Source organism: Rhipicephalus sanguineus, chromosome 8 (assembly GCF_013339695.2).
Source record: "Rhipicephalus sanguineus isolate Rsan-2018 chromosome 8, BIME_Rsan_1.4, whole genome shotgun sequence".
NCBI lineage: Eukaryota > Metazoa > Arthropoda > Arachnida > Ixodida > Ixodidae > Rhipicephalus > Rhipicephalus sanguineus.
Window position 1 is genome coordinate 4,370,868 of NC_051183.1, and position 72,089 is coordinate 4,442,956.

General features: G+C 45.7%; 2 protein-coding genes across 2 annotated transcripts in view; both read left to right on the top strand.

Annotated features, from left to right (window-relative positions):
• The first annotated feature begins 2,916 nt into the window (after positions 1-2,916).
• On the top strand, positions 2,917-35,561 carry LOC119401241 (A disintegrin and metalloproteinase with thrombospondin motifs 12). Its single transcript, XM_037667926.2, has 13 exons — positions 2,917-3,103; positions 9,885-10,057; positions 10,588-10,680; positions 10,766-10,904; positions 17,177-17,331; positions 17,983-18,054; positions 18,141-18,271; positions 18,370-18,419; positions 21,480-21,588; positions 29,055-29,222; positions 31,032-31,173; positions 32,036-32,173; positions 35,269-35,561. The coding sequence occupies exons 1-13, from the start codon at positions 3,058-3,060 to the stop codon at positions 35,545-35,547; spliced, it is 1,695 nt and encodes a 564-aa protein (XP_037523854.1). The 5' UTR covers positions 2,917-3,057; the 3' UTR covers positions 35,548-35,561.
• A 6,365-nt stretch (positions 35,562-41,926) lies between these two features.
• The window catches only part of LOC119401242 (venom metalloproteinase antarease-like TtrivMP_A), a 30,182-nt gene continuing 19 nt past the window's right edge, over positions 41,927-72,089 (top strand). Inside the window, exons 1-13 of the mRNA XM_037667927.1 lie at positions 41,927-42,048; positions 48,464-48,636; positions 48,824-48,916; positions 49,619-49,757; positions 51,742-51,899; positions 53,305-53,376; positions 53,464-53,600; positions 53,691-53,740; positions 55,151-55,259; positions 59,373-59,540; positions 61,686-61,827; positions 61,930-62,070; positions 71,884-72,089. The exon at positions 71,884-72,089 is cut by the window's right edge and continues 19 nt beyond it. Coding sequence (XP_037523855.1) covers positions 41,955-42,048; positions 48,464-48,636; positions 48,824-48,916; positions 49,619-49,757; positions 51,742-51,899; positions 53,305-53,376; positions 53,464-53,600; positions 53,691-53,740; positions 55,151-55,259; positions 59,373-59,540; positions 61,686-61,827; positions 61,930-62,070; positions 71,884-72,051 — 1,644 coding nt within the window. The 5' untranslated portion in view covers positions 41,927-41,954 and the 3' untranslated portion in view covers positions 72,052-72,089. The remainder of the gene's footprint in view (positions 42,049-48,463; positions 48,637-48,823; positions 48,917-49,618; positions 49,758-51,741; positions 51,900-53,304; positions 53,377-53,463; positions 53,601-53,690; positions 53,741-55,150; positions 55,260-59,372; positions 59,541-61,685; positions 61,828-61,929; positions 62,071-71,883) is intronic.

Below are 72,089 nucleotides of genomic sequence, written 5' to 3' on the forward strand. Positions count from 1 at the left end.
CACACACACACACACACACACACACACACACACACACACACACACACACACACACACACACACACACACACACACACACACACACACACACACACACACACACACACACACACACACACACACACACACACACACACCAAACAACACCATCATAACACAAAAGAAAATGTCCAAAGCGCAATTAATCATGTGTCTGATAATGCCTATGGCCATGATTGAGACGAATACACTCTATGGCAATGGGCAACATAACAGTCAAGACGTCATAGGTTTCAGGACATACATGTAATCAGTACCATATCATAATACATATAATAAGTAGGACATACATATGATAAGTGACTTAATGTAATATGAAGTTCTTCCTGCGAAGAGTCCATGGCCGCTTCGATATTTCCGGAAAGCGGCTGCTGGTAATTTTTGCAGACTGATGAAGTCTGACTAATTACATCGGCGAAACCAAAAGGCCGAAGAGCGAAATCGCCACTCCCTTTGGAGACGTCCAGAATGAGCGAGTGTCTTCATATCAAGTGCCCTGTTCGACAAATCGCACCCACCGAGGCGTCCAGGCGCTATGATGACTGGACGAAAGATGCCAAAAAATCTGTCTACTTCTCTTCAAGGGTGTGCAGGCTGCGCTTGCCATAATAGCTGTCATCATGCGCGTAGTTTGACGAATACAGAAGAACTGACGCCACTGCAATCGTTGACGCAAACAGTGTCGCATTTCTAGACGTCTGCTAGCGTACGGCAGCTGCAGTTTTCGACACTTCGGTTTCGATTTCGCCGGCGTAGTTGCTCGAATGTCATCATTTCGCAAAAATTACCAGCCGCCGCTTTTGTAGCGTTAGCTACACTGGCCTAGCCGAGCCCGTTTCGTATGGCTCCTCAAGAGCCGTGCTGCGCATGCGCGAGGATCAGTGATGTCACACAGCTGGCGCATCGGAGCCGGCACCTCCCGCGCACTTGCTGCTGCCGCGCGCTACTCGCTGCCGCTGGTCTGCGCTTTCCAGAGGAGTGACGTCGTAGCCGAGGTAGACGTACTGGCGCCGGCGCGCGCGCAGCTATTCGCCTTCGCTGTGCAGTCGCCGTCTGACACTGCGCTGGAGCCGCTTGATAGCGCCTCTGACTGGCGTTTGCCAGTATGGTTTATCCATGGACAAGGAGAGCGCAAATGCTGCTCAACGACGCAGAAGAGCGGAGAAGCTTAACTCATCGGATCCCGAAGTAGTTGCCTGGCAAAATAAATAAACATGTGCCACATAATATGTATACCATGTGTGTGTCATTGGAGCAGCAGTAAGCACGATAATCAAGCTAATCCTACACAATCAGGAAAGCTAAGAACAATCAGCTGAACCTTTGCTAACGCTACGTTATCCAGGCATAGCCGAGCTAAGCCACTGCAACATTTTTTGCAGGTATTAAAGCGGCAACGACCTCTTTACAGGAGAGACTTCAGTTCTCCCAAGTTCACCCTACTGCCTGTTTTTTATTAAGGAGTTATTAATTTTAATTGATCTAATTAGTGTTGTAGTTAATGTGAAACAAACTTGAAGTGTCTTCCACCAGGAAAAAAAGTTATGGATGTAGTGAGCAATCACCGCATTTTTGTTAACTTTGAGAATTTTCGCAAGCATTTCTTGAAACACCCGAATAGCGGAGCTCACAGCACTTTAAACCGCTTTCCTCTTCTCGTAAATACATTTCTTATGTAACCACACAATACTATTCTAGTGGGCACCTGGCCACTGCAATATCCCTGGCAATGTTGCGGCGGATGAAGCAGCGGGACGAGCACAAAGCAAAAAATAATACATTGGGAATGCCCATGACAAAAGGTGAATTAAAACGAACTGCGACAGATGTCAGCTCGTGTTTGCAGAGCGACATGGTTTGATGGAAATACTAGATATTCAGACCTATTTTGCATTGACCCTACTCTTCAATTCCGGATCCCCTTAACGTTAAACACCAGCAGGGCCTTTTAAACACTGATGCCCCACCTCCGGCCGGCTATCGCGTACACAAAACACTTTATACATAAAATTTTACGAGCAGAGAGTCCAGAAAGCGCATGCGGACACGTGGATGAAGATATACAGCATATTTTATTAGAACGGCTACGATATCGGGGCGAAAGACAGCAACTAGTGCGAGATTTAATGGCACTGGCTCATAGGCCCTTCAGCCTACGAAAATTCCTAGGTTCAAGGCCAACACACCTTGCAAAAACGTGCACTATTAGCAGTCAAGAAGGTCCTAGAAGAGATTGGCTTGCTTGGAAATTATTGAGAAAGTCTTTCTAAAGCTGATTTTATGCATACATTTTGACCTAACTCTGTCGCATGTGTCGCTTCATGTGCGAACTCATTTTGTATTCATATGACTGGAATTTATGAATTTAAGTAGTGTTATGTGACTGGACGTTTCGTGTTATTTACAGTGTATGCAGTGTTCGTGGGATTACATTTTATGTGAACTATAGTGTTATGTGACGAGACTCTATCTGGTGTGAGTGTTTTTTCCCTTTTTTATGTGAATGGAAAATATATGAACTGTGCCTAGCCAATATTTTACGTATTTTTTCTTTTCGTTTCTGTGACTTTCACGTATACTGTCATCTATGAAAAGAAGTAGCCGGCGCTAGAAAAAAGTGCCAAAATCACCTGAACACTATATAACAATAAATAATAATCTCATTTTCTACTCTAGAACTACAAGTGTTTATGACATTTGATGACAAAGTTGTATGATGACATTTAGTGCCCATTTGTCACGAAAGCAAACTGTTTGCACTTCATACAGTAGAAATGTTGAAGTAAACTAAGCAACTGTTCATATTCTGTACCTTACATTCAGCGAAAATACAGTGGGGGAAACTTTTCATCGAATGTCACAGTCTTGACTGCTCTTCACACAATACCCTACCCTCGTTCCCTCATCGATGGCGGCATAATTTGTTCATGATCTTCTCGGACTGCAGCTCCTATTAACCTACGTGAGCGGCAAAGGACGACATTGAGTTTTTCCCATTGACTCCTGAATTTAGGCACAATGCGCCTTGTAGGCTTGGTTATACTCGTGATACTTCCTTCAGAAGGTAAGCTTCTGATTTATTTCTCACTATTCAACAAGGTTAAAGTCATCTAAGGTCTTACTATAGAGCAGTACTACAGAACAGCAAGAAAACTTGGAGGACGTTCGCGCTTCGCCTTCAAGAGTAGAACGCGATAGCGTAACCGGGTCCCGTTCGCATCGCCTCGCTAGGCTGGATTCGCTGCTCGGCGGACGCTGTGTCACCAGGAAATGAACGTTAGGGCCGTAACATTGGCCATTTAAAAGTATCCTAGAATTCCCACATCAAGTATACAATTGAGAGGTGCCCCCCTAGCTACGCCATAACTCTTCATTTTGCAAATTGGCGAAGTAACCACTACGCGTCGTAGTGGGCGTCGTAGTTAGTACCCACACCCGCACCTGCCCAGCTGCCCAGGTTGTTGGTGCTGTTGCTCATAACGATAAGTAATTATGCATGTGGGCTTTGTAATTGTTGGGCCTTTAATCCAAACACTCTTTTTGCGCAATTCACGTGTTTTGACGCCTGGTGCTTTTCTACGCTTCTGCCACGCAATATTACATGTGCTAATGACAGACCTCGCACTGTATGAGATTCATATAGGGCTTTTCTTGCGAGGTTTTTCCGTGCACGGGTGTGGCGCTGTGGCAGAGCACCTGCTTGCATGCTACGCGGCAGTCCTGGGTTCGATTCCCACTCCGAAACGAAGATCTTCATTTTCTTTGTTTGCATCTATCTCGAATTTCGCAATTAGATGATTTCTTTACTTGCATATATTTCGCTCACAACCAACGACGCCTGCTACGAAACGAGCTTTAATAATATGCTGTAGTTAGCACAGGGCAACAACGTGTTTGGAGTGCAATCCTCACTCATCTTCCGCTCTATAGCAAGCTAGAAGTTTTCGTCAAGACAGTGACTGGTACGTGTGTTGCGCCAGTAGTGGATATCAGCTTGAAGTGGGGAATTAATTTTGTCCCTTCATTATGCTTCTGGTTTTTATCTTTGCGCCACGTCTTTCAAGCGGCAACTAGCTTCCTTAGCAGCGTGTTTACGTGCGCGTTGCGTACGTGGACACGCTGCTAAACGCATAATAAACGCACTGCGAAGCATGCATAACTGCCATTTGTGCATGCTGGTATAAGTTCGTAATTACGGAAGCGCAGCTCCAACGGAGTCTAAGAAAAGAATACAGGGCGAGCACCTTTCCGCTGCCAAATGAGAAACGGCTGGTGCCGACAAGTTCACGATCTAGAAAGCATCAATTATCGAAAAACGGCGCATGCAAATACGCATGTAATCGGCGCGCCTTCGAGGGCCGCATATCTGTTCGTTCTTACCGGCGCAGGGTTCCTCGTGTACGACGGCGCCACTGAAATCTGCGAGTTACAAAAAGCTTCGCCTAAAAAAATCGGGCGTTCACGTAACCCGGCCTAATGACGGCTATAGAGTAACGCCTGAACATGAATGCAGCCTTTGTCGTCATGCGTCAATGTGTGGCCTCTGCCTAGCATTGTCCTTGAAGTCAACTTGGCAGAGGCCAAAGTGATTTTTCTTTCGGAGACGTCGATTAGCGGAACATATGAAATTGAATAATGAAATGTCACAAGTACTTTCTGTGCCCGTCTTTAATAATACTTTCGATCTTTAAAAGGCCATACAGCTTTCACATTCAAGTCGTCTTTAAGTGCATAAGGGACCCCTGTAATATGTTTTCTCTCATATTTTCGCTGCGTCCAGAAGTCGCACTCATACGTCACTGAGAGAAAAAAAGAAAAACAAAACTGAGCGTTAAGCTAAGTTTGAAGTGCTATCATGTCAGTCTTTCATAATCATTGAAATTTCTTTCATTGCTGTCTTTTTTATTACTATTTTCCGTTGAATTTCATGCATAGAACTGCCGTTTTTGTCTGTTCTAGATCCTAGCAAAAACGTAATTTTTTAATAAAACTCATTACTTAGTTGCTTAACTGAATCGCGTTCTTTATCTGTTGTCATGACTCTAGTATTATTTGTAAACAAAAAAGCGAGGCAGTAGCTTGCGCTAGTGACGCAATGCTAAAGACACAGCGGAGCTAATCGGCACCGAGCTGGTCTTGGTGTTTGAGGTTATGCCAAAATTCTGAATCGTCGATCTCCATGCGGCTGTTCTACGTCTCGGTAAAGCATATCAACGTAGCCCTCCGCAACAGTTCGTCGTCGTTAACATCCGCGGCGTGGTTTTGCAGCGACCTCACGTTGAGCAAGGCCAACGTAAACTCATCTTTCCCGACCCCATCAAAGGCGGCCCGGCAAGCTCCGCTAATCATCTCGTCACGACTGGTGGAGCAGAGCGGTTGCACGCAGTTCCGAGCCGGGTGGGCGAAGCCAAGCGTAGTTAAGAATTCTGCTTGCTTGAGCTCGGTCGTTGCAGCCACCTACTGGCGTTGGTTACAGCCACGCTTGGTTCCATCCAACTACTTGGACAAGGACAGAAAGACATATACGACACACCGCTGGACTAGCAGATGAACGTTTACTGAAAGTTTTCTTTCAAATTTATGGCAGTTGTTAGCGAATGCATTGCTCACTGATTACCAGATTGTTTATTTCTGCGCATGAATCTTTTTTTTCTTTTTCTGTTAGTAGTATGGATGGTGTCCTGATGCATGATTGTCAAACTGCACGGCGTAAAGATTTTAGCCAGAAGTAAAGACAAGCTGACGCGGGAAATGTAGGAGCCATAGCCATCTACTGAAGTGGACAATCATGCATCAGTACGCCATCCATACTACTAAGAAAAAAATTTTAGAAAATTCATGCGCAGAAATAAACAATCTTATAATCAGTGAACAATGCGTCCGCTAACAACTGCTATACATATGAAATAAAACTTTCAATAAACTTTCATTTGCCAATCCCGTGGTATGTCGTATGTCTCTCTGTCCTCGTTTAAGTAGTTGGCTGGAACCCCCCTCGCCTTATAAAGTTAATATACTGATCTAGAGGAAAAGCTGAGCCTTGAGACCGCTAACCACAAGAACGCTGACATCTTGGAACGTTGTCATTGTTGCCATCACATTATTTTAAAGATGCGCCAAAATTAGCGTTATGCAACGCTCACAATACTCGCCATATCAATGCTAAAGAAGCATTTGCACAGTTAAAAACGTGCGGATATTGTTCTGTGTTTATTTTGAACATTTTTACGAAAGAATACAATGGCTATTCATGCAAATTACTGTGCGCGGAAAGGAGCGTTTGCAGGCTAGTTTACTAGACGGCACCGCCATATCAACATCAATACTCATCGATTTTCTCACGGAACATCAAATAAACATTTTATTCTCTCTCGAGAGAGTACGCGAGTGTGTGCTCGGGGCCAATTGCGCCGGTTTGCGCGTCGTGTTAAAGCCTATGAAACTTCGTTTAAGTCGTTTTGTCTGTCGCCACGTGCCAACAACTCGACTTCATGTGACAGCCTTTTTCTTTCAAGCTGAAAACTTCAGTGCGAAGTAGGTCGGACGGCAAAGAAGACATGAGGCAAGCACTGGAAGTTAGGTACCAACTAGGCGCAACCGAACTATTTTATAGTCTTTTTAATGGCGATAAAACTTCGTGTGCCGTGTAACTTTAGTTTTGATTGAAGCTTTTGGGTGACGTCTCACTCACATTCTCGGCTGAATGCTGCAATCGACATTTTTCTGCTTTATGACCTTCTGCGCTGAAGTACAGCAGCAATGAGCTGAAAAAGAATGTGGATACAGGCGTCTCGTCATTGCAAGTCGAAGCACCGCGCGACCACGGCCTAGGTTCTTTGCTTCGAGCTTGGGACCCGTCGAGTGACCCTTGCGCCAGCGAACGGAGAAACTCTATTCGTTGTGCATTATTGGTAGGGCGTGCCTACTAAAAACCATGCACGAACAGGTGCCAAACTTAACAGTTATCAATCGGGCCAGCTGCACAGACAACGCTACACCAACACATGGCTTCACGCATCAAAACACAGCAGATGTTCCCTGAACAGCGCGTAGCTGGCTTAGGTTGGTAGATTAAAACTGATTACTACCTTCAAATATAGCGAGCGTCACAGGATCTTGAAACGTTCGTTTTGTTCCATCATGGCGGAACACTATGCGGTTATGGGTTTTAATGTATTCGCCCTATGGGGAGCTTTTCCTCTAGGAGTCAGTATATTAGCTCTATGTAGTTGCGCCGCGGTGAGGTCACGGCGTATGCAGCAGGTCGTGCCCAGCTGGCAGGAGCTCGGCGGAGCCGTGTCTGGGCTTGCGAAGCAGGCGCGAAGCTATGCCACGGGTTGCTGGGCAACGCGCAGTGGCGTCATCGCTGTGCGGAGTTTTCTGTTCGCGACGGACGGACCAAAGCTCGGCGAAAGCAGCTCCGCTGTTCAAGAACAGCCTTCTCGCATTTTAGATGCGAAGTATCTTATGGCGGAGTTCAATCCGGTGGTGGTGGTGTGCGGCGTGACCACCGTTACTGCGCATGCGCATACCCTCTCCACTCCCTCTGTCCCCTCCCCCTCTCCACTTCCCCTCTCCCCTCCACCTTTCATCCCTTCCTCTGAAACGCGGGCTAGACATGCCGAAATTCTCTCCTGCGCAACGCCGCGATGAGCACCAGCGCATGCGCGCCTCCTCCCCCTCTCTCTCCTCTCATACGCTGCCCCCCTCTCGCACGCCTGCCGACTGCGTTCCCCGCTCGCCCTGTGAGAATTAACGGCCAGGCTAGATGGCACACAAGATGCGCGTTCCTCTTCGCGTTCCACGGCGCGAGGTCGGTAGCATGCCCAAAGAACGCCAACGGAACGCGATCGTGCAAGAGCTCCGGCTTCGCATCGCCTCATGGTACCCTTTAGCGGGAAATGGTGTAATTTTTAGTGTGCATTAAAGGGCCCCTCACCAGGTCTGAACATTTTGAGCTGACGAGCCCAATGCATACAACGGGCGTTTACGATTACGCCTCCCAAAATTTGCAGCGCTACGCGCCTGTGAAATAGGTCAAATTTCAAGCTGAACACCGCTTGCCCTTCGTCTCGCGGGCGCACGCCAAGAGAATGAGGGGATGACGTACACGATGGAATGGCCCTACGCAGACGGTAGTGCTGTGACGTCGGTCCTCTACGTAGACGACTGTGCTTTGACGTAGCCAACAGTAGCACGTGACACTGCGATAATTAATTTATGCGACATGAGTAGCTTGTGTAATTCGTTGCTTGAATAGATTAATGAAATTTGAGAGAAATAATAAGACACACAAACAGAATGTGTGCGTGTTTTTCTTTTTTTTTAAATGGCGAATTGCAGCGAGATGCGGGGCTAACCTGCCTCCGTTTCGCATGCGTTCGTGTTCTCGCGGTTTGCGCGTCCAGCAGACGCCAGCCCTGGCAACGATACTGTGTCATTTTCTACCTCGTTCCAGCTCTCATTAGGCTCATTCATCCTCCTGCGCCTACCTAAATTTTCATGCGGCACTGGCTCTTGATACCGCTAATCTCGTGCGGGTACAAATGTCGCAGCTGTCGTGCCTGTCCCGCAGAAACAGGCAGTACACCACAGTGAACGCCGACACAACGCCGCTCACGTGCTCGGGTTGTCTCGGGCACGTCATGCACACGTGACCTTGCATGCGCATGACGTGTTAATGCGTATGCGTCATGTGATCCTCCGGCTCCGATGTCGAAGAGGGCAGGGAAGGGATTTGGCTTGTGAAGGCTACACGGGGCGAGTGGCAAGGGTGTCAAGCTCGCCTCCTTGCATCATGGTTTCGCGCCGCTACAAGTTATTGTTTTTCTCAGCTCGTAATGAACCAATTGTAAAAATTCTTGCGGCATAATGCTCTTCATTCGGCACACAGCAACTTCCAGCGTCTAACTAAAATTTGCCATGTGGCCTGGTGAGGGGCCCTTTAAAACTGGGATTTCTTAAAGTTCTTTATGCGTGACGAGTCTATTTTAACTCCTATATCGCTGTCACGCTGTCATCCAAATAGCAGTTTCCAGGCGCATACTGTGTAACATGAAGAACATACATAGGAAGTATGTAACCTTCTTTGACATCTTTAGAACCTTGAACAATATGTGTTACAACATTTGTCTTGACAAGCGCTGCTTGCCCCCTGTAAACTTTTAGTGCGTAAGCATTCTATCGGTCTCTCCATCTCTCTGTCTGTGTGCGCGTGCGTGCGTGTGTGTGTGTGCGTCTGCGCGTGCGTGTGTGTAGCAGCATGAAAGCGTAAAATAAGACAGTCATCGCTGAAATGTAGATCGATGCAGTTGCAGCAACGAGTAACCATATCATACAGCAGGCGCAAATAAAGCTGGACTGCACAGGTGCCGCTTCACGACACAGGACTAGTTTTGGGTAATGTTGACGGATGGATAATGATGATGGATAACGTTGACTGGTGCTGTGATATGCCCATTAAATACGAAATACCAAGCAATTCTAATAGAACTCGTTGTTGGGCTAGTTGGTGCATTGCATCAAGGAATTATACCAGCCGAAAACAGACGAACACAGGAAACGGTGAAGGAGACAGGAAAGCGGCTAGACTAGCAACTCTTGAGTTGGTGATGATGATCTATGATGAATTCTTACGAATTAGCTGAGATTTCTGTCGTTCTAAGCTCCAGTGTAGTACATTTTTGACTGACTGACTGACTGACTGACTGACTGACTGACTGACTGACTGACTGACTGACTGACTGACTGACTGATTGATTGATTGATTGATTGATTGATTGATTGATTGATTGATTGATTGATTGATTGATTGATTGAAACGATCGTAACACGTTCTTGCGTAGGTTCGGAGATGCCGAGACGTGTTTACCCGAGGCTCCTTGAAGAGCGGTCGTCGGATGGACGTATCGCGATGCGCGTTCACGAAGGCCTCACGCTAAACTTGAGACGGGTGACGGTGGCCGCACCAAAGGTTCACGTATTGTCGGAGGAAAACGGCAAGGCTGTAACGCAATTCGTGAGTGATGCACTTTGCTTATGAAGTCACGAATTCAGGCTCTTATATTATGTGAACACAATCTCGTAATCTTCATTATCATGGACATTATTGTTATGGACATACCGACATAATTATTTCGGCTGCTTTATAAACTTAAATGCCACATTTATGCATGTCAGCGTTCTCGCATAGCCTAACCTTTGGCTGTTTTAGTACCGTTTCTGTTTTCACTTGTGGATTGTACAGCAAACTAATTTATTGATATTTATTTCCTCTCTACATATAATATTTCTATGTACGCGCCTTCACACCGCTGGAAAGGGCGGAAAATTTTCATACTGCGTGAGGAATGGTCATGTTATCAAGTCGAGAATTGGAGACAAGTTACTGTTTATGTTTACTTCAGGTGCTTATTTCATTTTTAGAAGGAACATAGTAATGTAACAGTAGAATACAGTGTCGATAAAAATACATGTATCTAACAAACGTTATTTTTATGTCGCATTGCATTTGTTGCGAGCAATCTTGTGACAGTGCTTATCTCGCAGTATGACGGCGAAGGCATCAATAAGAATCTTTACGAAGATGAGGAGCAACTCGCCACCGTAGAAGTAATCAGAGGGGACAAGGGAGTGAGCATGGTACGTACAAGTTAACGCTATGATATGCAAAATTCTTTTCCCGAATTTCGCGCTGTCTGAAGGCATTCTTGTTGTTTTACCGTAGAGAGGGCTCATAGGCCCTCATCATAGGATTCAACCGATGCCTGTCTCACAAAGATCAGAAGATGGCTCTGTTCCCCACATGATCTACAGGATTGACGCAGATGATATGCTGGATAAGACCCTAAAGACAAGGGAAAGAAGTGAGTTGCTTTAAGAAAACGCACTGTCAGGTCTCCACAAAGCAACTGTGAATTTTTTTTTTTCGCATCTTCACGCGTCACAAGGTTTGCTCGAACGTCATGAATGCTTTCGTTTAATTTCTTTGCACACGTGGAGCAAATCAATTCGTACGCTGCCGACTCCTATATATAGTTCGTTCTTCAAAGCTGATATTCTAACTTGCGGTTGAGCTTACAAAACTGCACCGACAACTGGAAACAATGCACCAATAACAACAGCTCACCGAACTTTACCTTGGTAACAAAACACGCCATATAGTTCACTGATATTTCGTTAAAGCCCGAGCAAACTAGTCGCAGATTAATATCGCAATTCTTTACAACCACGGGGCTCTTGCAATTACTGCGAAAGCCAAGGAAAAAAAAGAGCATTTCGAAAGATGTACTATTGGCGTGAAATAAAACGCGAACAGCGGCAAGCAAGCATTATCAATGGTATCAAAGCAACGTCGAGCGGCGCCACTGCTCTTATCGAAACTGCGAATGTCCACGGCCGCAACACTGCCGCCCCCGCTTCCGCGCGCATCGCTCTCTAATTGCACCTGTGGTGCGTCACAATGTAACTATTGCTGACTAGCAGTGCTCGGGCTGAATGAGGAGCGCATGCGCGCACGTGTCCTTGCCGCCGCCGCTGCCAAATCCGGCGGCAAACCGCCTTCGCAGGCAGCGTCTGCCCCCAGTGACGCATAGCTCAGCCGCGCGAGCGTCGCGCCCAAACTTGAGCTTGGGTTCCCCATAGTGCGTGCCGTTTGGTTAGCACTACCGATCGGCGCGCACATGAGGATTGGCATCGCTGCGTGATATCCCCCTATAGTGCGATATTTTTGCTTCTATTCTAGTTTTGATATGGTGATAATGGTGCCGGCGTGGGCGTGCAGAGCGCTTTTGGTCGTTTCAATTTTATTTTTTATTTTTACTTTTTCCTTTGAAGATATAAAAACTACAACAGAAGCGAACATATCCCAGACGTCATATTTTTAGCGCAAACAGGAAGAAAAAGAACGAACTAGCTGAGAAGAGGAGAGGCAGTGAAGAAGACAGTGCACAGGGCAAGCGCTAAACATCAACTGGCTTTATTTAGGAAAGAAAACCACGGAAAAGACAGATCACCTAAAGCGCATGCCCGCAGCCGTGGCATAGCTAATCAATCATCGACCTGAATAGTCTGAACTCGTTGCCGTACAAATGTATAGACGTGTCACTAATACACTCTGTGCCCTTGCTCTTAATATGGAAAGCTTCCAGCAACTCCCTTCCCAAGGTATCACCACCCCTACCCAGAATCTTGATCTCGCTTAGCCGCGGTGCACACGTGCAGGCTGCGCAATGAGCCGGTAAATGCGCATTACTACCATTTTTCAACGACAAGTCATGTTCCCGCGCACGATCGTTGATGCACCTCCCGGTCTGACCTATGTAGGTCTTCCCACATGATAGTGGTATGGCATACACCACGCCCATTGCGCACCTCACGTACGGCCTGGCACGGTTCTTTTTGCATCCATGCTTCTCTTTTTCATCGCATACGCGTGCGCACAGGCCGCCCAGTTTCCGAGGGGCGCAGCACACGACAGAAACGTCGTGCTTGCTGACGACCTTCTTAAGGTTGTGGGACATCCTGTGAATATACGGTACCACTTCAGGTCCCCGCCTCTCTCGTGCTTCACTGGCAATTTGCGGTTTCATGCCTCATCTTCTTCAAGATGTTTTGGGAAACTGCACCAACGACCGCGCACGGATAACCAGCCGCCCGTAGCCTCGCCAATTGAACCTGAAAGCTGTCCTGCATTGTGTGCGTACACGACTTCACCAGAGCAGACTCGAGGCAAAGCTTCGCAATACCCCTTTTCACTAACTTGGAGTGCGCCGAATCATAAGGCAACAGATCTTTTTTCGCACGTGGGTTGTATTGCCAACAAACATGGTCTTCTCTAAGATGTAATTTCAAATCTAAAAACTGCATTGAACCATCTGATGGCAGTTCATGAGTGAAGTTCAAGCCATGCCCATGTTGGTGAAAAACTGTTAAAATGTGGTCAACGCAGTGATCCAGGGAAAAATCCGTGTTAGTCTTTCAAATGATCACAAAATCATCAACGTATCTAAAACCCTTCAGGAATACCTTGTCGTCAAGTACACTAAGAACATTATTATCAAAAGCCGCCAAAAAATGTTGCAGAGCACCGGTGCCACACAAGAACCGATGCAAGCACCGTGGCATTTTACAGCCTCCAGCATTTTTAATAATATCGCGCGAGCATCGATGGATGGATGGATGCTATGAGCGTCCCCTTTATAACGGGGCGGTGACATGTCTGCCACCATGCTCGAAGAAAAAAGAAAGAAACTTCCTTGTTTCATGCTGGCCTAATACCTTATCTACATTGATTAAATCTATCTTATTATACCAAAAAAATTATAAATTCACGGTCTATCTCTCTGCCTCTTAAGGCAGAATGACCTTATTTTTTTTCCGCATTATTTATTTTTGTACTTTATCTCTACTCTTCTGCCACCAATACTCTAACAGTCTCTTACTTATTTCTATCGCGGACGTGTTCAGCTTTCCATTGTTGTCCCTAAAACCCAAGGCTTCCTGTAGACTCGTGCCCACAAGTATACCTGGGTGAATATCGCCACATTCAATCAGTACATGTTCCATCGTTTCCTTAGTTCCCCCGAAGCATGTACATTGTTCGTCTTCGTTGCTGAATCTCGCTTTATAACTTCGCGTTCTAGGGCAGCCCGATCTTGCTTCAAACAGTAAAGCGCTTCCCCTTGAATTATCATAAAACCTTTCCCTCCTTATTTCGTTTTTTCCCTTTCGGTAGTTACTCAGAGCCGGCTTCTTTTCCATCGCTGCCATCCAATAAGTCCTCTCCGCCTCTCTGACCTTCCGCTTAATGCTCCTTGTTGCCATATCGCCCGCACTGCTAGCCGTATATTTACTGGTGAGCCTCCTAGTTCTTTTTCTCCACTGCGTGTCAACGCTTTTTCTATACAAATACCTGAAAACCTTCTCTGCCCATCTACTCTTCTTCATTTTCCTCAGCCTCTCTTCGAATCTCATTTTGCTCTGAGCTTCCCTCACTTCAAAGCCTGTCCATCCCATATCACCCTTTACAGCCTCATTTGTCGTCTTCCCGTGAGCGCCCAACGCGAGGCGGCCCACCGTCCTTTGATTTACATCCATTCCTGATTGTACCTCTGACTTCATGCAAACCACTGAGTTCCCAAATGTAAGCCCCGGGACCATCACACCCTTCCACAGCCCTCGAAGCACCTCGTACCTATTGTATCCCCATAAAGCTCTGTGCTTCATAACTGCTGCATTCCTCTTTCCCTTTGCTACCGATGCTTTCTCTTGTACCTAAGCAACGGAGAAAGGGAGCCGACGACCCGTCTAACGAGCGCGGAGGCACCCGAGTACCTGTCGCCTAGTTGAAGCACAACATCCTCGAGGTCTAGGCTCTGAGATTATCGGACTCTAATAGCCGTAGTCTTAAGATAGGGAACATCCGCGCCCTGCGAGGCCGGGGACTTCCCACACGCCGGATGTGTAAACAAATGTTATTTCCTCCTCCTCCATATATCTATCCCCCTCATTTACCCATACTCCGAGGTACTTGTACTCGCTTACCCTCGGTATTTTTTGGCCCTGTATGAAGACCGCATGGTCTTCGTGATCATTGAATACCATCAATCCACATTTTGTTGCACTAAATCCTAGTCCTAGAGCCTCACATTCCCTTCCGCATATATCTGCCAGTCGCTGTATACCATCTTGACTGTCCGCAAATAAGACAATATCATCAGCATAAAATAGACCTAAAAGCTTCTGCTCAACCATCGTGCCGACCTGTTTGTGTGACAAATTAAATCCAATGTTGCTACCTTCTAGCGCTTTTTCCATCCTCACCATGTACAGCATGAATAACAGCGGGGACAAAGGACACCGCACGCAGTATCAGCACCTTACAACGGCGATAATCTGCGAGACTGGCAGCAGTACGCGCAGGCGCACGAAGCAGCGCTAGCGCAAGCGTCGTCTGCCAGGCTGTTCCTTTCAGGATGAAACACTCCCTTTCTTTGTTAAAGGCTCCCGGAGTGCGCACAATCGCAGATAGAAACGTCACGAACGTTTTGCTTTTTTTTTTATTTCCACGTTTGCGTTCAACCGCTCTTGTTTTCCTTTTTTTTATCTAAGGAGACTAATACAGTCCTTGTGGTAGGGCGTGCATCATCCTGAAAGGAACAGCGTGGCAGACGACGCTTGCGCTAGCGCAGCTTTGTGCGCCTCCGCGTACTGTTGCCGGTCTAGCAGATTATCGCCGTTGTAAGGCGCTGATGCTGCGTGCGGTCGATGCTCGCGCGATATTATTAAAAATGCTGGAGGCTGTATAAAGTTTCCCTTTAAAAGATACAAACGTTGATTTCAGGTAAAACTCTAATAAATTCATAAAATTGACCACAGACATCCCTGCAGAATTCTGAAATTGGACCACACCGTAATTATCAATACAACCTTGAACAGCAGCTAGCACTTCTCTTTGGGGCACAGAGTAAAACAAATCTTCTACATCTACTGAAAAACACTGACCTATTGCCTCCCCACTCTGTATGAAGGCAATGACGTCTTGAGAACTTTTTGTTAAAAAAGGGTCGTCGATAGCTAGGGAACTTAACTGCATCGGCACAAACCGGCTGACGAGCTGTTGCCACGAGCCACGTTCGCTTACAATCGTACGGAATGGTATTGCCGGTTTGTGCGATTTCGCGGTGAAAAACACAGATAACACACCACACTTCCAGTCCTTTACACCTTTTGCTAACTTGGTCAACGCAAGGTCTTCACACAACCCAGCCGCCGTCAATTGGCGAGGCTACGGGCGGCTGGTTATCCGTGCGCGGTCGTTCGTGCAGTTTCCCAAAACATCTTGAAGAAGATGAGGCGTGAAACCGCAAATTGCCAGTGAAGCACGAGAGAGGCGGGGACCTGAAGTGGTACCGTATATCCACAGGATGTCCCACAACCTTAAGAAGGTCGCCAGCAAGCACGGCGTTTCTGTCGTGTGCTGCGCCCCTCGGAAACTGGGTGGCCTGTGCGCACGCGTATGCGATGAAAAAGAGAAGCATGGATGCAAAAAGAACCGTGCCAGGCCGTACGTGAGGTGCGCAATGGGCGTGGTGTATGCCATACCACTATCATGTGGGAAGACCTACATAGGTCAGACCGGGACGTGCATCAACGATCGTGCGCGGGAACATGACTTGTCATTGAAAAATGGTAGTAATGCGCATTTACCGGCTCATTGCGCAGCCTGCACGTGTGCACCGCGGCTAAGCGAGATCAAGAGTCTGGGTAGGCTTGGTGATACCTTGGGAAGGGAGTTGCTGGAAGCTTTCCATATTAAGAGCAAGGGCACAGAGTGTATTAGTGACACGTCTATACATTTGTACGGCAACGAGTTCAGACTATTCAGGTCGATGATTGATTAGCTATGCCACGGCTGCGCGCATGCGCTTTAGGTGATCTGTCTTTTTCGTGGTTTTCTTTCCTAAATAAAGCCAGTTGACGTTTAGCGCTTGCCCTGTGCACTGTCTTCTTCTCTGCCTCTCCTCTTCTCAGCTAGTTCGTTCTTTTTCTTCCTGTTTGCGCTAAAAATATGACGTCTGGGATACAGCACCAACTAGCCCGAGAAGAAGTTTTATTGAAGCGAACATATCGCACAATAGTGAAATGGCGCAGTGCTGCCAAATATGATGCGCGCGCCTATCCATGGCGATGGCTGGAAGGGGCACTGTACCATTGCTAATGCTTGCCGCTGTTCGCGTTTCATTTGACGCCGATAGTAATTTTATACCGCACGTTAAAGAACCCCAAGTGGTCGAAATTTCCGGAGCCCTCCACTACGGCGTCTCTCATAATCATATCGTGGTTTTGGGACGTTAAACCCCAGATATTATTATTAGTACTTTTATGCCCTTCAGCTAAGTAGCGCGTGGCGTTAGCTGTGCGCTTTTTCAAGTTTTTCCTTTTTGCACAACATCGCGAAAGAAGATCTAGTTAGAAATCTCATTGACTTATATAGTACATATTAAACAGCGCTTAGGCACACGCTCGAGACTCATTATCAATGGTCGTTTAGTTTTGTGACGCTAGCAATGACATCTGTTGGCTTATGGTGCGTTTTAACGTTGGGCCTCCAGAGCATAAACGTATCGCATTTCAGGTGGAGCAAATATAAGCGAAAGAACATACGGACGGCAGGCGCAGGTTCCTGATATGATCTATGTCGAAACATTTGTAGTTACAGGAAAGCGTCATTACGCTTATTATCGGCAAACTTCACATCTGATATGGTACGCGTGTATCCTGGTTAATTATGTAAGTATTTACTTCCTTATCTCATTTCTTTGCTGAAGAAAAAGAACGCACGAATGAAATGACGCACGACTTCTCATTACTCTTTTTTCCACAACGCGGGTTATAACAAGTGGTCATTTACCCGGGAATTGACACTGCGAAGTATGAGTTGCGGTGTTTGATTTAAAGCAATCATGGAAGTACGAAAGATATCCGCTGGTGAGATGGCAGCAGTTCAATGTTTTGACTCCCCGAATAAAAAATCAGCCATAGAGTTATCCCCGCATGGAAGTTCAAGAAACTGCTAGCACTGCAAATGCCACCTCAAATGGTCACTTCGATAATGTAAATATTGTGTATGCTGCTTTCGGCATGCACCTGTAACGACTGCAGCTACGGGTATATTTGCAGATGTAATTCTTTAAGTCCATCTACACACCATATAATAAAAAAAGTCCAGGTGCTCCCCTTAAGGTCACTCAACTTTCATCTGAAAATCATACTTGAATAGTATCCACATCTGCATTTAATTCTCCGAAATATAAGACTGCTACAGCTCTCTTGGTTTTCCAGCAACCATATTCCGGTTGACACGATAAGTAGATGAAGCGCCATGTAACATAGCCGTGTCTACCTCTTGATGATGCTACTGCTGATGATGTTTTCACTTAGGCAAACCTTAGACTTGCGGCGGTGACCAATCCTAGGGTCAAACTAGTACTCGTTGGCCTGGAAAAAGATGAGGTAAGTGTGCTGCTTAAGTATGTACTTGTACCGGTGACGGTGTTACATTTGACAATCTTTACGACATGTTCCTTTACGTTTACCAGAAAGAGCCATACGCTGTGGTAACTCAAGATGGTTATCTGTTTGATGAATTAACAATCAAAGAGTTTCGAAGCTACGCCGTGAAACGCAGGGATGATTTTGGAAGACCGGACGTCGTATTTCTGCTATCGGGGTACTGTATGTTTGCACTAAATATTTTATTCTTGCGCCATCGTAAACTTTCTTTGGCTTTGATAAAGAAATCATTCGTTTTTCTTTAAAAAAATGCAGATACGACGTAATCACCATACATAACGGTGAACTTACTGAGGCTGGCTTAGGTAAGTATTCCCTTTTACAGCGAAAGATATTAGCAGATCACAACGGCAGTGGGGTAGTTGTCCGCCGTCGCCGCCGGTGTCCGTAACCCCTATCGCGCGAAATAAGAAACAATGAAATAAATAAAAATATCCAGCGTCAAATGGGATTTGAACCCGGGCCCTCTGTGTGGCAATCGAGTATTCTACCATAGAGCCAGCCAAGGTGGTACTTTAAACACCTTTGCAAAAAGACCCTATACTGGTGTCATGTCGGTCAAAGAATCGCCTTAAGATGTGTAATATAGCGTGGCGAAGAGTAAATAACAACCAGGCGTCACACAATGCTCACTGCGCAACGAGTGTGTGGTCTAAAGCTTCCCACTCACTACAAAGTGCTCAACCATGATTCTTCATCGTCATCAGCCACATGCAGCATCAACAAAGTGCACATAATGCCTTACAGATGTGTAGCGGCTACCTCGCTTATACGCAGAAAGACGAATAATTGTATAGTGGGTGCGTCACTAAATCACAAAAGTAATCATTTGTGGCGTATAAGGGATACTCTGCACATGTACTTGTATTACATAGTTTTTCAAACAGCGCAGATATGCGATTTCCTGGCGAAGTAACTGGATGGACGGTGAACTAACGCATGGAGGGACCCGCTTGATAATGGTGAAGGCCTCAATGATCTCGCGCGGGCGCTGGTCCGCATGCTTTCTGATGACGGTGGCTTGATTAAAATTCGGTATGCGCGAGATCATTGAGGCCTTCATCATTATCAAGCGAGTCCCTTCATGCGCTAGTTCACCGTTCATCTAGTTACTCGACAAGGGAATCGCATATCTGCAAGATTAACACCTTTAAAAACCTGCAACCACTAGTCATTATTTTTATCATGTTTGTCACGTGTCTTCCCTTGTCCCTTTCTCTGACTATATATTTCGCGCTCGTGCAATAAAACCCTTGCTGGAAGCCGGCGTCTGTGTTGTGTGGTCTGTGCTTGGTGTCTCGTTTCTGCGCTGCTTGAAAAACTATGTACGTACCAAGAAGCCCACTTAACCACATATATTGAAGTACTTGTATGTGTTCCCCAAGAGAGTTTAGAACGGGCTCTAGAAGGGCCGCTCTTCCAGCTTTCGCAGTGACTGTGCTCCACGCTCCGCGCAGGCATGGCATTTTTTTTATTGATTTGTTCATTATTATATCTCGCGAGTTTAGGAATGGCCATTGGATAGGGACACTAAGACAATGAAAACGCTGTTTTCGCTATAGAAGGAACAAATTATGCTAGAGTAGACAACATGAGTAAAGAATTTATTAGACAATTTATAACGGTGAAAAACAATATCAAAGTGAGCTGGATTTCAAAGGTGAGAATGAACACGCATATAAAACCGAGCAGTGGACTATAAAGTAAAAAATGTCGCATTGTTCTTTATGCATTAGCCTGTTAGCCTAAGACGCCTCGAAAGCGAATGCCGTGCTCTTATTTTTCTTCTCAGTCGATTGTACTGATCCAACTCCCTCCCTCCACCCCCCTCGCCCCAAAAGCTTCCTGCACCTAACGTAGTGGTTTTACACTGCCTCCGGGATCAGCCAACCTTTGACTAAGTGAGGATGTCCTGTTATGGCGTCATCATGTGACGCCATGTTATGTGACGTCACATTGACATTATAATGACGTCACAAACATTGACGACCTGTGACGTCATCATGACGTCTCAGATTGTGATCCTATTCGGTTAGTCTGAGTGAAAATATGCTGGCCATGTAACAATTCTATACGACAGACCATGAAAATTCTTGTTTCGTGGTTGCATGCCTTGTAATTTCTTACCGCGATCAATGAATGGTCAGCTATACTTCATTACAGAGATTACAGTGAAACCTCGGTGATACGAATCTCACGGGACCACCAAAAATATTCGTGTCATCCGAAATTCGTATCAACAGAAAGCATGGAAAATTAGCATGCCACAAAAGAAATCTGGCGTACATTTTCATTTATTGTTTTTCAGGGCCGCAGCAACGTCAGGAAGAACCCTGAATGATTGTCACTTCAGTTTCTAGTTCTCGGCAATCATACCAGCACTGGTAAATATACGGCCCGTACGCGCGCATTCAATTAATGAAACAGGTGCGTTGTAACCCGCGACAGTGGTAGCCCCTTCTAAATTTTAGTATGTTTTTTTGGATGACATGACACCGGAGTACTGCAGAGAAAGTAACAAAAGAAGTGCTTTGACGCTATGGATCAATGCCACAAAATTACAAAACCACGGTCCTGTGTTATGATTTTATGGTCGCGGAGGTGCTGGGGATGTTTTTTGGGATATTTACGGTCGTGCCCGCACAAGTGCGACCTCAACGGTAGCGCATGAACGTTGTGAGGCCTGACTCCTTCGCCAAACCGTCCTCGCCTTCTTTCGGTCCCCATCCACCTCTCATAGGATGTCCGATGCACGAGGCAGGCACGTGTAAACAGAGTACAACGACAGCAGCCCGCGTCGACGCGTTAGAAAAAAAAAAGCATGGAGCTAATGTCCTATGCAATCTAAACGCGAAGGCACACGGAGGTACATATGAGCCTCAAAGATTCGCGCAGACAATCTCGGAGGCCATGACGCGTCTCTGAAGGTTTATTCTGACCGTAAGAAAGGTGTTTTTCTTACACCGTGATTCTGATGATTTGGCGGTGCGGTGCGCATGCCCACGCTTGCGTTCCCGCGCTCGCACGTGCTTGGCGCGTCTTCCGCGACAGCACCTCTTCGTACCTGGGGCGGTAGCGTACGTTCGTATCAAGCGTCGCTGGATGAAAATCGGTTCGCAACAACCATACTCCATTACATTGCAGGCCAATGGGCCTTGGCCGGGACCAACGAAAAATTCGTATCACCCCGAAATTCGTATGAGCTGTGATCGTATCACCGAGGTTTCACTGTATTTACTTCCGTAGCACCTCGTTCTCCTCCCTCAATGTGGCTGTCACTCACTTCTCAAGCTTCTGCATCTTTTGAAAGCTCCATCTTCAGTAACAGCGATAAGTTTTGTAACTGCTGGTATAATTTGTTTCAGGAATCGGCTTCCTATCGGGTATCTGTACTAATCACTACGTGGCACTTGGAGAAGATAAGCCGGGACTGTTTACTGGGGCGCACACATTCAGCCACGAACTTGCTCACCTGTAAGTTCCTGTTAAAGTGATATCGACGCGACAACATAGAACCACTTGTACTTGGGTTTGTTGTGCTGGCCAGTCCTTTCTGTTATGTCATATTTTTTCATCATTGCGGCATATTAAGCAAAGACAAAGCTGCGCTGTCAAGCGCTTAGCACACTCATACGGTTGTCTGCAGTGGAAAACAGAACGTGAACATATATATATATATATATATATATATATATATATATATATATATATATATATATATATATATATATATATATATATATATATATATATATATATATATATATATATATATATATATATATATATATAAGCTTTTCCAATGGGTCAAACGTACTGCAAACAGGTCTGCAAGGTCTGCCAGGTCTGCAAACATATGACCACAACCTGTGTTGCCAAGGCTTCGTCCTCTGACTTCACATTCAAAATTAAGGGACCTCTAAATTGTGACAGTCAGAATGTTGTATATATGCTACATTGCGATGTCTGTGGCCAGCAGTATATAGGCAAGACTGGTACGGCGTTTAGACTACGTCTGAATAACCACAGAGCTCACGCGCGTACTCTGCCAGATCTCCCTTTCTCTAAACATCTGAGTTTGCCAGAACACTGATTCGACAAAATACGTGTCACCCTCCTGCAGTCAGGAGGGTGACAAGAAAAGGCGCGGGATCGGGGCTTGCTCTGCCACGGATGCACCCGTCGCAGCAAGTAATTGCTGCCACTCAAGCAAAGCAACAATGCCCCCCCGCGACCTTCAAAGGCGCGCCGCGGAAGCCGCGCTCTGCGTTTTGTTGCCCTTCTGTCATTTCTATTTTTATTTATTTATTTATTTAGTTATTTACTTACTTATTTCTTTATTTATTTTTTTTCGCCCGCATCTATGGCACCTGCTCTACTCTGCCGAAACGGCGCTTATTTCCCCATTCTCTTCTTTGCTTGCTCTAGCGAATGAGCCGAGAGGAACTGTTTGACACACTATACGTCACCGCTGTCAACTTGACTGATTTATTATTTCCTCCCTTTCCTTCCTTCAACTAAGAGTGACCACGACGATTTTGGATGTTCGCATAGCGCTGTATTTGCTCATAAGCCCTGACGAAGACCGGTTCTCTTCCATGTATATATATATATATATATATATATATTATATATATAAGTATCAGAGGTGGCACTTCAAGAAAACTTCATTTATTACGTCGACGTTTCGGTCAGAGCCTGACCTTTCTCAAGACTCTGACCGGCTCTGACCGAAACGTCGACGTAATAAATGAAGTTTTCTTGAAGTGCCACCTCTGGGGGGATACTTATACGGCAACCAAAGGCAACCACTCCTTCAACTAATATATATATATATATATATATATATATATATATATATATATATATATATATATATATATATATATATTGTAATGACAAAAAGCAGGAACAGAGCTTGGGCCCTCGCGCTCGGGCAGCGCGAAGAGGAAGGAAGACAAAGTACGGTAAAAAGTTGGGCGAGTTGGTATTTCTTCATGATGACTGAGGGGCGCGAGAAAACGGCACACAACGAAAAGAAGTACACGGGACGACGCGCTACTAGCAACGGAAATATTTTTATTCAGGAAAGACATATTTATAGCGCAGTGAAATAAAATCTAATCAGTTGCTAGTAGCGCGTCGTCCCGTGCACTTCTTTTCGTTGTGTGCCGTTTTCTCGCGCCCCTCAGTCATCATGAAGGAAGACGAAGCAGATAATAGAACAGCCAGCCCAGCGAACGGGTGTTGTGTCTATTTGTCTCTTCCTTGACAATGGAGCAGTCTACGACCATCGAACCGTAAGCGCGAACTTCGTTCATGGCGCCCGCCAGCGTGCAGCAGCAGTAAGCGCAACTTGAGGACGGCGTCCAGGCCTCCTCGGCACCTGCTCACCTGCCGCCGCTGCAGCCACCGTTCGGGGACGGCGTCTAGGCCTCCTCGGCGGCTCCACACCAATTCACCGACGCCGTGACACCAGTTCACGACAAGGGACGCCGTCCACGCGTCCTAAGCCATCGATCCTACCACCATGATCACCGGGACCGCTGCATACTCCGCAGCCGTGATTCCTCGCACGTCGGGCGCTCCCCCCGACAACGGCCCGGAGCTCATGCATGCCCTGATGGAATTATCACGTCAGCTCCAACCGCATCACGTCGTTAAGCTCTGGTGTCTTGCCTGCCGCTTCATCATCGTCGGCTATTTGGCCAGTACCGGAGTTTCGCGGCTTCCAGGACGACGTTTTCCTGTGGATCGACACCATGAATTCTCTCGGCACCCTCCATGCCTGGCCAGAACATCGGAAATGGCTGATGGCCATCGACCACCTTCGCGGTGCAGCCAAGGCGTGGCACGCCTACGAAGGCACCAGGCAGCAATCATGGCCTGAATGGTGTGCCAGACTCACCAGTCTCTTTCGTCCTCTTTCCCACGCCTGTGACCCTATCTCTTCAGACACATTCTCTACCGCGGATGGGGGTTCTGAGGCACACCACCTCGACGGTGCAGATCGGGCTCGCGAGGCGCAGCGCACCCCTGGTACAGCTGTCTCCTGTAGCTGCTCCACGGACAGCTTCGCGGAGTGCCCTGCTGCAGTCATCGACACTGGCCTCAAGGTGTACTCCTCCCCACAGGTGTCAGACTACGCGTCGATACCTGCCCCACAACGACCATTGACAGAGACCAAGACCGTCTCCAAGCCACAGCAGCCGGCGAGCCGGCCTCCACGTTGGCCAGCGCTAGAATGCCGGGAGGCGTCGGGCTACTCTGTGACGACGGCACCTCCTTCGCTACCAGCTGGAGACGAAGCACTAGCCAACACTTCCGGTTTGGCCCACAGTCAGGAGACACATCATCCCCGCACATCACCGCAGTCATTGGCCGAGTGTGCGGACGCTCGCCACTTGCCAAGCACCGTCACCCTAAAAGAAGCGCAAGTGACCATCCCGCCTGAGGCCGAAGACCAGCCTGTGCAGCCCATCTTAGCTGATGACACGGCTTCTGACGAGGACGGCTTGATTGCACGCGGCACTTGCTCGAGTACCAGCCCATCACAAATACTGCAAGAGCACTACTTGCCTATCAAGACAGGGCGTGAACGCGTCCCTGCGTTGCCGCAGCTGTTTAGCGAGACGTCCAGTCGCGCCTTGACGCACCGCGAACAGCACAGACGTCCCCGCTCAGTGGCCGTACTGCATTTACAATGTTCTGCCCTGTCCTCTCAACTGCGACTGCATAGTCGTCACGACAACCTGCAACCGATGCGTCCACTCCGCGTCAGCCAGTGCGACCTGCTGGCGCCATATTCTGCAGCTTACCACATTAACTCCCAGCGTGGACGAGACCTGCAAAGACCACCCCGACACAGCCAGAGTCGGCCACCAGAATGTTTGGCTTTTCAGCAGGACAAGCCACGGTGCACACATGGCCGACCACCGCGCACAGCCAGTGCCGCCCTCCAGAGACAATTTCGGCAGCTCCGCGTGCTCGCAGTCATGGCCGAGTGTAATGACAAAAAATTGGGGGACGCTTAAGCTTCGCCTTTACGAGTTGAACGCGATAGCGATATTCTGTTCCTAGTGCGCAGTTCCAACACTACGAGTGTTTAACAGAATGCGCACACTAAGGTGTGTGCCTTATTTAATGGGTAGCATGCTTTAAACCAGGAGCTATTATGCGCGAGAAACTTTTTCGAAGTTGCGATGCACCCACTACGTGGTCTTAAGGGAATACGCGCAGTAATGTGTGTGCCTTTTGTAATGGGTGGCTGTCTTTAAACCACCAAGTCGTTATGATATTGACGGGGTGTGACGCCCGATGGCAATGTACGCTTGTACCACGCAATATTACTGCCATATTACATCTCGTACTGTGACACCTGTATACAGGACGCGTATTTTTGGGAAGCATGAAAGTTACTTTCAGTGCAGCTCCAAGCAGTGGCGTGGCTGTGTGGTAGAACACCTGCTTGCCACGCAGACGGCCTGGGTTCGATTCTCACTCGGACCCAACATTTTTATTATTTATTTTATTTGCAGCTTTTCCGATTTTTCGGTCACGGACAAGATGATGATTTTTCGCTCACAACCAACGGCCCCGACGCCGACAGCGGAATTTCTGCGATACGAGCTCTCTAACGCTATCGCGTTAAAAGCAGGAACAGTGCTTGGGCCCTCGCGCTCGGGCAGCGCAAAGAGGAAGGAAGACGATGCAGATAATAGAACAGCCAACCCAGCGAACGGGTGTTGTGTCTATTCGTTTCTTCCTTGACAATATATATATATATATATATATATATATATATATATATATATATATATATATATATATATATATATATATATATAATTAGCCGTTCTGTAGAAACTTTAATTCACAGACTTCGTCTGGGCACTGCCTACACTAAGAGCTTCTTATATGGGTAGCCAGCGCTGCCCAGGTGGCGCGCCTAAAATTTACAAGATGCGCCGCCCTGGCGAGCTAGCTGAGAAACCTAGTATACAGAGCCGCCGCGAGGCGTACGACGGCACGTTTCAACGTGCCCTCACATACCTTGTGGCACGTTCAAACGCAGGCTGAACGTCATTCGACACTACTGCAGCTTTTGCTCGATGTGCGTGGTTTTGTAGGTATCCTTTGGAACGCGCAAGGCTAGCGAAGATCGGGACACTTCGCTGCACTGTGGCGCAGCGGGCGAGCAGCGATGCCACCGATTATTCTCCGCTGCGGTTTCAGTGATGTGTGCGGACGGGTACCTTCGCGAGAGTGTGCTGTCGTAAGGACGGAAGCTGTCCAACGCGAAGTCTATGACGTGGAAGAAGCTGTTTTTCGTAGAGACAGCGATTGTGATCTTTCGGCGAAGTGTCAAGCACCGTACGACGTAAACATACAGGTATGTGTGTTCAGATTGCGCTAGCGAAGCTCGACGGTGTATGAAGTGTGCCTCGTTGTGCGCCCGCTTTGAAATAAAATTAGTGCCTCAGGCAGAACTGAGAACATTCAGCCCAGTGAGTGACAGCTGTTTTGAGCGAGCATATCACATTTACGTAATCTGTAGTTACACCTCTCGTACTATATTACAGAAGCTGTTTCGCTACACGCTTTCCTTAACCATGTTTTTAACGGCTTGCATGTGCCCACTAAATGCTCGCATCACAGTCTTAAAAAAAAAAAAAAAAAAACGTTTTTGAAGCTGATGGTGAAGCATGAGAGAGAGAGAGAGATGAAAAAAGGAAGGCCGGGAGGTTAACCAGATATTAGCATCTGGTTTGCTACCCAGCACTGGGGAGGGGAACTAGGGGCATGAAATAAATGTAAAAGGGCCGGTGTAAAGTGGAGATCAGTGGTGTTAGCGGAAATACAAACATGTCGCAAGTGTCGTGTGTTATCGACGTCGACTCGCCATCGTCTGCAGACCGTTTGCAGACTTGCGATCGGCCGTCGTCTAAGCCTGATACTTAAAAAAAATGCCTTTGAGGAATCTAGTAGTAATTGACTTCGTGGTGGTTCCGAGTTTGACATGCAGTGTGTGATCAGCAATGGAACATGCGCAGACAACACGGTTTTTCTAGCGGTCATGGATTTGTAACCGGTCTAGAGCTGTGTACGTGACAGTGACGTATAATATCGTTTTACTCAAATGTAACGCGAGTTTTTCTCAAATGTAACGCGATTTTTGCAACCTAAAATCAACCCTCGCGTTACAATCGAATCCCGAAATTCTATTTTTTCTCCCTGGACGTAATAAAATGTCACCCCTGGCGTTACAATCGTGGACATGTTACAATCGAGTAAATACGGTATGTGTAATGTACGGTGCGATGCTTACGCAACCTAAGCTGTCATATGCTTTCTTTAACTTTTTCAAGGCCAGTTTCAAATAAAACATTTGTGATGTTTTCCAGAGCGCCAACCCATGTGCATCGGTGGAAAGCAAGGCCGAAGGGAGTCAACTATGCTCTGGACTATTTTTTTTTCAGTTATTAAAGACAATGTTGATTGTGGCATTTGTGAATACAACAATACTGCCGGTCTCAACGCTTCTCTTTTCTCGTTTGATGATCGCGCACGGCGGCATGGTTCACGTTAGCAGCCACTCGTATTTGCTTGTACGCCCGAGTGTTTCCGGCCGTGCCCGGCAGGGCGGCGCACCCTGTCCGCGGCAACTCCAGCGCTGGTTCCCCATAGGATAAGAAAAACTAACTGCGCTACATGTACATGTGAAGAGGCAGAAAAAGACATAGAACACCTCCTTCTACACTGCAAGAATTGTGCTGTTCCTCGTAAACAATTCTTAGAAAAACTAAACAAATTGGATAGACGGCCGCTATCATTAGCAAAAGTTTTGGGTCCATGGCCAACAGAAACCTTTCAAAACATTGCTGCAAGCGCCCTAGTACAGTCTTTAGAAGAGTCGAAAATATAAAAAAAAAAGATACTGATTCACATTTATAATTATTCTTCACATCGACATACTTCTGGTCACATGTTTCGCGTTGCCTCTTGTGATTCAAGACAGCCGTGTTTAAAGTGTGGGCAAGGGCGCAGTGACTGTTGTGTGATGTGATCGCATTATACAAAGGACTGTGAGATGAACTCTTCGGGAAAGTGCGAACGTTTCTTGTGTGTCTTGTGTGCGAACATTGTTGTCGACACGAGGACATTATGCATGACGTGAGAACATTCCTTTTAAAAGGACATTGCCGTGAGTGAGTTTTACAATACTCTGCTTTTATTTATAAGTTCGTGACTCAAATTAATAAGTAAGGGAATAGTAGTAGCCGGAGCCATTTATAGGCACCAACATCTCCTTATTTAATATATAAAAAAAAAAGCCCATGCGGTCGAAATTCCCGGAGCCCTCCACTACAGCGTCTGCCATAATCATATCGTGGTTCTGGGACATTAAACCCCAGATGTTGTCAAAACCGTTATGATTATAAGGTTTCTGGGTTCTTGGTGACTTATATTTCTGACACTGAAGACATTGACGTGCCTTTTGTCGTTTTAAGAATTCATTCCTTAGACAACATATATTCCATAAGCAACACACCTGTAGATAAGCGATTCATACGGGCCATGCATATTTAAGCCGATTTGTTACACAAGTCGAGTCTTGCGGTTAAGTTAGCTGAAGGAAGCAACTACAAGCGCGGAAAGAAAAGTGCGGAAAGCATCATAATTTAATTTAATTTTTATCAGCCAGCACGGCGGATACAAATAACTAAACCTTCGTTTTAAGAAACAGTGCTTTAGCTCCAGTATTCAGTTCAGGAATCACCATTGTGGCTGCACTGCGGAAAAATATGGGCATTACACGAATGCCGCTAATGCCGCGTAATGACCGTGCAAATGTCGGTCGCCTTACTTGCCAGATAGGTCCGTGAGTTTTTAAGTTCTAACGCCGCTGTTCTTTCCTCTTCATTATTTGCATGCTCAAGCCTCGGAGCAAGTCACGATGGAGAAGATGCAAAGTCGGACGTGCCCGGACATCCGAGCTCTAGGTCTTGCCTGTGGGAGCGTGGTTACCTTATGAGCTACGTCAACAATGGACCCTCACATCACCGGTTCTCTCCATGCAGTATAGAGCAGATGAGACACGTGCTGACGTGAGTACTAACATTTACAGGTTGTATGCGACGTGCTGGCTTATGTATGTATGTATGTATGTATGTATGTATGTATGTATGTATGTATGTATGTATGTATGTATGTATGTATGTATGTATGTATGTATGTATGTATGTATGTATGTATGTATGTATGTATGTATGTATGTATGTATGTACTTATTTATGTCAGCAAGCATGCATTAGGCATGCATTGTAGGAAAGATAAAAAAATTACACCATTTCCCGCTAAAGGGGACCATGAGGCGATGCGAAGCCGGTGCATTTGCACGATCGCGTTCCGGTGGCGTTCTTTGTGCATGCTACCGACCTCGCGTCGTGGAACGCGAAGAGGAACGCTACGCGCGTCTTGTCTTCCCTCTAGCCTGGCCGTTAATTCTCACAGGGCGAGCGGGGAACGCAGACGGCAGGCATGCGAGAGGGGGGCAGCGTAGGAGAGGAGAGAGAGGGGGAGGGGACGCGCATGCGCTGGTGCTCATCGCGGCAGTTGCGCAGGAGAAAATTTCGGCATGTCTAGCCCGCGTTTCAGAGGAAGAGTGGAAAGGGGGAAGGGAGAGGGAAGGGAGAGAGAGAAAAGGGGAGAGGGAAAGTGGTGAGGGGAAAGGGGAGAGTGAAAGTGGAGAGGGAGAAGGGAGAGGAGAAGTGGAGAGGGTATGCGCATGCGCAGTAAGGGTGGTCACGCCGCACACCACCACCACCGGATTGAACTCCGCCATAAGATACTTCGCATCTAAAACTACCAATATTACTCGCGCAGGTCCTCTCGGCACGGCTGAAGTGTCCACAGAGAACACTCAAAGAAAAGATCGAGTGAAAAGCGCCTCTTTTCGTCCCACAACAATAATCGTCATCGGGCTTGCTTGCGTTTCCTTTCTTGAAAACTCGGCGCTGGTCACTTTCCTACCAAGAATGCTATGTCACGCTGATAGCGCACATGCCGTTCGGGACCAGAAAGTGCCGGGCGCGTGGCGATAACGCAAGGAAAGGAAGACAAAATAAATTACGATTTTTGTTGTGGGACAAAAAGACGCCATTTTTACTCGATCTACACTCTAAGACAAAATCGAGTATTTGGGGAGTATTTCTGCCACACAACAATAATCGTCATCTAGCTTGCTCGCGTTTCCTTTCTTGAAAACCCAGCTCTCGTCACTTTCCTGTCAAGAATGCTATGTCACGCTGATAACGCGCGCGCCGTTCGTGACCGGGAAGTGCCGCGACCGCGGTGATAACGCGAGGAAAGCACGCGAGGTGGATGACGATTGTTGTTGTGTGGCAGAAACACTCCCAAAATACTCGATTTTGTCTTAGAGTGTATTCTGTGAGTGAAGCGAAGCCTCGCCAGCGAATGAGAGAGCTATGCGGACGTTGCCCGATTACGCTATCGTGTTTTACTCTGCCAGGAGATGCGGAAGCGTCTGCCCAAGTTTATTGGCTAAACTTTTGACGATTAGGTGCACTACGCTCTAAGAAAAAATCGAGTATTTGGAGAGTATTTCTGCCACGCAACAATAAGCGTCATCTACCTCGCGTGCTTTCCTGGCGTTATCACCACGGTCCCGGCACTTGCCGGTCACGAACGGCGCGCGCGTTATCAGCGTGACATAGCATTCCTGATAGGAAAGTGACTAGAGCCGGGTTTTCAAGAAAGGAAACGCGAGCGAGCCGGATGATGATTATTGTTGTGTGGCAGAAATACTCCCGATATACTCGATTTTTTCTTAGAGTGTATATGTACTCTACCAATATAGAACTAAATGTTCTTTTTTTTTTGTTTGATTATTGCAGTTACCGAGGACAAAAGTGCTGGTATTTCAATGGAAACGGCTACTCCATGAGGGGCATGTATCCAGGGATGACAGTTTCGTTCGAGCGGTTCTGCATGGGCCTTATAGACAACAGAGCGAACATCACGATTAGAAATATTACGGTAAAATGAGTTATTTTTTTTTTTCTGGGCGGGGAATAGGAGGGTTGTGTCTTATAATTTTTGAAACACATCAGCATCATATGTTGGACACTTAAGGGACCCTCTCAGGGAATTAATTAAGGAAGCGGGGGATAAGCACTAAAAGCATGCCATGAGGAAAAAAAAAATTAAAATAGGAGTACAAACATACAAGCAGTAATAGCGCGGCATCCGAAGGTATACGCACACAAAATGCAGACATGCAAAGGATAAAATACAGCGACCTAAGGGGAGTGTTAATGTGTTTCCCAGTGTAAGTGATCTGTTAGTAGCAATATACACCACGCTCTCCTGTAATAAATAACCGTGTTTGAGGAGAGCGTCGTATCTATGTGTGGCGCCGTTCGCGCCTCTTTTTTACACGATAGTATTTTTTGTGTTCTTATCAAAATTGAGCAAATAACACGCGGATAAATAGTCACAAACACAAAATCTGAGGGCTATTACATGAATGTTAACGCAACAGAAATGACCGCGCAACATACTTGTTCTAAGAACACAACTATTCGCAAAAATATAAACGTAGTTAGGAATAGCTCTTATTTGTTATCTGATTTGGTATACTGTTGCTCTTGAGGCTATGTGTTGCAATTATTTTTCCGATGGCCAAGAACAATAAGTTTGTTTAATGACAGCGTGTGACCGCTTAAGAAAAATATGTATCTTTGGCAAAACTTTACTTTGGTTTTGTGCTGTAAATGTACTTCTAGGATATACAGCAAACGTCGTATTTTTTGCAGTGTAAGCTTTCTTCTAGGCTGAAGAGTATACCGCATCCGCTATCCTGTATTCCATAAAAATAATGCGCCTCATCTCTTTCAAGGTGGAAATAGCGACGTGTAAGGTCATCTGCACGTACACGAAGCACGTATATAGCTACTATGAAGCCAGAGGATATCGGGAGAGCATGTTCCAAAGAAAAGACGACGCTCTTGACTACATGCAGTGCGGGGAGAACAAGGTAATAAGCTATACTTTCCAAATAATTTGCGTTAGGCAAATAATAAATTAAGAGTAAATTGAAGATATGAAAGTATGCATTACTTCCTGAAATATTTGAATTAAGTTTTTAGTAAGATTTTGCTGCTGTGCGAGCCGTATTGACTTCGGTATCAGCAGTGGATTTGGTGTCTTACGAGCGCGTTTCTATATTTCAGATATGTCAGTGTTTCTTTTTTTGCAGAACAGTTTGCTTTATGGCTAATATATCGTGAGTTAGTGCGTTTGTTTGACAGGATAATTCGGGCCAGGAGTCCAAGCAGGGTGAACGATACACTGCAGTACGAAGAACAAACAAACAAACAAACAAACGAACGAACAAACAAACAAACAAACAAACAAACAAACAAACAAACAAACAAACAAACAAACAAACAAACAAACAAACAAACAAACAAACAAACAAACAAACAAACAAACAAACAAACAAACAAACAAACAAACAAACAAACAAACAAACAAACAAACAAACAAACAAGTACTTGGGGCAGTATTGCTTAAATGATAGAACGCAATGTCTACAAAACTGAAGAAAAATCTACTTGAATATAAGGTATCGCTAAAAAGATATATCCTGCAGCTCTTTAGAGTTACTTCCAATGTGTTTTTGTTATTAGTTACGAATTGGCCATCACGTGTTGCGTGGAACGTGCATCGTGCTGCCTATACGCCGTCAGAACAGCAGTGCTAGCCTATTTACACTACCCGCCACGGTAGTCTAGTGGTTATGGTGCTCGACTGCTGACCAGCAGGTCGCGGGATCGAATCCCCGCCGTGGCGGCCGCATTTTCGATGGAGGCGAAAACACTTGAGGCCCGTGTGCTTAGATTTAGGTGCACGTTAAAGAACCCCAGATGGTGAATATTTCTGAGCCCTCCACTACGGCGTCTCTCATAATCAAATCGTGGTTTTTGGACGTTAATCCCCAGCGAGTATTATATTATTATTAGCCTATTTACATTCACTTTGTGGGCAAGATTGGCATGCTGCGTGGCCTTGACAATCATGATCAAACATGTTACACTTGGCTAAATGTTGCAAAGAAAGACTCCTTGCCCTAAACATTTCTTCCTGCTCCTGTTCAAAGTCAATCATATGGTGGTCCCTGTGCTTTGCGTGCAGCGCGTGGGAGTCCGTAGCCCATCCAGCCTGCGCTTGTGCGCTGTTAACTAAAGAAAAAAAAATGGAGACTTACTCGTCTAAACGAACCGTTGCTATATCGTAGTTTTGAAATTGTGTATAATTAACCTGATGTTACTCTAAAACCTTAATATGTACAAGAAAGTCCTTGAACTATTTGTTCTCTGTTTCTAACAATCCACTGAGTTGGTTTCTGGTGCACTTATTAAGTGCGGAGCACTTTAAGGGGCCGGGCTGTCGCATGCTATTAGCGTATGCCGTCGTAGTCTGGCGTAACGCAGGCGAAACCACGAATAGCATAGCTTTCTGTAGCATATTGAGCGCTCGCTCGCACCAAGGAGGAGTCTTCTTCCTCTTGTTCTTCGAGCGCCTTGATGATGATAGGTGTGGAGCTCTTTAGGAGCCCGGCAAAACCGGGTATAAAAATAGAAAAAAAAAGAGGAAGCAAGCGAGAAATAGAGAGAGAAAGAAAGGGAAAATATAGGAAGAAAAATAGAAAGAGCAGGAAAGAGAAAGAAATATTAAGAAATAGATAAAGAGAGAGGAAGAAATAAATAGAAATAAAGAGAGAAAAGGAAAGAGGAAAAAAGAGAAAAAGAAAGAGAGGAGGAAAGAAAGAGAAAACCGAAGAGAAACAAAGAAGGCTGCCCGGCTCCGCACTTCCGTCAGGCTTGGCACCACCAGTGCTAAGCTGCCTTAATATTTTGTATACTGTATTCCTTCAATTGCATATTGTCTGCATTGTTAATTATGCATTTGTTCATATTATATATCGGCCTTTTTGGTTTTTATTTTGTATTCATGTAGCTGTACTTTGCTTCCATATTTGTGTTTATGTTCATCTTGCAAAAGTCACGATTGTAGTTATACACCCTGGTATAATCCCCCGCCTGTGATTGCAGTGTCTATAGAATAAAATGAATTGGCGCAATAAGTAACTATAACATACAGTCGACGAAGAAAAGAAGCGTACAACTACAGTTGTCGCAGTAACAGTCGGCACAGAAAAAAATTAGGCCTCCAGAGTTGTCGAAACAATTAACTGCAGAGGCTGTTAGCTAAATATTGCTAATGTCGACAAGTGTTGGCTAACATTTATTGTTTCCGTATGTTGGTTGAACAATGAAATTCAAACTAAGATTATACACGATATGATAATTCCCCAGTAGGGAGTTTCTGTATCAATTCTTCATGCACGTGGTAAAGTGATGCGAATCTTCACAGATAATACCAAACTTTTATCGACTCCATTTACATACCGTGAACAGGCGATTTTTTGCGCAGTATCTTGTTTCATATTTTCAGTCATTGTGATATTATACACCTGACGCCCACCATGTCCACCAAAGAGTGCAGTATGTAATTGCTTCAAAAGTATGTTTCACAACACCGATTCCCGCAAGGAGCGATAGTTGCTGCATTTATAACTCTTCTGCAATTTGTTTTCGCTCCTCGGACCCTCGTAATAAGATATTAACAGAAGAGGCCAATTCCTGACTTTATTGCTCTTCCAGCTGTCATATGAGAGTGCGTGCAATTTGTGCAATTCTAAAAATTGCATTGTTAAATACGAACGTCACAAGCCTGACGCTGACTTCTCATGAAGCGCGCGAAAAATGCTCCAGGTTTGATGTTAAAACCAGATTTTTGTAAACAGGACGACGAAACCAACAGATAATGAAGCCATGGTTAGCATAGGTTACATGCTTTGGGGTCTTTAATTGAAGAGTAGTAGTTATGTGATGCAGGGAATTAAATGCGGGCAAAAACAACTTGCCGCCAATGGGGACCGAACACAAAACGTTCGTATGAAGCTAAAGTTGCGAGTACCTCGATGTAATTGCCTTGTTTCGTTCTCTTTGTTCTTTTTTAATTTCTTAATACAAGATGCTGATAATGTCGTCGTTACTTTTCCAGGTGTGCATTCAAGGCTACTGTGTAACTAAGCCACTTGAAGCAACAAACGCACCGAAAGTTTCTGAGGAAAGTACACCAACTGTCAGTGCCGAAGGCACAACAGAGGAACCCGTGACAGCTAGTTCTTCCAGTGACGCAACTGAATGCAAATGCGATTGCCTCAGCACAACCGGCACTGCTACCGCGCACAGAACCAGAACACCGAGGCCATCAAGCACAATCACACGTAGATTTTTTGGGTATAGACCATGGGATAGGCCAGAGTATTTGGGGAAATAAAAAAAATCACCCACTATAGCACATTCTCTTTGCACACTGTTTGAAAATATGACTCAACGTTGTGTTGAATGCATTGTCTATGCGTTACGATAATATACCCATTGCGATGGTATATAAACGCTGCGGTAAAGCTTGCCCCCACCAATCCCCCCCCCCCTAATTGAGAACCCTGCGCCCGCTTCTGCTTGTCAAGTTTGTTTTTACAGTGTTATAACAGCGAATGAATTCTGCATTGAGGTTGTATTAAAAAAAAAATTCCTCCGGAAGATATCTTGCAGTAAAATTGCAATCTGCCATATTTTATTTATAAGCAACTCCTAGAACACAGAAACTGTGATATTGAACATAAACGAATTAATTGGAAGTTTCTAAGGACTTTACTGGCAGAACGTCAGCCGCTTGTCTTAAACGATTTACTTTTGTTGGTAGCTGCTGTCATGGTACGGTCACACTGTAGTTAATCCCACTCTTGGGCTGCGCTCATTCTCATTAACAACAAGCGTAGCATATGCACGGAGAGGCTAGGTTACGGAGCTAATGAAAGAAATCTCTGCGGCTTTAGGTGGTGGTGATGATGATTGCGTTAATACAGGTAGTGTCAGCGAGGAATATTGGCCAGCAGTAACTCCGCCTGAGCGCCTCTTCTTATATAGGCACATATTTCATCATGTAATACTTAAACAACATTCTCGCAGAAAACTCTGAAGAATGCGAGACACTTTCCTGTGCAGTGTCCACAAAACCACAATCTGATTGTAGGTAGGTAGGCAGGTAAAAGCTTTATTTTTTCTTTTGCAAGGGAAGGGGCAGAGGGATAGAGGGAGGTTGCTAAACACGGTAACCCTCCGCAACCCTCTCTGCCAAACCGAGGATGGCTTCCTGGACTTTGGGTTTCAAGCTGCGCAAGGGGGCCTCCCACTGCTCCTCACTATTTGTATTTTTCTTGAGAGAAAACCGCGGACACTCATCATGTTGGACAAATCATCAGTGAAGCTAGCCGGTCCATTGAAAAAGGAAAAGAAAAAGAAAAACTTACGAATAAAATCTTCCTGAATTGAACGCCAGACACCTCCACGAACTGCTTGGTAAAGAAAATACCTGCAGTCTCCGAGTTTATTGTCACGGCGAAACATGGTGACGCCCGAAGCCTGTCGTCTTCGTCGCAGAATTGTATCGTTTCCCTGTATATTCATGACGTATTCATGACACGTTCAGACTTTTTTCATTTTCTGAAAGTAGCTGTTCCCTTTCAGTCTCGTTTTTTTAGGGACGTAGCGGTGACAGCAGTACTTCATGTCGGTGTTGCTTTGTGTGTTTAGTTTCTGAGGGCTGATCGTTTGCTAACTGTACTTGTAAGCCGTTTCTATTGGTCGTCAAGTAGGTACGGAACACGCGAAAGATGAACACGACACCGGACTATAACTCTGTATTTGCGTCTTTCGTCCTTGTGTCTGCAAGTTTGCTGCCCCCACCAATTACGACAGGGACTGACCTCCAGGTACACTTTATGTAGGCGTTGGTATTTTGAGGGAACAGCTTAGGTCTCCAGCCGAGTAATAGTTCAAAACTGACAAAGACAAAAATCATCGTAAAAAGCGTCGAAAATGTTCAGGAGCGACAAGGCATGTGCCGTTACTGAGGCGATTTTGACGCCTCATCAAACATGAAAAGCGACCGTCGGCGTCGACGTCAACACGAATGATGAAAGAAATCATAATCGTGTGATGACTTCACCCTATGGCGTCATTGTCACGTCACAAATAGGCAACATTTGTTACGTCAATATGACGTCATAGGGACGTCGGCGTGACGTCACGAGGGGACGTCATCACATGACATCATCGCTTGGTCATAGGCGGGCCGATCTCGGAGGCACGTGAGGTGCAGAAAGCTTGCTATGTCTCCTATCTCGGAGGCAGTGCAAAACCACGTTAGGTGGAGAAAGCTTTAAAGGGCGGGGGGGGGGGATCAATGCAATAGAATGCAACCAGCATTACTTAGGGCTAGCTATAATGTTGACTAGTGTTGGCTAACAGATGGCTGAATTATTGCTAAGATTGGCTATCCGCTGCGCTAACGCCACAGATGCATCAATTCAATTTAAATCCAATAATTCAGTTGTCCACCAATCTGTTCATGCTTAATTCGTCGATCATTTTTTGTAAGTCGCCTGTAGTGCTGCCAAACCGAGCAATGTTTATGCCTCGCGCAAATCACAGACGCAGACAATGGCCGCTGAAAATTTATTTATTTTTATTTATTTGTCACAAATACCTACAACAGCCGAGTTGCGCACCCGTAAGGGTTAATTAAACCAAAGTTGCAAATGAACAGCTATAGCACTAACATACAGACATCGCGATGAAATACTAAGACAAGACATTGAATACCAAGCATAAAACGTCCTATCGTAAACTTTTTTACACTAAGCACACAGAAAGACACTAGAAGTCTTAGCTAAAACGGGTTCATGTAAAGTTCTCGATGGCAAATGCGAAATTTCACGTATGCACTATCTCACTGGGAAGCAAATTCTAGTCTTCAATTGTTCCGAATTGCTTCAGCTGCGAATGCAAATGACCGCTGGCGAACTTTGAGGATGCCTTAAGCGTCTTTCTACGGGTCCAAACGGATCCCCAAGCTCACAAGAGAAACAGCTGCCATTTCTCTGCTGTATGTACAGCCGACTTGGAATTTTAGTATAGATTAGATGACTGCACATTAAAAGTTCACGCATTTCAAGTTGGATAAGTGTATGTCGACAGCTGCCAGAAATGCTAAGAGAAGCCTCAACGGCCTTCAGCTATACTGTCGCCTGTTCGTTTTGCTGAAAATAGAGCACGTGAAGGCGCGACATTTTAGGCCATTCAGTACCAGTCTCTCTAATCACAGCTCGAAACCTTTATTCTGTCGCCAAGCGTAGTAGTCAAGCTGTGATACCTAACACAGTCTCTTCGAAGTTGCTTGATTCCGGCTCAAATCAAACACGTTCATCACCAAAAGTTTTAATCGTCGGTGGAAGGGAAATTATCTTTTCTTTATTCCCGAGAGAGTTAAAGCCATACAGCAGTTCATGATCACTGGTCCGACCGCGTGCGCAATAGGCAATATCTTTATATACTAGAGGAACAAAAAACTCCCAGGGTACCTTGCGCATTCGCCTAAGACGACTCGAAGGCGAAAGCCATCTTCATATTTTTCTTCTCAGTCAATGTATTGATCCTCCCCCGTCCCTTCCGAAAGCTTTCTGCCTCTAACGTGCTTTTGCACTGCCTTCAGTGATCAGCAGACCTTTGAGAAGGCGAAGATGTCACGTGATAACGTCATCATGTGACGTCACAAGTTCTGGCGATATGTGACGTTAGCACGTGGTGATGATTCTTCGCATCACTCGTGTTGACGCCAGCGACGCCGATGGTCAATTTTCGCGTTTTAGCCTTAAAACATTAAGAACCACTATAAGGTTTAAGGCAGACTTTGACATAGTAAAGGATTATTTGAAAGCTAAGGTTTATTTCTTCACATAAAATAAGCTGGAGTATGGATGGCGAAAGTGAGAGCCAGACTTTCTTTTTATAGTTTTGCGCAGTAGCTGTGCCCGTAGCAGTGATTGCTGCTGTGAACTCAAGATTCGACTGGACTTAATGGAATCAGCGCGGCTATTTCGCGCTACTTGTTTCACAATAGTGGTCCTATTTAGGAAAAATATCGTGAATAGCTGGGGAGTGCGAGTGTTATGTTCAGTACGGTCCACTGTTAAGGGGAGCACTCGGCTTAGCACCTTTCATATTGCTGGCCCCCTGACGGCAAGTGGATGTGGTAACATGGTTCCTGCACGGCACTATTCTGTCAAAAGGAGTCAGAACTGTCGGTCAATCGTAGTCTTATGCAAATCTAAGCTACTATGATTTTGCATGACAGCGATATCCGGACATGCCCTGCACGCAAGTGTTCCCTTTAACAGTGGACCCGTCTGTACATAAGTTGAAAATAAACGTCATCATCATTATAAATTATTTTCCTCTTAAGGCCCTTACAAGGCATTACATAAGGTGAAGGGGGTGACCGAGAACTAACGGAGAGAACATGTCATGAAATTCATTCTACAAGACAAGGCGTGCAAACACGGACACAACAAAGATGTCAAGACATGGTAAACACCGGCCTAACAACTGCAAAGACGCACAACGGTGGAAAAGAAAGAAGGCACGAAAACTTATCTGCGCATGCCCAGGCAATAGGCGACCCTATCAATCCGGCACGCGTGGGGGTCTACGTAAAAGATAACTGCTAAGGCATTTGGTTTCTTCTTTATGCAAGTTAATCGACGGTTGACTCACGCATGCGCTACCACTATTATCGATGTGCCATGCCTCAATCATTAGAAGCGTTGCTTCATTTCTCTGTCAGTACAGAACTGCAGATTGATCGAATTTTGGCGTGCACTTACAGTCTCCGTAATGTAAAGAGTAGATTAGAAGGTGAGCCTCCGGTTAGCGACCTCTTGTGTTCCAATAACCTCGGGTTAACACAGCGGCCCGTCTGTCTACGTAGAAGTGGCCGCAGCTAAAAGGAACTTTATACATCACACCTGTACGGCAATCAGTGAATTTGTTGGCGTGTTTTACGAAGCAAATGTCGGTCCACTTGTCTATTATTCGCTCATTCTTTCTCTACGCAGCGGCACAAATTTTACCTAACTTATTAGCAGCCGTAAGAACAACATTAACACCGTATCTACTTCCCACCATCTTTAGCTTGTACCTGCGACGCGTTTTTTTCTTATCGCTTTCTGCAACGATGCTACGTGTTACATGGCCTATATATAGCTCACGCTAGCGGCTACATGAGCGCGTCCACGCTAGTAAGAGCATTGAGATTGGCTTAGCCGCGTTTAATAAGACGTCATAGTCTTTCTCCAGTATGTTTCGTCAAGCAATCGCGTTTGTTCGTTGTATTGTAACGTAAGCGATCGCGGTAGAGACGTGTTCAGTTGCTCTCTGGTCTCGCCATGGGTCGGACGACTATCGAACTTTCCAAAGAGCAACAGTCGCAGTACGAGGAACGTCGGCGCGCCTAGAAGCGCGAGTGTGCGCGTCGCCGTCGAGCCAATGCCACCGACGACGATTGGGAAAGTGGAGCTACCACTATTATCGATGTGCCATGCCTCAATCACATTGCCTCGCCGTCGGAACATTTCCCCAGGTTCGCTGGTCTCCCCTGTTCAAAAACAGTCTTAAGGGCTATAAATTTTTTAACGACGCGTTATATTGCGCATGGAGTGATCTATAATGAGGAAAAGATAGCAAGAACGTAACACTAACCTGACGTCTTGTGTATTTTGGTACCACTGAGACAAAACTAATTAAGTTTTGTACCCGAAGGGTGTCGTGACCAGAAAGATGGAAGTGACGAATCTGTTCAAACTACCGTGACATACGTCATTTTAGGGTCATTTCCCCGTCTCAGTGTTTCAACAGAAGACTCGAACGTCAGAGTTTTAGAGGCAACTGGAGACCTATTCGTTGTTCTTTGGTACGATTCGCGTCATTTTTCTAGGAAAAAAAAAGACTATTGGTCATGTTTCCTTAAAAGCGGTGTCACTTCTGCTCTTGTTCTTTTTTAGCGAGTCAACCTTCAGTCGAAAACCTTAACAACTTTATTTTTAGGGGAAAAAAAAGAGAAGCATAAATCGGAAGCGTTCTCGTTCTTATGGTACGGTCATGCCGCACTTTTTACTTGCCGCATCGCATATAAATCATTAATTAAGTGAGCTGAAAGGAATAAACATTTTAATGTAAAACACTTTAGGCCTTTCTCTTAAGAACACAAACGATAATAATAACCGCCATGGATTTACCTTTGCGTTCGATTTTAGAGGTAGCTAGTGCATTGCATGCTTGAATGTAAAGAAACATGTCAAGCACGAAAAGCACGAGTTGCAAGCCATGAAGAAGACAAGTCTTCTTGCCGCAACGTCGGATCCAGCGACACGCCGTGTTCATGAATTTTTTATCTCTTCAAACACGAGAAGAGTGTAATTTTGAAGCTTTTAGTGACCACTCTGGCCAGCTGCTTTTGCGTCGAAGCTTCCGCTTAGCGTCTCCCTACTATGATTAGCTTTCTTGTCCTTGCCACTTTGTTCGTATATGACAAGAACATAGAAGGAAATGTACTTGAACCGTGATAACAAAATTTATGCATAATGAAGTTGAGCACGCACACATTTTCGCTAAAATGCCGATGTACGCAGGTCAACTTTTCACGCGTAGGCGTCAACTGACGGATAGGTGATGACATCTGTCTTAAGTGACAGGACCTTATCCGTGTCCGTTAATAACAAGACTAGATAAGCGGTTGCTTTCCGGTTATACGCGGCTGTATAATTAGAACAGAGCTCTCATGACATGATACAAGGAAGCATGGGAACTTTTTCGTTGGTGAAAGTGAACGTCATGTCCATCGCCGGCTTTTTCGCTGTCTTGATACCTTTCGTCGAAGGTGAGATCTTATTCACTATTAGTGAAAATTATTCTTGCTTTTTATGGAAGCACTCAAGCGCTGGTACACCACTCTGTGACTACAACGCTTAAAAACTTCAGTTGCAGAAGGTTATATTCATAGGCATGAGCAGAGGCAGGGCCGGAGGAGATGACGGCCGTCCCGAAGCGACTCAGGCTATGTCAGACGCCGTAGTGAAGTGCTCCAGATAACTTAGACAACTTGGTGTTGTTTAACGTGCACTGTTATGGAACAGCACCCGGGCTTCTGGCCTTTCGCCTCCATTTAAATGCGACTACCGCGACTGGGATCGAACCTCTCTTTTGATCGTTCGGGACAGCAGCCGAGCACCGTAACCATTGAGTCACCGCGGGGGCCTGATTATGGTGTAAGACTATGGTATTTATTCCGCTTGTATTTATTATGACGTAAACCAACGATTGCGAAAGCTGAAATTGGAGAAAGAGATCCAGTTCTGAAGCAAAGTGGGACAACATCATCGTCATCAGCCTAATAGATCCACTACAGGACAAAGGCATCTCCGAATTATCTCCAAACCACCCTTTCCATTTTGTGCCCGCATGTTTCATAATTTCGTCGCTACAGCTAACCCTCTGCCATCCAAGGCAGCATTTCCCATCTCTCTGTATCCATTCTTATGTTCTAATTTACAATCAGTTGTTTTTCATTTTCATGATTTAACCTGCCCAAGCCTATTTTAACACAAAAGTATTTTATGCTGGGGTCCATCCAAGTACTTCCGTTACGGATATGACGTTGATAAAATGGGCACCAACGGGTAAGAAAGAAAAAAAAAACCAAGAAAAAGATACGCCGCTGGGAATCGAACCCACGACCTTGTGGCCGCGATGGTAAGCGCCCGACGCTCAACAGATTAAGCTACCAGATGCTGGACAGATGCTGGACACTTCACGAACCTGCCTTATATCTTTCACACATTCTCTCTCGCACGGTGCTCTCTGTTAGCGGTGTAGGTAAGCGAGGCGGAGCGGGGCTGGGCTCGGCTGGGCGGGGCGGGGCGGGGCGGGGCGGTGCCGCCATCTGTGAGAGGTGAAAAGAAGTAATGCGTCACAATCGACACTTACTAGCGCTTACTCCGAGATTGCGTGCGATATCGGAGGTCATGGTTAAAGCGTCTCGATACCAGCGAGGGGCACTGGCCACGCTGGCGTCGCCGAGGCACCCTAGATGCAGTTACGTTCTTTGCCTTTCGCTTCGTGTTAGCGTGCGCCGGCTCATCGGAATAGTGCAGCTTCCACATGCACCAACGGGATTTCTTCGCCGCCGACTGCTTCAATTGCGAGAGCACCGACTAACAAAACTGCTTCAATACGCGTTGCAGAACGGACACGATTTCGACGGGTGAATGTCACTAGGCGTCAACATGGGTGCATCTACGTCAAACGGTGCTATAGCTGCCAAACACGAATAGACATTGTACAAGCTCTCATATATCACTGCACAATAAGCACTACTTCTGTGAAGACGCATTTCACTTTCGTGTTAAACTGATTCCTATGACGGAGGGATCAGCCATGTTTTTTTCCCTCTTAACCTAGGATATTGGCTAAACCTTTTTGTTCTGAGACCCACTATTAGGGCACAAAAATAGTGCATAAAACTGTAATCAAGACGGAAATTAGCATAAACTTGGAAATTACAAGTTTTACTCCATAGAGAGTCGTTACTGAGTTGTGAGAAGTGAGGAGTCTCTGTACGCCAAATAAGAGCTGTGGTAGACGTTGCTTAACTTCTGGCTAATGTTGCCTCGTGTTTGTTATTGCTATTTAGTGTTAATGTTTAACTACAGTTGGGTTATGTTCCCCATACATACATGGAATGAGCAGCTGACGCTTCGCGCACAATTCCCCATGGGAAAATTCGTCGCTTTCTTTTTTTAGAGAAGGGCTTTCAAAGGTGACCTTCAAAGGTGGCCCATGATGATTAGAACATTGCTGTGTTTTGCCACATATTTGTACAATGCACATTTTTCCGAGAGTAGATCACCTCCTGGCTGCGTGCTCTGGTGCCTACTTGACTATTCGCGTCCTGTGGGCAATCTTAACAAAGTGATCTACTACAATCGCGAAGCTTCTCGCACGCTGCGGCGTGGTCAGCGTCGAGCGTTGCTAACCGTTCTTGCAGGTCAAACCCGAACGCATCAAAATAAAACAAGAAGCGGGCGTGGCAATGAAAGCGGCTATCTTTTCTATGAAAGCAAAAAATAAATATTTTTAGAGCCAAAGCCACTAGAGGCTTGCAAATAAGGCAGCAACCGTCTTGCTACATTGGAGAAGAAAAGACTACTTGCTCCGTTGAAGAAGACAGTCCAGTCTTCTACAAGGCAGTAACCGTCTTGCTACCTTGGAGAAGACAAGACCACTTGCTCCATTGAAGAAGGCAAGACCATTTGTCCAAACGCTAGCTCCAGCGGCATCCCATTTCGAAGAATTTTTCATCGCTTCAAAGGTTGCAAAGCTGCTTCACGAGCTCAACCTAACCGAAACACGGATATGAATACACGTATTCTTTTTGCTTTCGCGCATGTCGTTTGCTATGTAGTTGATGAGTTAACTACACTCTGTCCTTTCGCCTGTGCCTATAAGGTGGAACCTGTAGGCAGTGTTGGTGCACCAGTTGTCTGCGAATGGTCACAGTTCTCCAGTACTCGCAAGGGCTGCAATGTACAACAACGGGTGCAAGTCGTTGTCAGTCTGTGTTGTACTACCATAATCCAACTATTACTTCCCCCACCAGCTTCCCAAGTAGGAATAATTAATGAATGAACAGAATTACGGCATTTGCGACGTCGGCACCGGAGTGCATATATTTCTTGCGCGTGAAAATACCTGTGCACCTATATATATATATAGTGGGAAATTTCAGTGGGCCCGGTAAGTATAAGAAAGCAAGCGGGTACACGTACGAGAAAGCAATACTTTAAGTCTCACGTCGGTAACGATCTCGGCGGTAATCTCTCGGCGGTAACGACGGCCTCCTGCCGTAACTGAATGGGAGATATGCGAAAAAAAAATCATATCTCTTGAAAAAAGCAAGCTATCAAAAACGACTCGGGGTTCTATATAGTAGAGACCTACTGGAACATTTTGGTAAAATTGCAGTATCGCACTATAAAGCGTGTGGCTTCCCAGGGCAATTGAACACCGCCCATTAGAAATACATGGGGCCCCATTGTCAAATTTTAAACACTCTGGGAAGCCACGCGGTTTGTAGCGCCACACTGTAATTTTAACAGAATGTTCAAGTAAGTCTCTGCTGTATAGAACCGGGAGTCGTTCTTTATAACTATCTTTTTTCGTCAGATATGATTTTTTTTCCCCTATTTCCCATTCAGTTACGGCAGGCCACCGCAGTCCCCGACGACAGATGGCGCTACGTGCACATGTCCCCAAATCCTGGTCATCTCGTACGTGTACCAGCTTGTTGTCTTATATATATAGGTCGGGATCATAACAAACTACGGCCTCGCTGGCGAGAGATGCCAAAATGAAGACAAGTTCACTTGTCGACGACATCATTTGTTCGACGATTTTCTCATCACTTGGAGCCCACTCAAAAGCACTTGCGAAACTAGAGAATGCAGACAAGTGTTTTGTGACGATGTCTACACCTTTATTGCCTATTTAAAGAGGATTTTTCTTGTTGCATTATCGATGATCGCAACGCAGTGCACACTTGACGTTTTAGTGCAGTACAGGATCGAAGTCAGTTTTGTTCGTTTATTCCGTCAAGTGTGAAATACGTGCTCTAATTCGATTTCTGCATGCTGAGGGGCGTAGTGCAGCTGAAATTAATCGACGCTTGAGTAATGTGTGTGGCACAACTTTCATAAGTGACAGAAAGGTGCGATAGCGGTGTAGGGAAGTTGAAGCGGGACGCACAGACGTTCATGATGCAGACGTACGGAGAAGAAAGCGAGTGTCAACCGCTGATCTCGTTGACCGAGTGAATCAGGCGATTCGAGAAAATCGTTGGGTCACAGTTTCTGCGCTGAGTAAGGAGGACTTAGCACCCTCTGATTACCATCGCTTTGCTCACATGGAACGCTGGTTCGGAGGACAGGAGTTTGACTCAGAGAGCGAGCTGCAGACCGGCATACACAACTGGTTCAAAGCACAGGCGGCTGCCTTCTACGAAGTGGGTATAGGAAAGTTGGTGCCACGTTTCGACAAATGTCTCAATCGAAACGGCGACTATGCAGATAAGTAGCTGGTATGTGTACCTAAATGTTCCAAATAACGCAGTTTCGTTTTCACTCTGGTTTATATTTTGCGACCGATCGGACCCTGAAGAAAAAAAAAAAAGCACTTCTATCATTTTCTGGCCTGCAATTAGTTAGCGCCACGCATAGAAATAGTGATTAAAAGCACAGCCTCTATTAACAGCCATTGCGCTCACACGGTTCTTTTGGGGCAGGTATCGGGCGTACAAATTTTACCGCGTGACTCTCATTCGCGTATTTGGAGGCGGATATTTCTATAATTTGAACATGCGGCGGCCGGGGCCCGTTTACTTAGGAGCCGATCTCATTTCACTTTTGCAAATCAGTTCTGCGGAATCCCGCAAGGTGGCGGAAGGGGTAAGAAAGGGAACATAGACGACCACTCGTTTGTAGCACGAAGCCACAAGGAAATCCGTATGGCTTTCCTTGTGGCTTCGCGCTACAAACGAGTGGTTGTCTATTTTCCCTTTCTCATTTCACTTTACTTGTGCGCGTATACAAAGAGGACGGTGATTCTTTCCTGCCACAGTTGCCGTCCGGTTTCAGAACAGCGCACGTTTCAAAAGTGAGCTCAGCGTCAATAGCGATTGGTGCATTGTCGTACGTACAATAAAGCAACACTCATTTCGCGCTTTTTTCTCAAAGGAGAACTGAAAATTTTTAATTATTTTCATTTCACATTGCGTCAATTGAATCGAAAACGCAAACCTTTGAACTCTCAGAAAATATACTGACAAGGGTTCCTTTCATCCTGCTTTACGCGCACAATTAAGCTCGATATATTATTTAGTATGATATTTCCAATGATTCAAAGTTTTGATTTTGACACTCAGGAGGCGGACAGGGCATAACGCCATGACACACTGACTCCATTAGTCCTTGACATTTCTGCGGTTGCAGACTGCCAGAGCAACAACAGAAGACAAGTGCTTGTTTCCTGTTTTTGTCAATTACGTCATCAAACTTCGTCATATTGCTGTTCAGGTTATAAACGATTTCTTCATTTCGTGACGAAGTCATAATGTCTATGACGCTGGGTTTCACATTTCGGGTCAAAATTTTGTGATAAATTATCGGCAAAGAGCTAGTCAACCTTCATATTATTTTTATTCAGGAGAAGTTTTCGCAAGGAATATGAAGAATAAGTTGAGGTCGTGTGCATGGTGGTCAAATCCCGTCCTTTCAAGTACGAGGGAAGCGTAGTATAAAGGTCTTCGCAATAAAACACGTGTCAGTCTTTTTTTAAAGGTAAGAAGGTGGCTTATGTACAATATAGTGTAGTATTAAGCGTCGAACGCGCTCTATTCAACACTAATTCTGTACACTCATTTTAGAAGGCTTCGCCGGTGTCATTTTTATTTGATCAAAGGCAATACCTATGGCACAATGTTCAAAATGCAATCACTATTTCTTGATAATTAACGAGCTTATGTTAGTTTGGACAGCGTCCGCAAATGCCGGGGAAACAGCGAAACCTTTCTAGATGAATGCTAGACGAGCAAGAAGGTTATTGGAGTCGTCATTGTTAACTGGTATCACGCTGTCATGCACAACGCCTCTTGGGTCCACTCAAGCTGCTGACGGCAGCTTTGAGCCCCGGAGGACGTTTCTAATCTGCACTAGAAGAATAATAAAGTTGAAGTTGAAGTTCAAGTAAGAAACCTAAGCAGCATTTAATTTCTCTACTTAGATACGACGAGGGAAGATAATTGGTGAGAAGCAATGTCGCTGTAGCCGTAAAATTCCAATGATGTGACTTGTATTCTTCAGTTGGACTCATTGGCTCCAGAGAAGGGACATTATTCGACAACATTTCATAACTTCAACCTTCCATTGTCGCCTGCCCCGCCACGGTGGTCTAGTGGTTATGGCGCTCGACTGCTGACCCGAAGGTCGCGGGATCGAATCCCGGCCGCGGCGGCTGCATTTTCGATGGAGGCGAAAATGTTTGAGGCCCGTGTACTTAGATTTAGGTGGTCGAAATTTCCGGAGCCCTCCACTACGGCGTCTCTCATAATCATACGGTGGTTTTGGGACGTTAAACCCCAGATATTATTATTATTATTATTCCATTGTCGCCTGAGCTCTGGTTTAGATATTGTGAATAATGCCTTCGTCTCAGTGGAACATTGCGCGCCTTTTCTTACGCAGCTGCCAAAACAGCAAGGGTCGTTCACCCTAGGCTACTTGAAGAGCGGTCGTCCGACGGAGGTATGGTTGTCAAGGTCCATGATGACTTGACCCTTAACCTGAGAAAAGGGTCGGTCGCAGCGCGGGAACTACGCGTCTTAACGGAAGAAAATGGACGCCTCGTAACGCGATTCGTGAGTATACATTATTACATTAGCAACCTCCGAAACCTACCTGAATTACAGGCAGGTTTGTATCAAGCGTGTTTTAGACGCATAGAGACTGTCCGAGCGCTGATGCGCAATAGTTTTTGGCGGCTTTGTACAAAGTTCTTGCCCGTATGCTACGTTTTCTAAAAAAAAATGTTCTCGCCGGTTGCAGTACAACGGGGAAGACATTGAGAGAAACCTCTACGAAGATGAACAGAAGATCGCTTCAGTAATGGTGACCAAGACTGGCAATGGCGTCCGGATGGTAAGTACACGACAATCTCATCATGTACTGCACAAGAATGTAAGTGAGCTATATCGGCAAAGAAAACTTCAGCAGCATGTCACACACTCTGTAACACTTGAAAGCGAAAGCCAGCTTCACAGCTGGTAATGCATCAAGTTTTACAATCGCGAATAAGACTTCTTTCTTGACATAACGAGCCGCAGGGTGGAAGGCCCACATTAAATTGCATAGGCGTTCTCAGCCGATTGCATGTGAGGCAAGACTCCCATGATCTTCCGTAAGGGCCGACCATAAAGTCTGCCACAGGAACGCTGACGTTGTTCTGATGTTCTGACGTCAGATTCTGACGTCGCCTGTTAAAACAGTGGCAAGAGATGTGATCGATGGTCTGTTTATCTTTGCAGTGAGTGCACGCGGTTGAATCTGCAATTCTACGCCAATCCGCCATACGATGGCTATGAGAGTTAGCAGTTGCTACGCCGGCCCACATTGCGTAACGTGGTACAATATCCGGGATGACGATTATGACGGCAATAACCTCTGCCCGAGTTCAACTACAAACATTCTGTCGCATATTACCGGTACTAACTTATGCTAGCTAACTGTTGACTAATGCGGTTAGTGTTAGTTCGCTATCCACTTTTGTAGCCCCAACATTATATTCCGTTACACTTAGCCGAATGAAAAGTCTGCAGTTTTTCATCTTCGTTATTGTTCCAGGAAGGATTGGTTAGTCCAACTCACAGGATAAAGCCAATGCAGATCTCAGAGAAGTCGGAAGGTGAAGTTGTTCCCCATGAGATTCACGAGATTGAACACAAAAACATGCTGGACAAAACCCTTACCTACAGAAGCAACGGTAGGATATTCCTGTAATACAACGTATCAAGAGCAACGTGACAAATGTCTCATTTTCTACAAAACTGAATACTTGTAGCACACGGCACATGCGATTTTAATGTCTGATGGAGAAACGGCGAGCAAAGATTAGGCAAAGTTCCTGCTTTCAAAATGTTTTCCCCTAATTTTTTGAAGTTGTGCACGATGCTCACTATCACTAAGTCGTAAAACGTCATACCAGCGACATGCCCTGAATTCTTTGTCAAGAGTGCAAGAGTGGGAGATAAAGGGATTACTAAAGTTATCACGTGCCATCGTTCACGTACTACTAATTTATAATGACTTACTGACACGTTGCGATAATTCAGACATGCGAATGCCTATAAAAGAATACCCACATTGTGAATTTGAAACTTCTGAACTGTTTGACATACCTGGAGGAAACTAATCCAAAAGCTAACACTGGTTTGAGCAGCGGAACTTAAAACGAGGGACAAAAAAGAAGACACAAGGACGTCGCTGTACTAACAACTGAAATTTTATTTCGATGCTGTGCCAGTATATCATGTCCGTAGCCTTATGTTGTCGGCTATATTGTTATGCCCGGAATATACGCTCAAACAAAAATCTGTTCACCACAATGATGTGCTGCAGGGCAAACAATGACAAGGAGGAAGAAACCTGTGGAAAGAGGCACCATACGCAATACGCGCCACGCAAGCAAGCTGTCGTGTATCGCGTCCCCTTATCATGCGGCCGGGCTTACATCGGCCAAACTGGTCGATGCCTTAATGAGCGGACAAGAGAACATGCTGCCTCACTGAAGACAACAGCACCTTGTGGACACCTATAGCAGCTCATTGCAGGGACTGCGCATGCCAGGCATATCTCGATTAAGCCTCCGTCATAGCGAAAGGAAGCAACAAACTCAAGCGCGAGATAAAAGAAGCCCTAGAGATCGAGAAGGAAGGTAGCACGTGCGTAAGTGCGGCGTCAGTGGTTCTGATAAGGAAAACTTTCATTTCTCTCTGGCGTGTGAAAAACTAGTTCGTGGAAATGACACCAGGCGCCAATCACTGTTAGATACTGGTTCTGACTGTGCGCTGGCTATTTATATAGCCGCGCACATAGGAATAAAATTTCAGTTGTTAGTACAGCGACGTCCTTGTATGTCTTCTTTTTTGTCCCTCGTTTGAAGTTCTGCTGCTCAAAACAGTGTTAGTTATGAAACAACTAGCTTCGGCATATACAGTTTTAATCCCGCAGTGTTTTCAACCCTATAGATGAAGCAGGCCCCCAGCATACTTCACAAAGGGCGAGCAATATAACATGACAATCACCGTACTGACGCTTGAGGCATCATTTATACAACGGAAATGACGTCCATGGCAAAGTTCATTGGAATAACGTAAAAATGTATTTAATAGAAATGTTGTTCGTCATGCTGTTGCAAAGGGAGGTCTACCTCCCTCTTTCACAAAATCGTCATCACTATGCCAAAGTTATTGCTGCGAATTCATCAATTCTTTACGTAGTCAACGAACCGCATCGATTACCGCTGTGTATACGCCGCAGGAATAAGGACAGGTGAGACACCAGCTAACAAATTGAAAATTGAATTCTTAGTGAATATCGTCTGGATATTTCAGTACTCATGTGTTAATCAGCCATGTGTCGATGCTGTGCCAGCATATTACGTCCGTAGCCTTATGTTGTCGGCTATATTGTTATGCCCGAAATACACGCTCACACAAAAATCTGTTACCCACAAAACAGCGTTGCAAAGAGAGTCACGGAATCGGCTTATGTTGAACAGTCTTCCGTTAACCGAGCAGAGGTCGGTAACGTTAGAGGATAGTCTAAGGACAAACATTCTTCTGTGTCGTAAATAGCTCTTTCTCTAGGGAGACGATGTACGTTGAACTACATATTGTACCACTCATCAATTTTTTCATGTGCACTCGAGCTCTGCGTGTATCTAACAAATGCGCTTTACATTACAGCCTCAGATGTCATTCCACGTGAACGACTGTTGCCGCGTAGGGTCAACGTTCCTGCGCTCATCGTCATAGAAGTGTTCGTTGTTTTAGACACGTGGCATCACCGCCACTTCAAGAGCACAAAGCATGCGCTTTGGTACCTATGCGTCATGATCAACGCCGTGAGTCTACTTTGTTATATTCACGTATGGCCCTACGTGCAGGAGTGTATGATGCCAGCATTCGCATCACGAATGTGTATTACGCGGCTATTCTCGAATGTTCTACATGCTACAAGACGGGTCGAGTTTGAGATGTATGATGTGAATCCGTATAGAAGGCAATTTCACACGGGCAATTATATTTGTCGTACATAATTTTGCTGTAAAAACATGAGGCTTGACTTTGCACGTTTGGTGTTCTGAAATATTTAAAAGAACACATTCGAAAAAAATATATTGCTATTTACAAATGCACGAATGGCCTTTCGGTGCGAAGACCGCACTGAGTAGCATATTTTTTTATTGGTTATTGGGACGTTTTCTATATTCGTACGCTCGTACACAATGGCGCCGGCGGGAGAGTGGGAGGGGTGAAATAAGTACTTGCCCCCCCCCGCCCCCCGCCACCCTGCGCAATGCAACACGGCTTCGCCTCCCCCAAGACAAAATCCTGCCGACGCCCATGCTCGTACATTTTTAAATTGAACTTAAAGTAGAACGTCTAGTACACAGGGTCGCTATGAGTTAGAGGATATACAACTTGATCACAGACACGGAGCTTCACTAAGGAAATTTCAGAAATGACATGCTTCCGTGCGTACTATGTTAGCAGGTGGGTTCACTTACAGCCTGAAATAAGGCCTCTAGATAGTACGCAATGACTTTGTCGCTGTTTTCATTGTGAAAATATTTTATAACGCCCACGCATGTTTAATTATAGTATGGCCAGGTAAACGTATTCGCTTAAAAATTAACTTGAGTGTCCTTACCATTTGCTCCTAGTACCTTTAATGAGTTCTATGAACCACCACAGCTGTTATTCGAAAAATATTTTACGTTAATATAAGGTAACGATGTCATTTATAACGGCTCATCGCATATGTATTATACCAGGTGTCACATGGGCACTTTTGATCGCGATCAACGCGAATCCGGATTGGACTTCTTCATCGTGATCAATAAGCTAATCACTGCTACACGGTCGAGCCTAATCAGGATCGAGTTTGGAGCAGACGACAGCCAAATCGCGATCACGGAACTAGATTGCAATGCGCAGATCGCGGTCGTCCTGATCCCAGTCGAGCTTGATTACGATTGGAAATGACCGTGTAGCAGCACCAGATCCAGATTGAGCCTAATACGGATCAGCCCTGATCGCGATCATGTGCCCCTGTGACGCGGGTATTACACTCTTCGCAAACACACAGCTTTACAGTGCATCATTTCCTATTGAATTTTTTTCACTCATTTTTTTTGTAGTTCTTTAGCTCCCTTTTAGAAAAAAAAAATAAACTAAAAAAAACCGGTCTAGTCGCTTACTATTTATACATGCGCTAATTTTTCATTCTTTACTCTTTTTGCTTAGGCGAACATTAGGTACCGAGATGCGTCAAATCCAGGGGTACGACTTCTTCTTACCGGTGTGGAGAAAGCTGTGGTAAGATGACTCATCATGACCTACGTTCTTTGTAGCACTCCGAAGTTGAAGACCCTGAAGCTTTTTCTCTTTCACCTGCGTCAACAGCAAGAAAACTACGTTGTGTCACCCCAAAATGATCAAGGCTATCTCTTCGACGACGGAACGATACCAAAGTTCAGATTGCACGCTGTCTCGCAAAAGGCCGCGTACGGTCACCCAGATGCTGTCTATCTCATGACCGGGTACCTCTCTTTTCATCCAACGAAATTTGTCGCAGAAGATGCATTTTTTTAAAGTGCACTGTGCGTAACGCCTACTGTTTTTTTATGCAGGCGCAACGTGTTTACATTTTACCAGGGCAAAATTACTGACGCCGGTTTAGGTGAGTGTCAGGTCAAAACCAGTTGTTCAATACTTGATGGTTGTTAACCCTTTATTTGATAAGGGTCACACAAAATAATCACAATATTCTCATACGTCACGCAAACAGCACATAAACTCGTATGTTGCCAGCGAATGTCTGAAAGCATCGGATTTATGTATGCTACTAACCAAGTTCCAATACTGCAAATGTGGGCCTGGTCATTCACGTGCCTTTCCCAGAAGTATATTTGTTATAATACGCCGGATAATGCGATATGAAAAAAAAAATGGAGAAGATGCACACATGTGCTAATTGAAATGATTTGTTCACGAGGCATTGGTATATCATTGCATATTCAGACATCATTGGGCTACATATTACACGAGCGCAAACCATTGCAAAACGAGATGCTGCTGGACAGATGTGTACAATCGACACCTCACTGCACGTTGTTTACCGTAATGCTGCCCAGCCACGAACACTGCGAAAGAGAACAGTGACCATTACTTTCAACAAACATTTTTATGTGCGTCACATTCTTTGAAGCACATTGTGCTGCCCTTGTAGTGCTCCTCAAAAAAAAAAAAAAAAACTAAAATGATCTGCATCATCTTTGTATCATCGGTTTTCGAACTAAAATAGAATTTGATTTGGCTTTTATTGCTTAAAAATGTCTAGTGTATACAGCTGAAGAAATGTAGGCCATGCTGCACAGCTTTTTCTGTGTTAGTGTTCTTGTTTAACAACCACTGAGTAACATCTTAGTAAACGTCGCCTTAACAGGTGCTCAGAATAAGTTCATGTGAAAAATTCCAGCACTTCATAACTAAAAGATCTAAAACGCTTTGTTGGCACCACCTAACCTAGGAGGTGGTGTCAACATGTTTATTTCAACTGGTTCAAAAAGCACGCCTTCCACGCCACTGAAGTTTGAGAACACGGGAAATTATAGCGCTCCACTATGGCAGGGTACCAGTTTCTTAAGCTATTTCAAGGGCAATTTGAGCCTGAAAAAATGATCACAGTTAACGAAGATGGCGATAACGACACGTCATGTTCGAGAATTTAGGGTCCAGTTTCGTGATTAGCAGACACATACATATTCATTAAATCATAAAAAAATCACGAACAAAAATTTGCCTGCCAACGTTAATTCAATGTCTTGTGCAATGCCAAATGCAGATTTTATTGATTTCTTCTTGTGGGGAGCTTTGATTTCTTTGCGTAGGTACACTGCCACACAAAAATTGACAGTACGATGATGGATAGATATTATAAAGATGGAGACAAAGTAATTTTTCACACTTTCAGTGGAGGTCCTGACGAAATCGTACCCTTGGACATTTTACAAAACAAATGCGCTGCCGAAGCTAGAACTTCGTTGACTACTTTATCATATGTATATTGTGCTTATGACTCTCATTCTAGGTATCGGTTACGTCTGCGGTGTCTGCACAGGGTTCTACGTAGCATTAGGAGAAGACAATCCGGGACTTTTCAGCGGAACGCACACCTTCACCCACGAGATGGCCCACCTGTGAGACAACCCTCTTTTTATCGACCTTGGTTGTTTCGTGCAGTCGAATTCCAATATAAAGAACGCGGATGAAGCCATTTCCTCTAAACCGAAAACGCGAAACGTGAATTCAGTCCTTGCTTCTTTTCGTCAATGAAGTTAGTGCATGCGTTATAACTATGGACTTAAATTGCGCAAGATGAGGACAGAGAAGAGGCTTGAGACACAAGTGTGTTCTCGTCTTGAGCGCTTTTAGTTTCTATCATCTATTACCAACATGCCCAAACAGTCACCTTAGTGAACGTTATAGCGTGCACGTCTCAAAAGTTACTTTAGTTCGCATAAACAAGCCCAGATGTAGACCTTTTCAACAGAGAGTAGCATCCCCTCCTTTCTGAACTGTTGCACGGGGCTACAAAAGCTGATGACACAGCCTCGGCAATGCATTTTTGGGGTGTCACGCATATTAACGACAGCTCAGAGGGGATTATGGCGGCGCCAAGGAAGCCTTCGGTGACAAGGTGGATACCGAATGGCACGATATTCGAACATTTTTTGTGTGTGTGTGAGAATAAGCCTTCTCGAGATATCCGGGTTTAACTCTATTGGGCAATAAAATAAAGCGTAACCCTAGATAAATTTACTGGAATTTGTGTGGACACTCAGCTTGGCTAGCATCCGCCCTTACCAAGCTATATGAACGGCATTTTGAACCCCTTATTCAGTATGTACTCGTGCGCACTGAGGCCTTATACATACACACGTTAGAAGTGCTTGCCGTGAAAAAGCGCGCGTGATTCGTCCGTCCGTAACACAACACCAAGTTGGAGATCCCGCTAATATAATGTAATACTGAGGAGGGGCGGTGGGTCAACCATACTTTGCGTGTTCGTGAGCGCATTTGTATGTGCGCATACACATGCAAAACAGAAAATTTAATTTTCTGTTTGCATGTGTATTTTAGTAATTATTTTTTTTCTTAGGGTTTAACGTTCCCAAACCACGATATGATTATGAGCGACGCTGTAGTGGAGGGCTCCGGAAATTTCGACAACCTGGGGTTCTTTAACGTGCACCTAAATCTAAACACACGGGCCTCAAGCATTTTCACCTCCATCGAAAAATGAGCCCGACACGGCCGGGATAAGATCCCGCGACCTCGGGTCAGCAGTCGAGCATCATAACCATTAGACCACCGTGGCAGGTCCCTGAATAGTAACTAAATTACATTACTAATTACTTCCCTGAAATTTCTTAAAATGCAATTACATTACATTACAGAATTACAGCTGAGCGAATGTAATGACTTTGCATTACTACAGTAGAAACCCACTGATGCATTTTTGAAGATACCGTCAGAAATTATCGTAAGAGCCTGGAAACGGAAGAGCCGAGAAACAGGAAAAACGAAAAAAATTATTTAGTGGTACACAATTTGATTTAAATGCTTACACTAGAAAAAAACCGCGCAACGTTGTCTTGTGCTCATGCGCGAGCAGCATGAAAACTTTTTCGAGCACTTGCAGTGTCATATCCTTTTAATAAATCTATTTCCACCACGGCTGACACCTGGAAAGCGATCACTTTTGGCGATAGGCCTTCGCGAGGTTGTCGCCGGGTGCGTCGGCGTCTCCGAGAGATAATGTAGCACTCTTGGCATAGTGTCGGACCACCGTGGCTCGTCGTAGACGGTCGAACGCCTCGCGAAAGTACCCCCGAAAGCGGTGGTCTAAGAAAATTACTTCTGCTCCACCAAATCCTAAATTTGGTCACTGGTGCACACACTGGCGCACTCAGCCACGATCTAGTCGACGGATCGAAACGCGAAGCTGGGAACGGCGTCATCCACGATTGGGGTTGCGCACTTCGCAACGCATCAGACGGGAACGGACCGACAGTTACGAAGTAACAGCAGAGTTCCAAATACATTGGTTCCTACGGGAGCTAAAGCCGGGACCGGTGGAAAACTACGTAACAGCCGGGAAAACGTAACAGTGAAGAACGTAACAACGGGGATCCCAGTGTGTTATGGTAATGAAATTGCTTTTAAATTAATTACTTTAACAGAAGTTCATCATTCATGCACTATGTCACACTTTATTCACGCACATATACATCGAAATCTCAGATCTTTCTTGAACTTCCCATGTTTGAGCTCTGGCACTGAGATGGGCTTGTCTGTGTTACTTTTCTTTAATTGTTTGGTCAATTTTATATGCCATAAGAAAAGCGGACAGGCTATATTTAGTCAAGATTAGAGATCAGCAATGAGTAATTTTCTTGAAATTACTCGCTTCAAGTGATTCATTACATTGCTAAGCTACCAGCCCCCAAAAGTAATTCATTACATTATTCACTTCAGCGAAAAGGGATCTACCCCTGTCACACTAGATGTGTTAATGAAGGAAATACGATGACTTTAAAGGGCTCGTTTTTCTTTGTTAAACACAATTCTAGTGAGAACTAACAGACAATAATGCCAAGGAAAGTATAGGAAATGTTATTTGTAGTAATTAAGATATAAATGTGAAGAAAGTGGACGAAAAGATAACTTGCCGCCGGCAGGGACCGATCACTTTGCTATCTTTATACACTGGAGACGGCCGGAGAGAAACCCGCCGGCGAGCAATCTCGGAGGCCACGCTATTTGTTTACACTACGGCCGACAGTGCCAGCGGCCAGACGCCACTGAGGTGGAGAGTAAAAAGATTTTGCCACATCCTTGCGTACACCTGTTCTCGTTAAAATGACAGATGCCTTAAAAAAACATCGCAGTTTCGCCGCAACGGCGAAGCAATGAATGCGACAGCAATAAATTGGAATGTAACGCGAAGAACGGAAAGCAGCTCAAAATTGCCGGCGCGTCGCTCGAGCCCAAAGGACGCACGAAAAGAACGCACACAGGACGAGCGCGAACTATCATGCGTCACAGCTCTACACTTGAAGCGCACTGCTCAAACATAAAGCAGGAAGCACGAAACGAACGAACAGGTACACACAGGACGAGCGCGAACTAACTGTCACAGCTGCTACTTATTTCTGTTTGAACAGCGCGCTCCTTTCGAAAACGCGGCCGCTGCAGCGAGCGAAGTGACCTTCGTACGCTCTGTGACTTCAGCGCGGACACTGCGGGGAAAGCACAAGACATACGACCCCTCGCTCCACCCCCCCGGCCGCCCCCTCCCTTCCTCGAGATAAGCGCACGAAGGCGACCACGCCATGTAGGGCGAAGAGCAACGGCGTTTGCAGGAGCGGGGCGACGATCTTTAAACTGCGCCATCTATGTAGTGACTAAGAAAGCATGCTGAAGTAAGTGGTGTATATATATAGCTCGCCGTTAGCAGACAGAAAGACGGTAGCGTTGGTGGCGTAACCGTCTAACGCCGCACGCTGGAAAGCGAGAGGTCTTGGGGCTTTTATATATATATATATATATATATATATATATATATATATATATATATATATATATATATATTATATATATATATATATATATATATATATATATATACGGCGCATGATAGCGGCGCCGGCAAAATCAGCCGAGACTGTCCATATAACTGCTATCGCAATAAAAGCAACATTAATAGCGAGTTTGCATGAATGCGTGTCAAATTGGGAATGCTGAATGCCACATTTGAAGTAGTCCCTGGGGCACACAGTGTACAATCGGTTCAACTGCGACGGCGAATGTGTTTTTCGAATTCATTCGATTTTAGTGACATTAAATGTAGCTGTGTAGCAGCCGCATAATGTCATTATATGCGAATGCCATTCCATTCGAATGACATTAAAACGTCCAGTGTGACAGAGGTAGGATGTCGTTACTGTAATTTCATTACTTCCAAGTTTGCTCTTACTCTACACCAGCAGTACAGTTAGCACTGGTTGAAGTCGGCTAATGTTGGCCGACTCATGGCTAATCTAGGCTAGTGTTACCACACGTTAGTTAATTGATGCAAGTAAAATAACCCTTAGGCACTAACTACAATTCTATAACAAGGAGCTTTCGTAAAATTTCAATCATCTTTAAGTCCCGTTTTGTCCTTACGTAGCGCATGGTGGCCAACTAGGATAAGCGTAGCTGTCTGTCTTTCCTTTCCCTTTGTCGTGATCATGTCCGTTATTTAGCCTAGGTGCAAAGCACGACGGAGACGGCCCGAGCGTGGATATGCCAGGACATCCTGGCGCAAAGCAGTGCTCGTGGAATCTGGGGCATATTATGAGCTACATTAACAATGGCCCTTCTCACCACCGGTTTTCATCTTGCACCTTGGCACAGATTAGCTTCGTTCTTAGGTAAGTCATAGAGAAATAATGGGTAAGTACTGTAATAAGGCGAAAGCCCTATATGGCTTATGAGAAGCAGTCCCTCGGTGAAAAGCCGATGCGCGGTGCAAAAAATTCAAAGCCAGTTCCACCCCTAGTGAAACTTTATGAACTGGCAAGCATTGACTGGCCTATGTTTCCCCTGTGTTTATCTGCTCTTTCGCGTTCTCTTGTGTTTATCGCTTTTTTCTACTCCTTTGTGTTTTTTTTTTCATGTGATTATGTTATATCTTCTACCATTTTCTGCTCATTTCTTATGATTATCTCACTTCTTTTGCGATTATATATTTTCTTTTCTGTGGACTCCTTTCTACTGTTTGCTGCTGCGAGCGCGGTGCGTCCAACTCTCGACGCTGGCATTTGGCTGCCGCATTGCTGGCTCGGACAGACGAATCAGCCCTTCGGCGACGCTGGCGTTCACGGGCAAGTGCGCGCTGGCGTTCCAAACGTGCAGCCTGCTTGACGTACGTATACCCAATGCGGGACCTGCGTGACACCAATGCGAGACACGAGACGACGACATGGCGGTCGCTTAAACTTCTCTGCAGTTAAAAATCCCATGGCCTGTCACATGTGGCTGGGGCCACGCGAGCTACGCGCTCACTTCGTCTTCACGGCGTTTGCGTGATTAAATAAATAAAACGCGCTAATATCACGTGATCGCGTAAGCTGCGCGTTGACTTCGTCTTTACGGCTTTCATGTAAAAAAGGGAAATTAAAAAAAAAACATGGCTGATCCCTCTGTCATAGGAATTGGTACAACACGAAAGTGAAACGTGTCGTTACAGACGTAGTTGAGCGTTTGTTGGGCATTCTTTCGCCGCAAGGGCGAAGGAATGAATGCTTTAGCAACAAATTGTAATGTCACGCGAAGAACGGCAAGCAGCTCGAAACTTGCAACGCGCTGCTGGAGCAGAAAGGAGGCATGGAAAGTACACAGGATGAGCACGAACTAACAACTGTCACAGCTCGACAGTTAAAGCGCGCTGTTCAAACGCAAAGCAGGACACGCGAAACGAACGCAGAAGTATACAAAGGATGAGCGCGAACTAACTGTCACAGTTGTAACTTATTTGTGTGTGAGGAGCGCGCTCCTTTCGCAAACACACCCGCCGCAGTGAGCGAAGTGACCTTCGTGCTCTCTGTAACTTCAACGCAAACTTGCCGCGAGAGCACAAGACGTACAAATCACACCCCACCACGAGATAAGCATGCGCGCACGAGCGACCACGCCCTGTGGAGGCGCGCGCGCATCGCAACGTGCGGGGCGACGACCTTTAAAGCGCGCCCTTCGAGCAGTTCGCGTCATCTCGCTAGTGATAACGAAAACACACTGAAGTGCCACCGATATCTGAGTATATATATATACATAGAGATATATATATATATATAAATAATATAATAAATGTATATAAATAGCTCGTCGTTAGTATGCTGAAGAACGTGTCGTCTGGCCGAGTCGATTCGCACTGCGGAGCGAGGGGCGAGGGGGCGTAGGTTCGACTCCCGGCGACAGACCTTTTTCTTCTAGTTTTTTTCTTTGCCATTTGTTAGTGTATATTTTACAACGTCATATCCGTGACGGAAATACGTCAGTGGAGCCGTAGTGGACCCCGGCAAAAACACTTTCGTGTTAAAAAGAGGCAAAGCGGCGTTCCCGTGATATAGTGTGCACGGTAAAATAGCCATACTGGATGGTTTCTACCTTCTGCCTCATTCTCAGTTATGCCAACCCCCACGCAGGGTAACAAACTACAAATTTACTTAGCTAACCTTCGATCGTCTCTGTACAATTTTCTTTCCTGTTATTCACCTGCAATATAACGCTTGTCCTGTTTCTTACACCATTTAGTATATTCAAATAATGTAAGAACAATTGTGCCACCCATAGATAATTGGCTTAACTTTTCTATAAAAAAAGTTTCACCTCATCTAAATTAGTGCTTGCAGTTGTGTGCACCTGTGCCTCTGTGATTATTGATGTGTGTGCGTGTGTCTTTGTGCTAACTGTTCTTTTTCGTGGACTGTTTGTCTGAAAATTTTTAGTACTACAAAGCGACGACCTTTTTGCACCTGTTTGTCATTGATCTGTTTCTGGCTTTTTTCTGACTTCAGCCGAGCAGGTGAAAAGTGCTGGAAGGTTCTATCGGAAGGGACTTACGTGAGAAACGTATACCCGGGAATGGCAGTAACATTTCAACAATTCTGTGCGGTCTTGCCTTATGACAAAGAAAACTCCACGTACGACTACGCCACTGTAAGGAAGTGCGTTAGTGAAGATCGCGTATATTTGTAAAATGATGCAGCCTCTTTGAAGTGCCTCGCATGAGCAGTCTTGTCTCTCATTTTCTACATCTAGGTCAACCAAGCAACTTGCAGAGTGCGCTGCTATTTCTACAAAAAGTACTGGTATCAAGGATATAACGGTATGGAAAGTGTCAGAGCAAATTTTAACTACGATGAAGATGCACTGGACTATATGCCATGTGGAGACAATCACGTAAGTTATACCAGCCTATCTTTTTTAATTGATTATTTCACTGCTTTGCACATAACTAGGACTCATCTTAAATCTTGTTGGTATCTGAGCTCTTCAACCACACCAGTTGTTAAACTGAGATCCGTAAACCCAGACATGTCCATGGACGAATTTGCGGAGGATAGCAAAACGACGCGCCACCTGGGAGTGACCGCAGAATTCGCACCACATCGCTGCAGTCTTCGTTGTCATTGTGCGTGCTTCTCAGGGATGAGTTAGGCGAATTACTTCCAAGAACTATTGAAGAGTGGTGTGGCCGCGATGTGAACTATAAAAAAGTAAACCGCATGGATAAACCCGCTGTGCGCGTCGTAAATGATGCGATCTTCTTCAACGCATAGTGCAACAAAGGTGCCATTTATTAGTTTTTGTTTTTGCCTACAGGTGGCGCTGTGATCAGCAAACATTCGCTCGTATAGACCCCTAACAATTACATCGGTGCTATACAGGTTGGCGATGCAGGCAGTAAAATTAAAAATAGAAGCGTGGGTAGAACAAAATGATATTTTGGGAGAACTTCAGAATGGATTTCGAATCGACAGGCGGTTAGACGATAATCTGTTTGTTCTTACCCAGTGTATAGAAATATCTAAAATAGAAAACAGGCCCTTATACGTAGCTTATCTAGATATCACCGGGGCGTATGACAACGTTAATCAGGAAATTTTGTGGGATATATTGAAGGAAGTGGGCATAGGTGACGAGTGTGTACAGCTTTTGAGAGAAATATACCGAGAAAATACAGTTTGTATAGAATGGGAAGGAATAAGTAGCAAGGACAGCGTTGAAATTAGCAAGGGGCTGAGACAGGGATGCCCTTTGTCCCCGCTGTTATTCATGCTGTACATGGCGAGGATGGAAAAAGCGCTAGAAGGTAGCAACATTGGATTTAATTTGTCACACAAACAGGTCGGAGCGATGGTTGAGCAGAAGCTTCCAGGTCTATTTTATGCTGATGATATTGTCTTATTTGCGGACAGTCAAGATGATATACAGCGACTGGCAGATATATGCGGAAGGGAGTGTGAGGCTCTAGGACTAGGATTTAGTGCAACAAAATGTGGATTGATGATATTCAATGATCACGGAGACCATACGGTCTTAATACAGGGCCAAAAAATACCGAGGGTAAGCGAGTACAAGTACCTCGGAGTATGGGTAAATGAGGGGGATAGATATATGGAGGTACAAGAGAAAGCATCGGTAGCAAAGGGAAAGAGGAATGCTGCAATTATGAAGCACAGAGCTTATGGGGATACAATAGGTACGAGGTGCTTCGAGGGCTGTGGAAGGGTGTGATGGTTCCGGGGCTTACATTTGGGAACTCAGTGGTGTGCATGAAGTCAGAGGTGCAATCAGGAATGGATGTAAATCAAAGGACGGTGGGCCGCCTCGCCTTGGGCGCTCACGGGAAGACGACAAATGAGGCGGTGAAGGGTGATATGGGATGGACAGGCTTTGAAGTGAGGGAAGCGCAGAGCAAAATGAGATCGAAGAGAGGCTGAGGAAAATGAAGAAGAGTAGATGGGCAGAGAAGGTTTTCAGGTATTTGTATAGAAAAAGCGTTGACACGCAGTGGAGAAAAAGAACTAGGAGGCTCACCAGTAAATATACGGCTGGCAGTGCGGGCGATATGACAACAAGGAGCATTAAGCGGAAGGTCAGAGAGGCGGAGAAGACTTATTGGATGACAGCGATGGAAAAGAAGCCGGCTCTGAGTAACTACCGAAAAGGAAAAAACGAAATAAGGAGGGAAAGGTTTTATGATAATTCAAGGGGAAGCGCTTTGCTGTTTGAAGCAAGGTCGGGCTGCCTGAGAACGCGTAGTTATAAAGCGAGATTCAGTAACGAAGAAGAACTATGTACATGCTGTGGGGGAACTAAGGAAACGATGGAACATGTACTGATTGAATGTGGCGATATTCACCCAGGTATACGTGTGGGCACGAGTCTACATGAAGCCTTGGGTTTTAGGGACCACAATGGAAAGCTGAACACGCCCGCGATAGAAATAAGTAAGAGACGGTTAGAGTATTGGTGGCAGAAAAGTAGAGATAAAGTACAAAAATAAATAATTGGGGAAAAAAGGTTATTCTGCCTTAAGAGGCAGAGAGATGGACTGTGAATTTATATTTTTTGTTATAATAACATAGATTTAATCAATGTAGATAAGGCATTAGGACAACATGAAACAAGGAAGTTTTTTTTTCTTTTTTTATCCTTCGAGCCTGGTGGCAGACATGTCACCGCCCCGTTATAAAGGGGACGCTCATAGCATCCATCCATCCATTATGTCAAATAGACTTCAAGCAGGGAAAAATAGCCAAAAGGAGCTTACCTGTTGGTGGCTAAAATCAAGACAGGAGTGAAATTTCGTATATCACTGCGCAGAGTTACTAGTTCACTATGAGTTCCCGCTAGGCGGCGTGAGCCGCCGCCCGATCCATCGATCCATCTATCCATCTGTGACATCAGACAATGACGTGCTCTGTCATCATCGATGAGCTCTGTCATCCTGACAGAGCTCATCGCTGTACTCCTACGATACCGGCGTCATATCAGATTAACGTCTGCGGTTGCAGTGTTGGCACCGCTTTTATAGTAGTCCAATAAACATTACATTTGTATTCCTATGATTCAGCAAGCTATATTGAAGCATTGCTCCGACCCCGTTGGAATACATTCACAAAAGTTACGTGCGATATTCACATGATTGCACCATAAAGTTCACCTAGTTTCGATAATACTGACGTATGTACTCTAACGTGAGGGCTGACGGTACGTCACGCCATAAGTTATCGTTTAAACCCCAGTGTTGTCGACGTGCCTGGTAAGCCCACGATGTGCACATATCTACTACACTTACAAAAAAAGTCACAGTTTAACCGCAACGGCGAAGCAATGAACGCGATAGCAATAAATTGGAATGTAACGCGAAGAACGGAAAGCAGCTCGAAATTGCCAGCGCGTCGCTCGAGCCCAAAGGACGCACGAAAAGAACGCACACAGGACGAGCGCGAACTATCATGCGCCACAGCTCGACACTTGAAGCGCACTGCTCAAACATAAAGCAGGACGCACGAAACGAACGAACAGATACACACAGGACGAGCGCGAACTAACTGTCACAGTTGTTACTTATTTCTGTTTGAACAGCGCGCTCCTTTTGCAAACGCGGCCGCCGCAGCGAGCGAAGTGACCTTCGTACGCTCTGTGACTTCAGCGCGGAAATCGCGGGGAAAGCACAAGACATACGACCCCCCGCTCCACCCCCCCGGCCGCCCCCTCCCTTCCTCGAGATAAGCGCACGAAGGCGACCACGCCATGTAGGGCGAAGAGCAACGGCGTTTGCAGGAGCGGGGCGACGATTTTTAAAGCTCGCCACGCGCCCACCTCGCACCATCTTTGTAGTGACTAAGAAAGCATGCTGAAGTAAATGGTGTATATAAATAGCTCGGCGTTAGCAGGCACAAAGACGGTACTGTTGGTGGCGTAACCGTCTAACGCCGTACGCTGGAAAAAGGTCGCCCGTTCGATTCCGCGCGTCGGAAAGTTTTTCTGAAATATTTTTCTTTGTGGCTTTTATATATATATATATATATATATATATATATATATACGGTACATGACGGCGGCGATGGCGAAAATCAGCCGAGACTGTCCATATAATTGCTCTCGCAATTAACCACGTCGTCGATTCACCTCGTAACGCTTGGCTCAAAGCCATAAAATACAGCATAGAAGTTCACGCTGCCTGCTTCGCATAAATACTTATGTTTGCTGTGGTGGAATGAAAGCGCGAAAATTTTTTCTAAGCCGATTTCTGCCGAGTAGCCAGCTTACAAAATCACAGATAACTGTCCTGCGAAAAAAAAAAGTGTTAATTTATTACATTTACACATGTGCCCACACGTTACAATATCTTGCTTAGAACTGAGTAACCCCATATGAATTCGGCAACTTTTTTTTTTTACCTTATAGCTGTCTTGTCACCGCTTCCTCGCCAACGGCGTTTCATTTCTTGCTTTGGCCGTAAGCTCTTAGTCATGTTCCGGATAATGCGGTAGATATTGTGGGCGGGGAATTACGGAGTCGCCCTCTATCGGGCGCGCATCTCTAGCGTGCGAGGTAGGATAACGCCGGCGTGCTCCTCATATGTTTGGCTGTCGGCGCTCTATGAAAACACCACGGAGAAGCCTTCCTCGTTATTTCTGTGAATGCTTTCAAAACGAGGGAAGGCTTTGCAGTCAAAATAATAATTTTGGACTAAAAGAAAAGCGCAGAATCGTTTAGTGGTACTATTTGTTTACAGAATATGTATACAGTGAGCGCGTGCACATTGCGCGCGGTCGCCGCGTTCGGATATCCTCAGACAAGCTTCTTGCGTGAAAGGCGAACTATGTATCTGAGGGCGAATTATGTGATGTACACTATTCTATTGGTCTTTATGTATAAATAATTGAGGCATGCCAGAATGAAGCCACAATGAAGCAATGCGCGGCCGTAGCATTACACAAGTAGCCGTTGTTTCATAGGCGTTATCAAAGCTTTTCGAAAATATATTTCTTAAGAGCTTCAAGGAAATTGTCGCCTTCGGCGACTTGTGCGTACTTTCAGCAAGATTCATTTTTTTCTTGTAATTTCTTCGACGTTTCATTATCATATTTACTGAAGTGGCGTCGCACTCAAGGTTTATCGGTCTCCTCAGCAAGCAATTTCCCGCTGCTCTTTTTTTTAAGCTAGCACATTCATTGGTTGGAGCTAAGGCAAACATGAGCTAAGGCAAACATAGCCGTGCTATCGCTTCCTTTCCATTCGACTGAACTTGCCAATATCTATAGAACAAAACGTGCACAGCAAAGCTTAAGACCGTAGCTTTCGCGGCTGCTGTTAGAGGGAGAAGCAGTACACGAGGCGAAAAACGTGGCATCGGGCAACGCGAAGGTGAACAAATTTTGCATAACAACGTTCACTGGACAAGTTGTTCAGTGAACACAAGGACCCGTATGAGCTAGGAATCGCAGTGAATAACAAAGTGTTATTGCACCAAGTAGCTGCAAAGCGGTGTAAAAGAACGGTGTAGAGACTGATAAGTAAAGTTTTATTGCGCAACATTTTTTGGTATGTTCTGCAGCAATATTGGTGGTAAAATCGAGTATGTAACGAAAAAGGCGCGGTACCTTTCCGACAAAATTATATACGCCTCCGTACAAAACAAACAAAGTTGGGATGGGCAAACTTGAATTTGGGAGTGAACCTAATTTTGGGCTTGATATGGAGGTGGGCAACATATGGACCAGCTTGCAGGAGAGATGCGTCGTTAGCCGGCCAGCGTACATAAGCAAGCGCATCAGCGAGCGCTTTCTGCTACTCACCGAGCATCGCAGCCCCACGCCGAAGCAGAAAAAAATCTTCCTCGTGGAAGTGCTGGCGGCACGCGCGTGTTGTAGGTGATGGCTGCTTACAATTTCTAAGTTTCAATATCCAAGCTTCTCACGCAGCTTCTTACCCGCAGGGCTCATGTGAAGGCTGATACCAGGCTCCGTTTAGTACGTCATGCACGGTGGTACCGAGTGCTAACCTACAGTATAAGACGCCTTTAACGACAGCGGCTGCGTATTGCGATGTTTTCAAGTATTGTCAAGCGCACAGCCGAAGCGGGCAAACTCCCCATTTAACCAATATTTACAGAGCAGGTGGCAATCTAAAATTTCGTTTTCAGCGCGCGCCGGTGTTCCCGCAGCAGACGACGTAACCGCTGATCCTGGCTAGTACGTCACGCCGATGGTGGCACCAGCTTTTGCAGTGGTGGCCCTCGCGCCCAATATTCAGAAAAGTATGCACGAAAAGCATTTGTTTCCTGGCTATATCTAGCAATTTACGCGGGACATGATTACGAGTCATTGTTCGGAGATATCGCTTTCAGTGCATGCTAATAGGCTAGTTGTGAAAAGGCGAATAAGTAGACGCTTCAGTCATTGGACACGCCAGATTTTACGCCACGCAGAGCGAGGCTATCGCCGAAAGTGGCCGTCTCGGAATACTGCCCCTTAATTTGGCGTTCTTTGGCCAGACCTTATATTTGCGCCATGAAGCAACACACATCATGATTGTGCATACGTGATTACACTTTTGTATTGGAATTGTCACTAAAACCTTTACAAGACTAGTTGCGAGAGTTCAGAGGAAGACAGATACTAGAACTGAGAAGATACTGTTTAGCAAAGAATGTCACTGAGGTCAAGGTTTTGGCAGGTTGCCTTGTCGAAACGTTGGCTCCAGTGACATTCTTTGCTTGACAATATCTTATCAAGACTATAATATTCGGCGTCTGTTACCTCACGCGATACTTGCGCGACTCGCACATTTTATTGCGATAACAATTAGATGGACACCCTCGGACGGGCTTTTCCCATCACCGTCATGCTCCGTATAAAGTCCAAATTGATAACATTGCCCGCGCATCAACGCGCGAGAGCTGGCGACGAACTCGGCTGAAGCAGAGGTGATACAAGCCGGCCATCTCCGTCGCACGAAGGGTGCATGAGATAACATCATCCTGCGTGCGAGGCGTGCCGTCGATTGCCCCTCCAGCAGAGAGGAAAGACCCGACCCGTCTTTCGTAGGGCGAAGGAGCATGCAGGGTGTCTACCAAGTTGACATTTCTAAATTCCCCGAGTTTTCCAGGTTTTCCCGGAGTGTTTTTGCTAAAATTCCCTGAGTGAAACAGAGCTTTGTTCTATGTCAAGATGGGTAGAGAGCATATCGCTCGGTGATGTCACTCTCTAATACGCACGTTAGAAAATGAAAACGACTTAATCCCATTTGAATAGTACATAGAACCGATAAACCTCAATATAGCGAAGTTGGTAAAAGCGGCAACTCACTTCGTTATATCGAAACTTCGTTAAACTGAAATTCGACCTTTCATGCAAGGCATAGTTACTGAAGGATTAATCCTAAACTGAAAATGCCACAAGAATGCTAGACTAATATGGCAACATGAAAAAACTTTTTTTTATTTTTTTGCGTGAAAAAAAAGTCAATTTTGTTGAGCCTGAGATGCAGCAATCACAGTTAGATGCCTTGCCAGAGTGTCACATGTAAAGACGAAACAAATGCGGGTTTAATGCACTGTGGAATTGCGCTTGTTCTGCTGCTGCGGGTTGTTGTCAAATCCTCGCGCGTTGCCCAGAGCAATGCAACGCCTTTGCTATCATGTTGCCCAACCGAACCATTTGCTCACCACGAACGCACAACATCGAAAACCATCCCACGTAAGAAAAAAAGTCACAGTTTCACCGCGAGAGCAAAATAATAAATCCGATAGCAACAAAGAGGAATTTTATACAGGAAACGCAGCCGCTGCACTGAGAAGTGCCTTATCTATGGCTCAGGGGCGGATTCAGGTACATAATGGGGGCAGGTGGGGTACAAAGGCTGAAGCCACCGCTCAGCAGAGCATTTTGGTGGGTCACGCATATTTACAACAGCCCAGAGGGGATTATGGCGGTGCCTAAGAAGCCTTCGTTGTAAATGTGCATAGGGAAGCAGGAAAGGTAGAGCGATGAGAGAGGTACAGAGAGCAGGGACAAGATTCTCTTTACCCCTTTTGGACAGTGGCAGGCAAAGCAACCTGACAAAGGGGGCAAACTCAACAGGCAGCCTGACAAAGGAGATGGACGACAGGCACTGGAGGGAGGGGGCGGGGACTGGCTCTGGGAGGGGGGGGGGCGATCGCCGCTACCGCCCCCCCCCTGGAATCTACCGCTGCTATGGCTTCAACGGAAGTTTTGCAATTAGAGCACAACACCTACAAAGGTATGAGCCGTCTGCTGATCCCCCTCTAATGATACCGCGGCGCACGCGACCACGCCCGCTGGTACGCACTTCCTGTCTGACTCACGCAGCCCCCCCCCCTCCTCCCCAACCCTCCGGCTGCTATCTTTATGTGCCCATCGCGCGAATGAGACGGTCGGCTCGTTTCATCTCTGCTTAAGCCACGTTCCTCGGGAGCGCTCGCGCACTTTCACTCGCACATGAAGCATACGACGCGCAGGGTGATGTAATCGCGATTTGGACTTGATAAGGAAGATCATGGCGAAGGCAAAAAATTCGCGTCAGAGTGTCTATATAATTGCTATCGCAAAAAGAAAGCAATATAGCTGCGGGCTAAGATCGCATGAAAGCACGGCAACAGCCTGAATTACGGCACATCCGATTATGGTGGAAACGTTACTGTTTTCCGACATCGCGCGCCGAATCGAGCAAGTGGGACCCGTGCCGGTGTCGCGAATTTCGGTCGCCGCTATGCCTTGGCTCTGAACAGTTTTGTAATTCGGCTTTGTAGCAAACATCCACGTGGTGTGGCTGGTAATTGCCAGCTGCAGCCCCCCAAAATTTCAGTCGACTGCCTAAAGCTTGTTTCAGCAGTGCCCTCATCGGGAATAAAAAGAAAGAAAAAAGCTATCACTTGCTGTGAATGGGCCCTTTAGTTACGCTAGCTCTCACCTGGAAATTTATTCTATTCTTCACGGAGTCCTAAATAGCATCTTTAAAGCTAGGGATCAGAGCGAGTGAGCTCTCCGATAACAGCCAACAAGCGTCGTCTCTTTTTTCGCCGATCGGGATGGCTTGCCAGCAGGGGCGTAGCCAGAAATATTTTTCGGGGGGGGGGGGGAGGTTCAACCATATTTTATGTATATTCATGCGTGCGTTTGTATGTGCGCGTGTATATATACGCAAGCAAAACTGAAAAATTTCGGGAGGGGGGGAGGTTTGAACCCCCCAACACCCCCCTCCCCTTGGCTACGCCCCTGCTTGCCAGATACGAGCCTTGTCGAAGACAGCCGCTTCCTGCGCGATCGCGATCGCTTGCAAGATAACTCAAGCTCGTTACATCTACTGCTACCGCTTCTACAACTAATCATGCTTCTTACTTGACACGCGGCGATAACAAAAACATCGGGCGCTAATGCACAGCACGCGCGAGAAAGATTACAGAACTACACCGCGTACTCACAGAACACCCTGACAACATTGCGCGATACGATGTGTCGTGGTTCGCGGTTCCCGCATGCCACGCGTTAGCCGGATTCTCTCCCGCTTTACCGCTCCGAAAGCGATGACAGCATCGAGGTGCGCCACTTCCCCGCCGCCGCAGCGGCCGTTTGATTTGAAAAATGCGTTCACAAAATATCGAGCAAGCGCTACCGCGACTTTGGTCACCTTTCAATAAAGTTACTGTGGATTTTCCCTGATGGGAGCACAATTTCCCTGAATTTTCCCTGAGAATTTCCAGACTACCTAAATTCCCTGAGAATTCCCGGTTTTCCCGGTCGGTAGACACCCTGGCATGAAGTGACGCCGGAGGAGAGGGGGGAGGGGGGAGGGGGGGGGCTAGGCCGTTGGAGCAGCAACTGCAAAATTTGATCACAAGGGCGTGTGCGCTATCCTGGCAGACATCACAAACGGCTCGTATGTCCTTCTACGTGCTGCGCCCTCACCGCTTCGTGTTGAGACGACAGACAGCACAAAAACCGCTTCTCTATTGGGAGCGGCCGTATATCCTTAAACCAGCGTTTTGTAAAGTTACGCGGCATCTGATTTAAAAGAATTAGCTGCCAGCCTTACTTCGTATAACATTACAATTTGTTGCTATCGCATTCATTGCTTCGCCCTAGCGGCGAAACTGATTTTTTCCCCGTATAAATGACATGTAGAAGCAATTTTTTTACGATGAGACCATGAGACAAGTTCCTGTCTGTCCTCCAGGTTTGCATTCGAGGAGTGTGCCAAGAGAAAAAAGATTTCCCAAGAGACGAACGGATAACCACAAGCACCGATGAGTCCACTGAAGTCACAGAGACGACCACAACGAAACCACCAACAAGACCTACAAGAAGGAGAATGTTCGCGTGGCGGCACAGGAACAGGAACTAAGCACATGCACAGAATAAATGGCGTTCCATGGACATGTG

Excerpts from the sequence above, each read along its gene's own strand:
- LOC119401241 (XM_037667926.2), top strand. The coding sequence starts at position 3,058 with ATGCGCCTTGTAGGCTTGGTTATACTCGTGATACTTCCTTCAGAAG. Across the intron at positions 21,589-29,054 it reads AGCCACGAACTTGCTCACCT|CCTCGGAGCAAGTCACGATG; the intron begins GTAAGTTCCTGT and ends TGCATGCTCAAG. Across the intron at positions 32,174-35,268 it reads TGCAGTGCGGGGAGAACAAG|GTGTGCATTCAAGGCTACTG; the intron begins GTAATAAGCTAT and ends TTACTTTTCCAG.